Source organism: Quercus suber, unplaced genomic scaffold (assembly GCF_002906115.3).
Source record: "Quercus suber isolate HL8 unplaced genomic scaffold, Cork oak 2.0 scaffold_25, whole genome shotgun sequence".
In the NCBI taxonomy this organism is placed as follows: Eukaryota; Viridiplantae; Streptophyta; class Magnoliopsida; order Fagales; family Fagaceae; genus Quercus; species Quercus suber.
The window spans coordinates 385,309-457,397 of record NW_027069490.1 but is presented as its reverse complement, the minus strand read 5'-3'; the positions used below and the strand labels follow the sequence as shown (position 1 = coordinate 457,397).

At 38.5% G+C, this 72,089-nt stretch overlaps 5 protein-coding genes across 5 annotated transcripts; 2 read left to right on the top strand and 3 right to left on the bottom strand.

The window, feature by feature from the left end:
* The first annotated feature begins 763 nt into the window (after positions 1–763).
* On the top strand, positions 764–10,554 carry LOC112002680 (uncharacterized). The gene is made up of 4 exons (XM_024034837.2): positions 764–1,085; positions 1,570–1,778; positions 2,076–2,183; positions 9,802–10,554. Exons 1-4 carry the CDS (start codon positions 794–796, stop codon positions 10,507–10,509), a joined length of 1,317 nt encoding a protein of 438 aa, XP_023890605.1. The 5' UTR covers positions 764–793; the 3' UTR covers positions 10,510–10,554.
* Positions 10,555–19,327: 8,773 nt separating this feature from the next.
* On the bottom strand, positions 19,328–19,684 carry LOC136064946 (uncharacterized). Its single transcript, XM_065767430.1, has one exon. It carries the CDS (start codon positions 19,682–19,684, stop codon positions 19,328–19,330), a length of 357 nt encoding a protein of 118 aa, XP_065623502.1.
* Positions 19,685–24,242: 4,558 nt separating this feature from the next.
* LOC112002691 (uncharacterized) lies at positions 24,243–24,797 on the bottom strand. The gene has a single exon (XM_024034848.1). It carries the CDS (start codon positions 24,795–24,797, stop codon positions 24,243–24,245), a length of 555 nt encoding a protein of 184 aa, XP_023890616.1.
* An 11,124-nt stretch (positions 24,798–35,921) lies between these two features.
* Positions 35,922–41,455, bottom strand: LOC112002702 (glucan endo-1,3-beta-glucosidase 7). Its single transcript, XM_024034859.1, has 2 exons — positions 41,268–41,455; positions 35,922–36,312 (listed from the first exon to the last, which is right to left on the bottom strand). Exons 1-2 carry the CDS (start codon positions 41,453–41,455, stop codon positions 35,922–35,924), a joined length of 579 nt encoding a protein of 192 aa, XP_023890627.1.
* Positions 41,456–56,808: 15,353 nt separating this feature from the next.
* LOC112002817 (G-type lectin S-receptor-like serine/threonine-protein kinase At4g03230) lies at positions 56,809–58,913 on the top strand. The gene is made up of 6 exons (XM_065766966.1): positions 56,809–56,971; positions 57,106–57,317; positions 57,412–57,622; positions 57,733–57,970; positions 58,112–58,262; positions 58,410–58,913. Exons 1-6 carry the CDS (start codon positions 56,824–56,826, stop codon positions 58,704–58,706), a joined length of 1,257 nt encoding a protein of 418 aa, XP_065623038.1. The 5' UTR covers positions 56,809–56,823; the 3' UTR covers positions 58,707–58,913.
* Positions 58,914–72,089: the final 13,176 nt, after the last annotated feature.

Genomic DNA, 72,089 nt, shown 5'->3' with positions numbered 1-72,089 from the left:
ATTTAATTTTTGATTAATTGTTTAGCTGACATGGATGCTTATTTTATTTCGTTATTAATTTTTTTTTGGTTAAAAAGATAAAAACCTAAAGTGTGAGACATAACTTATAATATTTATTATTATTATTATTATTTTTAGAATCACCTCATAAGCATTTTGTTACACAAGGTAGAAATTTCATATAATAAGTTCATACAATAATAACATGTTTGAATATAGTAACAACTAAACTCATAGATTTTTTTTTCCTGTGTTGAAGACTAAAAACAAAAAGAGAGGTGGATTTTGAACATTTGATATCTCATTTAAAAGTATTAGGAGGTAGCAGCAGTTGAACTATAATACTGTATAAAAATATATTTAGAGTCTGTTTGAGATCCACTTATTTTACTGAAATTAAAATTTTTTTATTGAAAGTACTGTAGATAAAAATAAAAATTAGTTAAAATAGTATAATGAAACCTATGAATAGTATTAAAAAGTATAATGAATTCATAAATAATAACAAAAATAAATTAAAAAAAATAAATTGACAAAACTAATTTTTTCCAAACACACACTTAAGCTAACAGTTAAATAAAATTTCCAGCCTTTTCACCTGGTAAAAAAAAAAAAACACTTTCACTTGTAAACGACGTCGTAGACTTCCAATCCCAATTCCTCATTCCCAATTCCCCATCCCGCCCACTATTTATAAAATCCAAAATCGCTTAAAATTTAAAAAATAACCAATTTCGCCGCCCAAAACCTAAACAACAGAAACCTCTCTCTCTCTCTAGGAGATTCTGTGGAAATGGAGAAGGGTCTGATATCGGTGGACCGGTGGACGGGGCACAGCCAGGCGTACTTCTTGACGCACCTGCATTCGGACCACACCCAAGGGTTATCTTCCAGCTGGGCTAAGGGTCCAATCTTCTGCTCCCGACTCACCGCCAAGCTCTTCCCCTTCAAATTCCCTGGCTTCAACCTCTCCCTCCTCCGCCTACTGGCCGTCGGCACTTGGCACTCCATCTCTCTCGTCCCCCCCTCCTCCGCTTCTTCTTCCACTCTTCAAGTCATGCCCATCGACGCTCACCATTGTCCCGGTAACAATATCATAATATTTTTACATTGCTCCCCAATTGTTTGCTTAATGTTCTCAAACCAACATTCTTCTCTGGCTTAATTTTTAGCTAAACAGAATTTCCATGTTATTTGTGCCAGTAAGTATACATTAATTAGACACTGTAACTTGCATCCAGTTGGAAACTGTTCATTTTCCTGCAAACCCAGTTTAAATTACATCAATGTCATTACATTCCTATTCTAATTAAATTTGTTCGTGGAATCTGGTTGTGGTTTGTAAATACTAAAACAGTGCTCGTGAAGATATTATTATAGACTGGTTTTTTTTTTTAATGGAAGATGTGCTTGAATCTTTTGATTTGTATAGTGAAAACCTTATCCACCGAGAATATATTTGAAACATGGACCTTGTTCTAATTTTGAACCTCATTTGTCTATTGCGAGGTCTTATTCATTTAAACTGCATCATCATAGAAATTGCTTGATAGTTCTTTATCCAAACAGGTGCAGTTATGTTCTTGTTCCGTGGGGAGTTTGGCTGCTTGCTTTACACTGGCGATTTCCGTTGGGAAACAACTAGTAAGAGGGCAGAGATAGGAAGGACCATGCTCCTCAATGCTCTTAAGGATGATGTAGTCGACATCCTTTACTTGGATAACACATATTGCAATCCGTCATACGCTTTTCCATCTCGAGCAATTGTTGCTCAACAGGTGCACTTGCGCATTTCTCTGGGATTTCTTTAGTTTTGCTTAGATCGTATGATATAGTTTTATGCATTTCATACGGGCAAATAGCTGAAGAACTAGTGATACTTCGTTAAACCTTCTGAATACCACTTCGGTTTTAACATATCCTGCTTACAGAATAAGTCACCGGTACTCTCTAGTTTAGGATTTTTACATAATTGAGATCTGTTCCATAAAATATCATTCTACTTTTCTCTGAAAAATATCATAGTACTAGAAGAAATTTGTTTTACAGTCTAATTATTTGAGGGCTGGTTACAGGTTATTGATATAATTGTCTCCCATCCTGAACATGACATAATTATTGGGATTGACTCTCTGGGAAAAGAAGACCTTTTGCTTCACATTTCACATGAACTTAAAATAAAGGTAAGAGGAAGAGCTGATAACGCCTTAAAATGTGCACTTGTTATATATTTATGTGGGCGTTATCTCCTTATTACTATGCTTAAATTGTATAATTAAGCCATAATTTGCATTAGTCCCTATTATTTATCTTCACATAATTTCTTGAATAAAATGTTATTCATTGTGTGTAATTTTCTACTTTCAGGAAATCATGTGAGAAAGATAAGTTCACAGGAATTTGTGAGAGAATGAAGGCTAAACTAGAATTAAAGTGGAGCTAAGGGACTATGCTTACATGTCTAAGGAGGTGCAGCTAGAGTGCTTGGATCGTCTACCATGATTGGAAGCTTCAAATAAGGAAAGAAATTAAAGAGGCAGAATTTGAAAATGAAAAATCTGATTTGAGCACTGATCAGTATTTTGGGCGTATCTCTTTCCTCAAAAATCCAATTGACACAAGACCAGATGGGTTGGAACCGTGACTTAAATATCTACAACTTTCCAGTTTTGAGTTTTTCGAAATTCTCAATTTTTGAAGGCCGAAATTAACTCACAAGTTACTGCTGTAAACCTAGACAGAAATTAAAATAGTATAAGTTTTATTTTCTTTAGACACTTAGACATTAGGGTTTTAAAGGGAGGCTATGAGAACGAATTTTGGGCAGAGAAAACCTTGTATTTTTCTTTCTCTAATGGTAGTCTAAACTCTTTGCTAGGGCTAGGGCTTATGTTTCTTCTATACAGTATGAATATTCAATATGATTTTTTTTAAGATTTTATCAATAACATATTTGATTGTTCAATTAGATTTCTTTTGATGTATTAGTTCTTCCATGCTTTCAATAAGTTCAATCATGTTTTTTTTATTGTTTAGATGAATTTCTAATAGTTTCAAATAGAAATCAGGTTTTAAAGTGAATGGGTTTTTCTGAAAACTTTTCTAACCGCATTATTAATCGAGGTTATCATGCGTTCTTGAATTGTCTCAGTTCAACCGAATCATAAGTTTTTAATTGTATAAGAACAACCAATTATGAAATATATAATTTCTTAGATCACAAAGAATCTCATATCGATATAGGAAAACACCTCGATGCCCTAGTATTTACATTATTGATTTAAATCAGTTTATTATTATTCTTGTTAACAATCATCAAGCAAAAATATTTTTCTTCTTTACCCAAATTTTTGTTTAATTATATTGTCTTTGAATATACCTTGCTTCTTGTGGCTCGACCTCGGTACTCCGAGAATTATATTGCTATGATCTCCTGCACTTGGGAGTGAGCAAGCAATTTTGGCGCCGTTGCCGGGGAGTTGCTGTGTGTTCAGAGGAAATTTTTGGGAGCAAAGCATAACCGGTGGAAATTCTTCTATTGGTAAATTTGTTCCATTTTTTTCCCTTTATTTTTTTTTTAAATTTTTCTGTTTGTTTTTAATTTATTTTATTTTATTTGATTGGAATTCATTGTTGCATGAGCATTTGGGTTAGAAACAAGAGAGGCAGACTAGAAATTTTTGAAACTTACTTTGGTAATTTTTTTGACACACCTTCGCCTTCACCTTTTTCATCATTCATGGGTGATGGAACACGTAATAATCATGAGGAGAATAGAAGAACTATATATGAATTGTTGCATTCCACACAAAATTCTATTCCTTCATGCATCATGTTTCCACCTAATGCACCACATGTAGAACTGAAACAAGGTTTATTAGCAATACTTCCTGACTTTAGGAGACAAGAAAATGAAAATCCTTATGTCCATGTTAGAGCTTTTGAAGAGGTAATGAGTAGTTTCTATGCACAAAATGTTATTGAGGCTGCTAAGTTACGTTTCTTTCCTTTTTCACTTAAGGATAAGGCAAGAAGTTGGGTTTACACCTTGAAACCTAGGTCTATAGGTAGTTGGGGGAGATGGCCAAAGAGTTTTTTAAGAAACACTTTCCTCCCCACAAAGTTCAGCAAGTAAAAAGAAGGATAGCTAGTTTTGTCCAAGGAGAAAATGAGACCTTATACCAAGCTTGGGAAAGGTACAAAGATCTTTTCAATTTCTGCCCAACTCATGGCAATGAAGATTGGAGATTAGTTAGCTATTTTTATGAAGGACTTACACCTAGATACCGACAGTTTGTTCAACTCTCATGCGGAGGGGACTTTTTACAAAAAGAACCTGAAGATGCAATGGATTATCTTGATGAGATAGCTGAAAACTCTAACACATGGACTGGACCTAGCCCTATGGACTCCACTGATAGGACTAGAACTAGTACTACCACTTCTAGTGGAAGTGTTTTCAAGTTGAGGGAAGATGATAATATGAGTGCAAAATTTAGCATGCTAACTAAAGAAATTGTGGCACTCAAAATGAAAGGAAGTAAGAGTGTTAGTGCTACCTTTAGAGAGGACCCAATGGAGGTGTGTAAAATCTGTCATGAGATAAACCATGCTACAAATGAATGTGCATCACTTTCATCATTCTTAAATGTGCCAGAAGAGCAAGTACATGCATTTAATTCATATTGGCCAAATAATTCTTCATATTCTAACAATTATAACCCAAATATGCAAAACCATCCGTATTTGAGTTATAAGAGTGATAATGTGTTGAATCCTCCTGCTCCAAGGAATTTTAATTCACCACATGCATCATCATCATCTAGAACTTCCTTGGAGGATGCACTTAGTACTTTCATTTAAAGGCAAAGTGAGCAAAATCAAAAGTTTGAATCCATGCTCACTAGGCTAGATGAAGAGGTAAGAGAGACCAAGAGTCATATAACTAGGCTTTCAAATTCATTGAGTGGGACAGAGAGAGGGAAGCTTCCTTCCCAAACTCAACCCAATCCCATCAATCAAAATCTTAAAATTGGCTCTAAGGATAAACATGAGGAAGTAAAAGTTGTGACAATTTTGAGGAGTGGTAAAGAGATTGATAAAAGTTCTCCTTTAGTAATTAAGAAATCTAAGGAGACCATAGTTGAAAAAGAGAAGGATGAAATTGAGCCACTAGGGCTTGATGACATTGAAAAATGCCCAATCCCTCCACCATTTCCACAAGCCTTAAAATTACCTAGGAAATTGGACACCACATCTAAGATATTAGAGCATTTGCATCAAGTCAAGATAAATTTGTCATTATTGCATGTTATCAAGAAAGTGCCTACATATGCCAAGGTAATTAAGGACCTATGCACCATCAAGAGAAAGCATCATGTAAAGAAGACTGCATTCCTAACAGAACAGGTAAGTGCAGTTATCCAACATAAGACCCCACCAAAGTATAAGGATCCAGGTTGTCCTACGATCTCTTGTACTATTGGAGATTACATCATAAAGCATGCATTGCTAGATCTTGGGGCAGGTGTTAATTTGATCCTTTTCAGTGTATATCAAAAACTTGGACTTGGTGAGTTGAAACCTACTTCAATAACTTTACAGTTGGCTGATCACTCTGTAAGGGAACCAAGAAGGATTGTTGAGGACGTGTTGGTGAAAATTGAACAATTTTATTATCCTGTTGATTTTATTGTTCTAGATTACCAACCTATTTTACATCCTAGTGTTCGTACCCCTATTATTTTGGATAGGCCTTTTTCTTGTCACAGCTAATGCTTTAATTAATTAAAGGAATGGAAGGATGCAACTCACTTTTGGTTCCATGACTTTGGAGCTAAACATATTTCATGTGGCTAAACAACCACATGAGGATGGTGACTGTGCTTATGTGAACATCGTTGGCACGGTGGTTCAAGAAGAGTTTAATAAGAATTGTTTTTCTGATCCTCTTGAAACTCTTCTTAATAATTCTGTTAGTTCTTATGATTTAGAATGTGATATTCATGTATCTAAAAATTTTTCTTTGTTGGATTCCTCACAGGTTTTGGAAGAACAACAGATGATGGCAATTAATAAAGGATGGAAGCCTTGCTTTGAGGAGCTACTAGAAAATGAAAAAAAGCTCGTGCATTCAAGTGAAGAGGCACCACAGCTAGAGCTTAAGCCGCTGCCCGGTGGTCTTAAATATGCATATTTAGGCCCAGATAAGTTAAAACCTAGGTGGGATGGTCCTTTCATTGTAAAGGAAGTGTTTAACCATGGAGCTGTAGTAGTTAAGGACCCTAGAGATGGCAAGATTTTGAAAATAAATGGACAAAAGTTAAAAANAAAAAAAAAAAAAAAAAAAAAAAAAAAAAAAAAAAAAAAAAAAACTCAAATGCTTAAGGTAACTTCTTCCCTTTATACTTGAATTTATTTTGGCTTTGATACATTGAGGACAATGCAATATTTTAGTTGGGGGGACAGGTCTACACACTTTGCTGCACCTTGCATGATTTTTTTTTCTTTCTTTTTGGTTGCAATTTTTCAATTATTAAAAAAAAAAAAAAAACACCTTGAATTTGAATGCAGAAGAGTTATAAGCTTTATTTTTATATTATGTGATGGAATGAATAATGCTGATTTGGTTATACTATTTGTAATTTTAAGACTCTTTCATGAAGAGCACAATTGGAAACTTTTGAGCACAATAGCCAGGTTAGCGGACAGTTGAATGTTGGATATGCATGGATCACGAACAAGCTAGATATAAGCTGAAACTCAACCCATCGGAGAGTTCTTGAGCCGTACTTTTCTTTGTGAGAGTATATATTTGTTTGAACTCTTAAATTTCTCTCATATGCTTCAATTTTGTAAAAGATCTCTATATTTTTTTTTTGGTTGACTACTGGAAATATTATGGGGAGATATACCATGATCTTACTTATTTTTGTCCTTAGGCATGCTATTTTATGCGGAATTTTAGGAGATGAGAGCTTAAGGCCATCAATCTTTTGTCACCAGCTAAACAAATATTCAGCCTACCTTTACATTAACCATTGTCACCATCATTTGAGCCATGAGAAATATTTTCACAATACCACAAATCATTTTTGTTTATGGGTGTTCTCTTGGGGGTTCAAGTTTTGAGCAATTGATGTGTTTAGAAACCACCATTGTCTCTCTTTTCTTTCAAAAAAAAAAAAAAAAATCCAAAAGAAGAAGAAAAAAAGAAAAAAAAAAGAGAGAGAAAAGAAAGAAAAAGAAAGAGAAGACATACATATAAATCATTGGTGTTTTACACATCTTTCATGTATTTCAGAAGGGTTATATGGTTGAGTAAAAGTTGTTTTGATTCAAGTTGGTTGTTACTGCTATGAGTTGGGTTTGGCTTGAATTTTCTGTATTTGATTCATATACCTCATATTTCAAAGAAAGCAGTTTGCCTTTACCTAGCCAAAAGATTATACTACCATTGAGCCTAAAGTCCTACTTGATCCTAAAGGTGCATGGCTGGTATGTGTTTGGAATAAAAACTAGGGATGAGAATGGTATTAACCTCATGTTTCCAGGAATTCAACATCCTTTCCAAGAGATCTTTTCCCGTTGTTTTAGCAGCTGTTTTTGTATACACGTGATATTCTTAAAACTTTTTCTTTCCTTTTTGTTCACATGTGATTTGAAGAGAGAAACCATTACTTCTATGTGTGTTCTTTCAGAGTGTTGTTGACTTAAGAGGGATTTTGGAGTAGAGGCTCTAATCTAGATTATTCTTGGTCTATGCATGTTTGGAAAAGCCGATTTGATTGGATGGGCTATGCACACACACACTCCAAAAGTGAAGCTAGTGAAAGCTTTTTAATATGATTAATAGTATCCCAACTCAAAAATTGAAAGTTCATTTATATGATATAATGATAAAGCAGACTAACATTTGCTGCAGGAATTTTCAAGAAACCTTTGACTTTTGTGGGTAGAGTCACTGCAAACCCTCACGAGAGTAAACTCGTCCACTAGGGTGACCTAGGGGTTCAAAGACTTGCTGCACATGGGAAGTGCAGTCATGTAGCCTACGAAAATGGCTTGTATTTTAGTTTTAATTTTTCACTTTTAGTAGACATGGGTGCTTTGTGGATTGCTAGGGACTAACAAGATTTAAGTTGGGGGGTGTGATAACGCCTTAAAATATGTACTTGTTATATATTTATGTGGGCGTTATCTCCTTATTACTATGCTTAAATTGTATAATTAAGCCATGATTTGCATTAGTCCCTATTATTTATCTTTACATAATTTTTTGAATAAGATGCTATTCATTGTGTGTAATTTTTTACTTTCAGGAAATCAAGTGAGAAAGATAAGTTTACAGGAATTTGTAAGAGAATGGAGGCCAAACTAGAATTAAAGTGGAGCTAAAGGACCATGCTTACATGTCTAAGGAGGTGCAGCTGGAGTGCTTGGATCGTCTACCATGATTGGAAGCTTCAAATAAGGAAAGAAATTAAAGAGGCAAAATCTGAAAAGAAAAAATCTGATTTAAGCACTGATCAGTATTTTGGGCGTATCTCTCTCCTCAAAAATCCAATTGACACAAGACTAGATGGGTTGGAAGCGTGAATTAAATATCTACAACTTTCCAGTTTTGAGTTTTTCGAAATTCTCAATTTTTAAAGGCCAAATTTAACTCACAAGTTACTGCTGTAAACCTGGACGGAAATTAAAATAGTATAAGTTTTATTTTCTTTGGACACTTAGACATTAGGGTTTTAAAGGGAGGCTATGAGAACGAATTTTGGGCGGAGAAAACCTTGTATTTTTCTTTTTCTAATGGCAGTCTAAACTCTTTGCTAGGGCTAGGGGTTATGTTTCTTCTATACGGTATGAATATTCAATATGATTTTTTCTAGGATTTTATCAGTGACATATTTGATTGTTCAATTAGATTTCTTTTGATGTATTAGTTTTTCCATGCTTTCAATAAGTTCAATCATGTTTTTCTTATTGTTTAGATGAATTTCTAATAGTTTCAAATAGAAATCAAGTTTTAAAGTGAATGGGTTTTTCTAAAAACTTTTCTAATAGTGTTATTAATCGAGGTTATCATGCGTTCTTGAATTGTCTCAGTTTAACCATCATAAGTTTTTAATTGTATAAGAACAATCAATTATGAAATATATAATTTCTTAGATCATAAAGAATCTCATATCGATATAGGAAAACACATTGATGCCCTAGTATTTACATTACTGATTTAAATTAGTTTATTATTATTCTTGTTATCAATCACCAAGCAAAAGTATTTTTCTTCTTTACCCAAATTTTTGTTTAATTATATTGTCTTTGAATATACCCTGCTTCTTGTGGTTCGACCTCGGTACTCCGAGAATTATATTGCTACGATCTCCTGCACTTGGGAGTGAGCAAGCAAGAGCCATCTTTTTTATTTGTGGATTATTATGATGGTCTCTGCAGAAGAACATGACATACCATTGCGATTATGTGGCTAAGTTGGATTTCCACTTTGGAAATCACTGGAAGAAGACCAAATGATCTAATCTTTGATCATAAATTTATTTCCTTTTCGTTGTTTAAAAATTGACAAACTACTGTGAATTATTTGGAGAACTTACACTGTCATTTATGATTTATCATATGACTAAAATTCTAAAAGTACACTGACATTCTTACTACTTTTTTTTCCCTCTACATCAAATTTAAGTAGTTAAATGCATATATTTGACACTTTTTATCTAATTATTCTTGTTCTTATTTGTTTCCTGTTCATTTGTTCACCCAACTTTGATGTTTTCTTTATTAAAGATTTGGGTGTGGCCTGAGCGCTTGCAAACTATGCATCTTCTTGGGTTCCATGACATATTCACAACCAAGACTTCTCTTACAAGAGTGCGAGGTGTTCCTCGTTACAGTTTTAGCGTTGAGACTTTAGAAGGACTAAACACAATGCACCCAACTATAGGTATCATGCCATCTGGTCTTCCATGGGTGGTGAGACCTCTTGAAAATGGTGACAAACTTTTCGGTTTCCTTTTAACTTCTCGTTACAACAGAAGCAAATGGAGTGGAAATAGTGGGAACCATACTGAAAAGCCAAATGGAAATTTGGGTTCTGTGGAAAAGTTTCATAAGTACATATATTCTGTTCCTTACTCAGATCACTCATGCTTTGCAGAGACAGAGGATTTTGTAAAACTTGTCCAGCCAACCAACATGAAAGGCATCGTCTCTTCATCATCGTGCTATGTTGATCCTCTGTACTATTTTGGCCGCCTTTGTGGAGCCTACCAATCAGCTCAAAGTTTACCTCACAATAAGAGAGAAGAGAGAGTTGAAAGAGTTCTAGCTGTCAATAACAAAACTGCCTTTAGATGTGGTGCTTCTGCTGGGTTGGAGAGGAAAAGAGCAATGACTGTGAAGGTCAAAAGATCAGGTATTCATGTGAGCAGGATGAGTGCATTGAGACGAAAAAAGCGTGGTGCAAAGATTGAGGTAAATGACCGTCCCAATTGATTTGTTTTCTTATTCATTATTGTCAGTACAAAGGTGTGATCAATGTTGCATGTAAAGTTGGATGAAAGTATTCAATTGTAAAGTTTGAAATACCAATGACATTTAAGGTGCGAGGAGTGTTATTTTTATGCCTTTTCTCTCTCATATCTCGGGGTATTATAATTTGCATTGCAGAATAAAATTCAGTACGCATTGCGACACATAGGAAGGAGGTTGATCTTTGGTTGTGACTAGTGAGCAGATGTTCTTTAATTTCTTTTGTAGAGAGGCTATGTCTAAACTGGACCCATCACAGTGAGTTAACAGACTTTTTTGCCTGCTTAGTCTTTTAAGCAGCTCTACATTGTTGTGTAAGAAAAGAAGGCACCATTACATGGCATGGCACATTGCAGATTTGTACAAATAATTGTTTTAGTTGTCACCACATCTTTGTCCATTGTATAATTTGTTTGTTACTGTGCGTAAAGAATGCACCATTTATTGTTTAAAAGCATGGCGCAAAGGTAGTGGAAAATGAATGATATTATTCTGAATATACTAATACTATTGCCTAGGATGTGGCTAGAAAGTGAGCTTTTGGACATCACACACGTTTTAGATAGACGTTATCAGAAACATCCATAGTTATTTTATGTTTTAATTTTAATTTTCTTGGTTGGTTTCGCAGGAGTTAGTTTCTTCGGCCAACAAGAAACTACAGGGAATTAGCATCGGAGTTTTTCACTATTGGACAATGCAATTGGCAATATTCATCCAAAAATTAAAAAAAAAAAACATGGTACGAATGGGCTTGGTCATGGCAGGTCATACATTTGTTACCTAGCTTTTCATGGGATTATAGGAGAGAGAGAAAAAGAAAAAGAAAAAAAAAGAGGCTCTTTCTAGTTTCTAGCCATTCGAATTCGAATTGACAGTCTTGCGGTCCAAAACGGGAATTATTATTATTATTATTATTTCTTTTTTTTAAAGAATATTATTATTTCTTTTGATAGTGAGGAATTGAGGAAATAGGCTGATGCAAAGGGAGCACACAAAAAATTTATTATGGAGTAATTGTTGCATGTAAATGTAATTTCATTCGTGTGAATTTCATAAGTGTGAGATGCACTCTCATGTACGAGGGATGTTGCAAACAAGTTTCACACAATAGAAAACCACTCGAATTTCATTATGTCATGTTTCAAAGTTCGAACCCAACATACAAGCTAGATATATGTGATAATGACCATACATCCACAAAGATTCAATAAAATATTTTTTTTTGATACAAAAGATTCAATAACATATTAAAATTTCACTGACTATTCTCTCAAAAACAAAATCAAACAGTTCAACATTAGCTAATCTCTAAAAAAATCAATAGCTAAAAGAAATTTCCTACAATATTACAACTGACAAGAAATTTTGCAACTTTGAACTATGAAATTTTCTAACAGTGACTAAACACTAATGTGTGACATATTTGTAATACAAATCCTAATACTCTTCTCTCATACACCATCGTCTCAATGATAACCCAAACTTTCTACGAACTTCTCAACATCTGAAATAGAGAAAGAAATGATGAGCTTGATAGCTCAAAAAGTATCCAAATCCAAATTGGCTAGATCAAGCTTAAATAAAAGTAAAATAGATAAACAAAATATTCATAATTCATAAGATAAAATTTATATAAAATAGAAATTGAATCTGAGTTCAATTGGAAGATTGCCGTATATTTTGCAATTACTTCCTATTATATGAAAAATTTCATTGGAAATGTCACATGCATTCAACCAAATTTCATGTGCTCAATAATCTTTATGATTATGGTCATATTATATTCTTGTGACTAGGACTAGAACCACATATAAGCCAATAATAAGCTCCTAAAGAAATTGGTTTTTGTATCAGTGTGTACTCCCATTAGCGGGTTCAATGTATAGTCAAATTGTAACATTAATTTTTAATATACATTTAATTCCACTTCATTCCATATCAAAAAAATCATAGACTAAATTGAAATTTATATTCTTAAAATTTGAGGTAATTTTAATTTTTTTCTTTGTAAAATTTAAAAATTTGGATTGTGACTTTTAACATTACATAGTGATTTGATTCGAGCCCTTACACCCATATGCTCAATATTGATGTGTTCATTAAGTACCAAATATTCTCAAAATAACGTAAATTTTCTATTCAAAACTATTTCATTTTAAACGCTATTAAGTCATGTAAGCATATAATTTATTATATCATATGCCACTTTTTTTCATGTTCTCTCTCATTATCGCATATGCTAGGTTATAGATAATTCTGTCGCAAGCACCAACTTTAGCCTTCACTATAAGCACCACTTGTCATCCCTCTCTGTCTGAGCCCCTTCGTATCACCTCTCTCATCTTTTAGCGAACGCAACAATGGTGGCAGTAGCAGAGGATCAACAAACACTGAAGTGTGACGGTCATTGAGATAGGCAATCTTAAGATTTGCCACTATACTTTCTTGATCTTGATTCTCAAAAAAAAAAAAAAAAAAAAAAAAAAAAAAAAAAAAGGAGGAAAGATTTTGAGTCTCATATCATATTTTGGAATTTAGTTTCAATGTGACGATTGAATTTACTGTGACATTGGCTTATTTATATTGAGAAATGTTAAGTTCACAACACTTTTGTAATATTTTCATAACAAATTTTAGGTGGCAGGTAGCTATTGGTAGCTAAAAAATCATGTTAGTGGTAGGCTTGAATTATAACAATAACTACCTAGCTACTATTTAAGATTTGTTGTGAAACTATTATTGTTGTAATTTTTTATTTCCTTATGGTCCACATGCTAAAGTTTCAAGAAATTACATTTGACTTGGTTCAAGAGTTAGTTTCAATTTGTTATATATATATATATATATAAACAAACAAACAAAGTTTCAATTGAAACCAAAATTTTTAATAGTTACTATTAAAATCTTAGATTATTTAATTTTTCGATAATAAATAATTTTAATTCGACTATTTACATAGTCATTATTAAAGTAACCAAATAAAATGCACATTGGACTTATGTGGACCCCAAGAACGTCATGTGGTATTTTATTACAAATTAAACTCACATATTTGATCACATGCAGCTTCATTAATTTGCATTTATCAGTTAAGATTTTTTAAGTTTCCTCTTTAAAATTTTTTTTTGAGTACCAAAATTCTTTAAGTGATTCGAATGAAATCATTTGTGATGTATAGATTGGTTATATAAAACTTAATCATATGAATTTTCATTATATTTTGTTATTAATACGTCATTTAGGTGGCAAATAAAGATGATTTAAAAAATTAATGGTTTTAATTGAAAATTTTCAAAATTTAAGGGTTTAATTTAAAACTTGTGGAGGGTTTCATTGTCTTAGCCCCCAATTAGCAGGTATTGTCCGCTTTAGGCTCGCTTTTGTGTGTGGCCTTCACGGTTTTGCTCAATCCCACATCGGGGAGAGATGCCTCCCACATGTGCCTTATAAGGATTGACCTCAAGACACATGTGTACTGTGGAGGGGTTTCATAGTCTCAGCCCCCAATTAGCAGGTATTGTCCGCTTTAGGCTCATTTTTGTGCGTGACCTTCATGGTTTTGCTCAATCCCACATCGGGGAGAGACGCCTCTCACATGTGCCTTTTAAGGATTGACCTCAAGACACGTGTACTGTGGGAGGGTTTCATAGTCTCAACCCCCAATTAGCAGGTATTGTCCGCTTTAGGCTCGCTTTTGTGTGTGGCCTTCACGGTTTTGCTCAATCCCAAATCGGGGAGAGACGCCTCTCACATGTGCACACATGTGTCTTGAGGTCAATCCTTATAAGGCACATGCGGGAGACGTCTCTCTCCGATGTGGGATTGAGCAAAACTATGAAGGCCACGCACAAAAGCTAGCCTAAAGCGGACAATACCTGCTAATTGGGAGCTGAGACTATGAAACCCCCACATGTGGGAGGCGTTTGTCTCTCCCCGATGTGGGATTGAGCAAAACCATGAAGGCAACGCACAAAAACGAGCTTAAAGCGGACAATACTTGCTAATTGGGGGCTGAAACTATGAAACCTTCCCACAAAACTAACTGTAAATTATAGGAGGAATAATATAATTCCCCTTAAAAATTTCATTGTCTTTTTTTTTGTGTGTGTGTGTGTGTGTGTGGTAATTAACAAGACAATAAAGACTATATAATCCACCACAACAACGTATCAATAAAAACCTTATATTGAAAAAGGGAGATTGTTACGATTACTTTTCTTGTGTGAGATATATGGAAATGTGGTATGATGTAAAATTTTGAAACCCTCTCTCTAAATAAAACCTCTGGTATTATTGATTGAGAAAGTTGGAGTACAAAAGAAGGAATCAACTGTAATACATAACTACACCTATATATATATATATATAATACATTTAGTACCAAAATATAGGAAGAAAACTAATTCCGGAAATTAAGGGAAAATAGTTACAATCAATCCTAATCTACTCGTCCACGCGTACACTGATCATCATTTGATAACCGCTTCTATCCACGTGGCATATCTTCATCAATGGCTTGAATGAAATACTCATGGTAAGGGACTGCTTATATCATGTCAAGTAACTCTGCACTAGCCTAGTCCCCTTGACTCTTGTCTATTTGATTTGCTTGATCAGTGTTCATCCCTTTAGTTCTGTAGGCATAGTTAGTTTGATCCTGAGTGTATTTCTTCTTGTTTTCAACACTCCCCCTCAAGAGCAAATCTCTTGCTTCTTGATGTTGTGACAAGGACTCAGGAAAGTGAATGTTTTGAGCAAAAATATTAATGATCCCCAGTCTCTTTAGTAACTTTAAGAAACTCTCCAACCCAAGTGCTTTTGTAAATATATCTGCCAATTGGTTTCTAGAAGACACATGAAAGGTCTTGATGGTTCCATCCAAAACTCTATTCCTTACAATATGACAATCTGCCTCAATATGTTTGGATCGTTCATGAAAAACTGGATTGGCAGAGATGTGAAGAGCAGCTTGGTTATCACAGTACATGAGCACTGGTTTGTCATGTGAAACATGAAGATCCTTTAGTATGTACAGCAACTAAGTCACCTCACATGTTGTTGAAGCCATGGACCTATACTCAGCTTCTGCAGATGATTTAGACACCACACTTTGTTTCTTTGATCTCCAGGAAACTAAGGCATTCCCTAAGAAAACACAATAACCAGTAAGGGACTTTCTTGTGTCAAGGTAGCCTGCCCAATCCGCATCACAGAAGGCTTTTAGTTGCAAGTCTGAATCCACAAGAAAAAACACTCCTTGTCCAGGTGCCCCTTTGATATATTGCAAGATCCTTGTAGCTGCCCTCATGTGTGGAACTCTAGGTTGAGACAAAAATTGACTAAGTCTATGGACAGAATAGGTGATATCAGGTCTACTAAGGGTAAGATACATCAACTTCCCTATCAACCTTCTAAACTGGCTTGCATCCTCAAGCAATTCACCATCACTTTTAGACAATTTGAGTTGCTGTTCCATAGGTGTTTTGGCAGGTTTGCAACTAGTCATACCTGCCTCTTTTAGCACCTCAAGGGCATATTTCCTTTGGTTTAAGCTAATACCCTTATCACTTCTAGCTATTTCTAGACCAAGGAAATATTTAAGGCAGCCAAGATCCTTAATACCAAAATTCTGATCTAAGACAGATTTGACTAGAGTAACATAACTTGGATTGTTGCTTGTAATAACCATGTCATCTACATACACTAGTAATGCAGTGAACAAGTCACCATCTGAATGAACAAATAGAGAGTGATCAGCTTGTGACTGTGTGAATCCAAGATCTAAAATTGTAGAAGACAACTTGGCATTCCATTGCCGTGAAGCCTACTTCAGTCCATAGAGGGACTTAACAAGCTTGCAAACCAAAGGCTTAGCTGACTCAGAAGCTGCTGACTGAGCTGAAGACTCCCCTTACTATGAAAACCAGTTGGTAAGGTCATGTAAACCTCCTCAACAAGGTCTCCATGGAGGAAAGCATTGTTGATATCAAGCTGGTAGAGGGCCAACCTTTAGCAGAAGCAAGGGCAAGCAACATTCGGACAGAAACTGTTTTGGCAACAAGGGAGAAGGTCTCCAAGAAGTCAAGGCCTTCCCTTTGAGTATATCCCTTAGCCATAAGTCTGGCTTTATACCTCTCAACACTACCATCAGAATTCAACTTCACCTTGTATACCCACTTACAACCAATGGGTCGTTTACCATCGGGGAGAGATGTAAGAATCCAAGTACCAGTCTTCTCTAAAGCATGTATTTCTTTATCCATAGCCTCTCTCCATAGAGGGTTTTGGACTGCTTGAGAAAAAGAAGTTGGTTCTTGAGGGCAAGCACTCACGGACATCAGATAAGACTGATATGGAGGGAGCAAATGAGAATATGTCAAGTAATCTGACAAGGCATATGAGGAACTTGGAGAAGGAGCAGATGCAGCTGAATTGCAAGCATAGTCTTGCAGATAGGCAGGTGTTTTGTGAACCCTGGTGGATTTCCTCGTGAGTGGTAAAGCAGGACTAGAAATAGGCAAAGAAGGTGAGGTGGTTCTAGAAGGATTAAGTGAAGTAAAGGGTGATGTATTAACATCATGAGACACAAGATTAGACAAGTCAGTACTTAATTCATGGGAATGTAAAACAGGAGGAAAAGAAATTGGACTTTGGAATCAGGTGAATGTGTGTGAGAATCTGGAATGCTGATAGGAGTAACAAATGTGTCTTCATTGCTGTTACCAGGAGAATAAGCATCAACCTCAAAAACAAGACTAAAAGGATCATTAAAATCAGATGCATCTTTAACATAAGGAAAGGTATGTTCATGAAAAACAACATCTCTAGAATTAAAAATAGCATTTGTGGACCTATCAAGTACTTTATACCCTTTAACCCTAAAAGGATATCCAAGGAAGACACACTTCTTTGCTCTTGGTTCAAATTTAGTTCTATGATGAGAAAGGGTAGAGGCATAACAAAGGCACCCAAAAACCCTTAAATAAGAACTTCATAAGGAGTTTTATGATTCAAAATTGAACTAGGGATTCTGTTAATCAAGCAAACAGCAGTAAGTACACAATAACCCCAGAGATGCAAGGGAAAATTAGATTGAAACTTAAGTGCCCTTGCAACATTTAGGATGTATTGGTGTTTTCTTTCCACAACAGCATTCTGCTATGGAGTTTCAACACAACTTAACTGATGTAAAATGCCCTTTTGTTCAAAAAACCCTTTCATGATGAACTCAGTACCATTATCTGTCCTAATGCACTTGACTTTCCTTGCAAATTGAGTTTCAACCATTGCACAAAATTGTTCTAAGTAGAATTGTGTCAGGGACTTGTGTTTTAGCAAATATACCCATGTACACCTTGAACAATCATCTACAATAGTTAAGAAAAACTTGCATACATCAATGGTAGGAATAGAAAATGGTCCCTATAAGTCACAATGAATCAAATCAAAACATTCATTGGAGATATGTGAACTTGGATTAAAAGGCAACCTTTTCTGTTTTGCAAGAGGACAGATATCACAATGAAAAGTTTCATTAGTATTGACAAAAGATACATTGTTCTTATTCAACAAAGCTAATTTTGCTTCAGACAAATGCCCTAATCTAGCATGCCATATGTAAGGCTTAGTTTGACTAACAGAAGCTGAAACAGTCTTATTGGTAGAAGCTAAAACAGAAGCAGACAAACAATTTGAGGTTGAAGTTGATTCTCCCTTTTGCAGCAAGTAGAGTCCATTAATCTCCTTACCCAGACCAATCGTGCTCCAATGAGCAAGGTCTTGGATGAAGCATAAGTTTCCAAAGAAAATGAGACAAAAATGCTGGACTTTGCTAATTGACTGACAGAAATAAGGTTGAAAGTGAATGAGGGCACACATAGAACATTATGGAGTACAAGATTGTCTGAAATCCTAACAGTGCCTATGTGTGTGATAAGAGCAACTTCACCATTAGGAAGATTAACATGTGTATTGAGTGTGGTAGTAATTGAAGTGAAATAGGAAACATAATATACCATATGGTCTATAGCTCCTGTATCAATGACCTAATTTGATTTACTAAAAGCATTCTTATTGACAATTTTGGCAGAAAATATAGAATGTGATAGGTTTGGAGTATAAGGTATGTTAGGAGTGATACCTGACATGACATTGGAACAAGATGTAAGGTTGTTTTGTGGTTGTGAGATATTCATCTCAGGAGCACCACCAGGATTTCCATCAACACCAATCACACTGGAAGCCCTCACAATAGCTGCATGATGTACATCTCCTACTCTAGAACTCGTAGTAAGATATGCCAATAGTTGTTCACATTGTGCCTTAGAGATAGGACACAAATTGCTTCTAGTTGAGGAATTGTTTGCTCCACTGCTCAGATTCAAAGAAACCTAATTTGCAGTAGCATTCCCCTTTCCTTTAGGCTTGTACCCTGGTGGATATCCATGTAGCTTAGAACATTTCTCAATTGTATCTCCAGGGATGTTGCAATGTGTGCAAAAAGGCCTTTCTTTCTTGCCATTCCCTTTGTTCCAAGTAGTGTTACCAGAATTGCTCTTTGAATTAGCATACATTGCTACCACATCATTCTGACTTGCATTGGAACCTCCATGACCAAGATTTTTATGTGATTCTTCTTGAAGAACCAGTGAGTACACCTTTCTCATTGAAGGAAAAGGATCATATGTGAGAATTTGATTGCGTAAAGTCTCAAAATTCTCATTTAGTCCCATAAGAAATCTCATGACATAGGCCTTGTTGTGTGAATCATTCAGCAACTTTATTGTGGAAGTGGTTCATAGTTGAGTAATTGATCCCAAAGCCTCTTGAATTTGGTGTAGTACTCTGTCACTGTCATCTGATTCTGAGTAATATAAGAAATCTCTCTCTGGAGATTGTAAATTTTGGGACCATTGCCTTGTGAGAAGACATTCTGCAATTTGATCCACATCTCCCTAGCTGTTTCACAGTACATAATGCTACTGGACACATCCACATGCATGGAATTGATCATCCAAGAAAGCACCATGGTATTACAGCTCTCCCAATCTTCACATAAAGGTGAATCCAAATCTGGTTTTGTGATCTTACCATTAACAAAACCGATCTTCTTCTTCGCAGTGAGAGCAAGGATCATTACTCCTGGNGGAAATGTGGTATGATGTAAAATTTTGTAACCCTCTCTCTAAATAAAACCTCTGGTATTATTGATTGAGAAAGTTGGAGTACAAAAGAAGGAATCAACTGTAATACATAACTACACCTATATATATATATATATATATACATTTAGTACCAAAATATAGGAAGAAAACTAATTCCGGAAATTAAGGGAAAATAGTTACAATCAATCCTAATCTACTCGTCCACGCGTACACTGATCATCATTTGATAACCGCTTCTATCCACGTGGCATATCTTCATCAATGGCTTGAATGAAATACTCATGGTAAGGGACTGCTTATATCATGTCAAGTAACTCTGCACTAGCCTAGTCCCCTTGACTCTTGTCTATTTGATTTGCTTGATCAGTGTTCATCCCTTTAGTTCTGTAGGCATAGTTAGTTTGATCCTGAGTGTATTTCTTCTTGTTTTCAACACTCCCCCTCAAGAGCAAATCTCTTGCTTCTTGATGTTGTGACAAGGACTCAGGAAAGTGAATGTTTTGAGCAAAAATATTAATGATCCCCAGTCTCTTTAGTAACTTTAAGAAACTCTCCAACCCAAGTGCTTTTGTAAATATATCTGCCAATTGGTTTCTAGAAGACACATGAAAGGTCTTGATGGTTCCATCCAAAACTCTATTCCTTACAATATGACAATCTGCCTCAATATGTTTGGATCGTTCATGAAAAACTGGATTGGCAGAGATGTGAAGAGCAGCTTGGTTATCACAGTACATGAGCACTGGTTTGTCATGTGAAACATGAAGATCCTTTAGTATGTACAGCAACTAAGTCACCTCACATGTTGTTGAAGCCATGGACCTATACTCAGCTTCTGCAGATGATTTAGACACCACACTTTGTTTCTTTGATCTCCAGGAAACTAAGGCATTCCCTAAGAAAACACAATAACCAGTAAGGGACTTTCTTGTGTCAAGGTAGCCTGCCCAATCCGCATCACAGAAGGCTTTTAGTTGCAAGTCTGAATCCACAAGAAAAAACACTCCTTGTCCAGGTGCCCCTTTGATATATTGCAAGATCCTTGTAGCTGCCCTCATGTGTGGAACTCTAGGTTGAGACAAAAATTGACTAAGTCTATGGACAGAATAGGTGATATCAGGTCTACTAAGGGTAAGATACATCAACTTCCCTATCAACCTTCTAAACTGGCTTGCATCCTCAAGCAATTCACCATCACTTTTAGACAATTTGAGTTGCTGTTCCATAGGTGTTTTGGCAGGTTTGCAACTAGTCATACCTGCCTCTTTTAGCACCTCAAGGGCATATTTCCTTTGGTTTAAGCTAATACCCTTATCACTTCTAGCTATTTCTAGACCAAGGAAATATTTAAGGCAGCCAAGATCCTTAATACCAAAATTCTGATCTAAGACAGATTTGACTAGAGTAACATAACTTGGATTGTTGCTTGTAATAACCATGTCATCTACATACACTAGTAATGCAGTGAACAAGTCACCATCTGAATGAACAAATAGAGAGTGATCAGCTTGTGACTGTGTGAATCCAAGATCTAAAATTGTAGAAGACAACTTGGCATTCCATTGCCGTGAAGCCTACTTCAGTCCATAGAGGGACTTAACAAGCTTGCAAACCAAAGGCTTAGCTGACTCAGAAGCTGCTGACTGAGCTGAAGACTCCCCTTACTATGAAAACCAGTTGGTAAGGTCATGTAAACCTCCTCAACAAGGTCTCCATGGAGGAAAGCATTGTTGATATCAAGCTGGTAGAGGGCCAACCTTTAGCAGAAGCAAGGGCAAGCAACATTCGGACAGAAACTGTTTTGGCAACAAGGGAGAAGGTCTCCAAGAAGTCAAGGCCTTCCCTTTGAGTATATCCCTTAGCCATAAGTCTGGCTTTATACCTCTCAACACTACCATCAGAATTCAACTTCACCTTGTATACCCACTTACAACCAATGGGTCGTTTACCATCGGGGAGAGATGTAAGAATCCAAGTACCAGTCTTCTCTAAAGCATGTATTTCTTTATCCATAGCCTCTCTCCATAGAGGGTTTTGGACTGCTTGAGAAAAAGAAGTTGGTTCTTGAGGGCAAGCACTCACGGACATCAGATAAGACTGATATGGAGGGAGCAAATGAGAATATGTCAAGTAATCTGACAAGGCATATGAGGAACTTGGAGAAGGAGCAGATGCAGCTGAATTGCAAGCATAGTCTTGCAGATAGGCAGGTGTTTTGTGAACCCTGGTGGATTTCCTCGTGAGTGGTAAAGCAGGACTAGAAATAGGCAAAGAAGGTGAGGTGGTTCTAGAAGGATTAAGTGAAGTAAAGGGTGATGTATTAACATCATGAGACACAAGATTAGACAAGTCAGTACTTAATTCATGGGAATGTAAAACAGGAGGAAAAGAAATTGGACTTTGGGAATCAGGTGAATGTGTGTGAGAATCTGGAATGCTGATAGGAGTAACAAATGTGTCTTCATTGCTGTTACCAGGAGAATAAGCATCAACCTCAAAAACAAGACTAAAAGGATCATTAAAATCAGATGCATCTTTAACATAAGGAAAGGTATGTTCATGAAAAACAACATCTCTAGAATTAAAAATAGCATTTGTGGACCTATCAAGTACTTTATACCCTTTAACCCTAAAAGGATATCCAAGGAAGACACACTTCTTTGCTCTTGGTTCAAATTTAGTTCTATGATGAGAAAGGGTAGAGGCATAACAAAGGCACCCAAAAACCCTTAAATAAGAACTTCATAAGGAGTTTTATGATTCAAAATTGAACTAGGGATTCTGTTAATCAAGCAAACAGCAGTAAGTACACAATAACCCCAGAGATGCAAGGGAAAATTAGATTGAAACTTAAGTGCCCTTGCAACATTTAGGATGTATTGGTGTTTTCTTTCCACAACAGCATTCTGCTATGGAGTTTCAACACAACTTAACTGATGTAAAATGCCCTTTTGTTCAAAAAACCCTTTCATGATGAACTCAGTACCATTATCTGTCCTAATGCACTTGACTTTCCTTGCAAATTGAGTTTCAACCATTGCACAAAATTGTTCTAAGTAGAATTGTGTCAGGGACTTGTGTTTTAGCAAATATACCCATGTACACCTTGAACAATCATCTACAATAGTTAAGAAAAACTTGCATACATCAATGGTAGGAATAGAAAATGGTCCCTATAAGTCACAATGAATCAAATCAAAACATTCATTGGAGATATGTGAACTTGGATTAAAAGGCAACCTTTTCTGTTTTGCAAGAGGACAGATATCACAATGAAAAGTTTCATTAGTATTGACAAAAGATACATTGTTCTTATTCAACAAAGCTAATTTTGCTTCAGACAAATGCCCTAATCTAGCATGCCATATGTAAGGCTTAGTTTGACTAACAGAAGCTGAAACAGTCTTATTGGTAGAAGCTAAAACAGAAGCAGACAAACAATTTGAGGTTGAAGTTGATTCTCCCTTTTGCAGCAAGTAGAGTCCATTAATCTCCTTACCCAGACCAATCGTGCTCCAATGAGCAAGGTCTTGGATGAAGCATAAGTTTCCAAAGAAAATGAGACAAAAATGCTGGACTTTGCTAATTGACTGACAGAAATAAGGTTGAAAGTGAATGAGGGCACACATAGAACATTATGGAGTACAAGATTGTCTGAAATCCTAACAGTGCCTATGTGTGTGATAAGAGCAACTTCACCATTAGGAAGATTAACATGTGTATTGAGTGTGGTAGTAATTGAAGTGAAATAGGAAACATAATATACCATATGGTCTATAGCTCCTGTATCAATGACCTAATTTGATTTACTAAAAGCATTCTTATTGACAATTTTGGCAGAAAATATAGAATGTGATAGGTTTGGAGTATAAGGTATGTTAGGAGTGATACCTGACATGACATTGGAACAAGATGTAAGGTTGTTTTGTGGTTGTGAGATATTCATCTCAGGAGCACCACCAGGATTTCCATCAACACCAATCACACTGGAAGCCCTCACAATAGCTGCATGATGTACATCTCCTACTCTAGAACTCGTAGTAAGATATGCCAATAGTTGTTCACATTGTGCCTTAGAGATAGGACACAAATTGCTTCTAGTTGAGGAATTGTTTGCTCCACTGCTCAGATTCAAAGAAACCTAATTTGCAGTAGCATTCCCCTTTCCTTTAGGCTTGTACCCTGGTGGATATCCATGTAGCTTAGAACATTTCTCAATTGTATCTCCAGGGATGTTGCAATGTGTGCAAAAAGGCCTTTCTTTCTTGCCATTCCCTTTGTTCCAAGTAGTGTTACCAGAATTGCTCTTTGAATTAGCATACATTGCTACCACATCATTCTGACTTGCATTGGAACCTCCATGACCAAGATTTTTATGTGATTCTTCTTGAAGAACCAGTGAGTACACCTTTCTCATTGAAGGAAAAGGATCATATGTGAGAATTTGATTGCGTAAAGTCTCAAAATTCTCATTTAGTCCCATAAGAAATCTCATGACATAGGCCTTGTTGTGTGAATCATTCAGCAACTTTATTGTGGAAGTGGTTCATAGTTGAGTAATTGATCCCAAAGCCTCTTGAATTTGGTGTAGTACTCTGTCACTGTCATCTGATTCTGAGTAATATAAGAAATCTCTCTCTGGAGATTGTAAATTTTGGGACCATTGCCTTGTGAGAAGACATTCTGCAATTTGATCCACATCTCCCTAGCTGTTTCACAGTACATAATGCTACTGGACACATCCACATGCATGGAATTGATCATCCAAGAAAGCACCATGGTATTACAGCTCTCCCAATCTTCACATAAAGGTGAATCCAAATCTGGTTTTGTGATCTTACCATTAACAAAACCGATCTTCTTCTTCGCAGTGAGAGCAAGGATCATTACTCTGGACCAGGACTGATAGTTCTTCATCCCAAGGAGTGGTTGTGTAACCAAGATGTTCCCTAGATTTTCACTTGAACTAAGGAAATAAGAATTGGGAGGAGAAGAAGTAACTGAATCATTGCTGGAATTCAATACAGAGTGCGAAGGTTGAACATGAACTGGATCAGATGGATTGCTTGACTCAGTGGACGCCATTGTTGTGCTTTTTTGAGCTCTGATACCATGTAAAATTCTGAAACCCTCTCTCTAAATAAAACCTCTGGTATTATTGATTGAGAAAGTTGGAGTACAAAAGAAGGAATCAAATGTAATACATAACTACACCTATATATATACATTCAGTACCAAAATAGAGGAAGAAAACTAATTTTGGAAATTAAGGGAAAACAGTTACAATCAATCCTAATCTACTTGTCCACGCGTACACTGATCATCATCTGATAACCGCTTCTATCCACGTGGCATATCTTCATCAATGGCATGGATGAAATACTCATGGTAAGGGACTGCTTATATCATGTCAAGTAACTCTGCACTAGCCCAGTCCCCTTGACTCTTGTCTATTTGATTTGCTTGATCAGTGTTCATCCCTTTAGTTCTGTAGGCATAGTTAGTTTGATCCTGAGTGTATTTCTTCTTGTTTTCAACATATGAGAAACAAGTGTTAGAGTTATTCGTTTCGTTTGGCATCACAGTAGGAAGTAGAGTTTTATTTGTGAGTTTTATATTGAAAAATAAGCATCTCAATTCATTATTTCTATTTCCTCAAAAAAAAAAAAATCATTATTTCTATTTTAGTTTTGGTGCTAAAACTTTGAATTTCAATTTTTCAACTTAAAACGGTCCTTTAAAGCTCTTCATAAAAATTGCCAAACATGTGACAATTTTTACTAAGATGCCTCATAAAAGGTGATATAAAATTTTTTAAAGTATCATATTTTTAATTAATATAGTTGTACTTTCACATAGTAAATAACATAATCGAATGTAAATAAGCACATCTAAATGAACACTTGAGAAAAGGAAGAATAAAATCAGATCTTGGTTGGGTATCAAGTTTTTTAAAGAATAAAATCTTCTTCATATTAAAAAAAAAAAAAGAAAAAGAAAAAAAAAAAAAAAAAGAAAGAAAGAAAGAAAGAAAAAGTATACATCAAATCCTAGAGCTGGAGGTATTTTAGAAAAATCTATGGCTAGCAGACCCAGAGTCAATGCGACTTGTTAGTGTTACTACTTAGTACCCTAGAATAGACCGCGTCAATGGTCAAGATAGAAACTTCAAACATAGGCAAGGCCGCCTAATCGATGAGTGATGGGTAAATCTTATTGGTTCGTTCGGATTTAAGGGGAGAGAATGAGAATAAAGTAGAATAGAGTAGAATAAATTTAGTTTAAAATTAGTTTATTTTCAATCAATTCTATTCTACTTTCCTCCACTCTCTCCATTTCCTCTCTCAATCCAAACAGGCCCTATAGCACTAAGATATATGATTATGTTTAAAGAAGAAATAAAATAAGTTAGGTTTATTTGACCATTGAAGAAGTCCATCGTGAATTCTAAATTTCCAATTGAGAACACAAAAATCAAACCCACAAAGTGTTCTATTAGCGCAACTTGCGATCGTTTATTTTCCAAATTTTTTTGTATAAGCTTGTAAAGTTGCTGTTTACAACTATGTATTTTATTGGCTTTTATTCCGTGCCAAATTTGATTGTAATTATTATCAATCATTTATACCCTGTATATGTTGTGGGATTTGTTGTAAAGGTTGTGTGATTGAGAGAGTGTGTGAAGACTCAAGCATTTGGAGGCTGAAGGATTCTCACAGGTATGTCGTGACCTAGCTTCCCGCGAAGTGAAACATGTGCCTTGCACATGCTGGAATGCGAAGAGTCAGGCCAGGTGGAGACAGCTGTGTCTCGCGAGTATCTCGCGGGTAAGGCCTTCCCGCGAGACACCCGCGAGGCAACTTGTTCTGCCAGCCTGTATTGAATGACTCACACTTTCTGTGCCTATCCTATATATACCCTCATTACCCACAAATGTTGAGGAATGCTTCAAAGAGAAAAACTCTAGCCAAACACATTGAGAATTAGAGATTGTCATCTCCACATTTCTCTATACACTTGCTTGTGGTATCTCCTCAACCCTTCCCTCTCCATTTCCACACCATTGAGAGGTTGATAGCCCAAACACTTACCACACCCTTTAAGAGTGTTGTGTAACGTTTTGGTGCTGCTGGGAAGCATTGGAAGAAGCTTGGAATGGCAAATGCAACATGGAGCTTGTTACAGGATCCGAGGTGCTAGACAAGACACAGTTCCGAGAAGTCTTGTTGGAGTAGGAGCTTGGAGGGCTTAGGTGCATCGGGTAGATTAGGCTTGGAGGGTCTCTTGCTAACCCATGTATCCCAACTGATTGTCCAGTGGATCGATTTTCGCTTGGAGGGCGACGGAGAGGTTTTTCGCCGAGTTCTTTGATTTCCTCTTCGAGAACACGTCTTGGTGTTTTCTGTGTTTGCATCCTTCTTCCTTACTCTTGTTTATTCCATTATACTGCTGTGTTGCTTAGTTTATGGATTAGAGTAGCTTACTTGTTCATCCACTCGCATTTACACTATTCCGCACTTTGTATTAAGTTTGTATAAAATCTATCGAGCCGTACTTTTAATTGGGGTCTAAATAGCTCTTGTGTTTTCAACACATTTTTAAGCTTTCAATTGGTATCAGAGTGGGTACACTTGCTGTGGTTTAAATACCTGAGTGTGATCCTTGACCCTATTTGAGATGGACCGGTCTCAATTACTCAATGTTCCACCATTTTTTGATGGGAACAATTATGCATTCTAGAAAGTCAAAATGAGAGCGTTTTTATGCTCTATGTATGATACCGTGTGGGATGCGGTTGAGATAGGCTGGACTAAGCCAGAGGATCCTAAGTCCACTTGGGATAAGGCAGCTCTCGCAGCAACCAATGCTAATAGTAGAGCTTTAAATGCTATTTTCTGTGGTGTGTCTCCTGATGAATTCCACAGGATCTCTCATATGACAGTAGCCAAGGAAGCTTGGAAGATTTTGGAGACAACATATGAGGGTACGAAGAAAGTTAAGGACATAAAACTTCAGATGCTTACCACCAACTTTGAAAAGCTCAAGATGGGTGATGATGAACCATTTGATTCATTCTATGGGAAGCTCAATGAAATTGTAATTGCTAGACTCAATCTTGGGGAGAAGTTGAAGATACTAAGATGGTGAGAAAAATTTTGAGGTCCTTATCGGAGAGCTTTTGGGCAAAAGTCACAGCCATAGAGGAAAGCAAGGATTTGGATGAAATTAAGATCCAAGAGCTCATTGGATCACTCCAAACGTATGAGCTTGGACTGCCTTCCCACAAGACGAGTAAATCGCTTGCTCTTAAAACCATCACCGAAAGAATGGATGATCCTTCCGAAGAAGATGGAGTGGAGAAGGAAGTAGTATATCTTGCGAAAAACTTCCGAAAATTTCTGAAGATGAAGAACAGTAGAAAACCATTCAACAAGGAAAAATTTTCATCATCAAGAGGTGATAGGAAAGAGTTTACGAGGAAAGAAGGGAAGGATTCTCAACCTCTTTCAGACATTGTGTGCTATGAGTGCAATGGCCATGGACATCTAAAGAAGGAGTGTCCAAATTTTCTGAGGGGAAAAGGCAAGGCTTATGCCACGACGCTCAGTGACTCAGACTCTTCTGATTCTGATTCGGAAGAGAGTTGTGACGGATAGGGAAATTACTCCGCCTTCATGACCATTGCTCATGTGGAGTCATCGGATGATTTAGGTGCACTTGTGAAGGAGCTTGGTGAGCATTCTGATTCAGAGTCTATTGAGATTGTGGAAGAATCAGATGCTGAAGAGGAAGAGAATACAGCTAATCTTCAAGAAAATTACTCTTTACTACTTGAGAAGTCGGGAGAGTATTCCAGAGTAGCCAAGGCAGCTGTAAGGAAAATGAAGAAAGCTGAGGAAGATTATAGAAGTCTCTTGGTCAGATATAAAGAGGCTAAGTGTGAGATTGAGACACTAAATGGCGAGCTGTCTGAAGCCTATACGAAGGTGAGGTTTCTTGAGCAAGAGGTTGTGCAAGTTGATGCTAAGATAGAGAAAGTCTCCTCTCAGAAGCTAAAAGATGTTATATCATCTCAAAAACCTTCTTCAGACAAGTTCGGGTTGGGATATACCGGAGGAAGCTGCTTATCAGCCAAAGTCACCAAAGAAGTAAAGTTTGTGAAGGCAAACGAGACAATTGTAGAAGAGCCCATTCTTGAGAAAGTTGAGGATATAAAGAAGAAGAATGTGGCTGACAATGAATGGTGAATAAGCCCAGAAATCAATCTGTGGTTAAACATAAAACCAGAGGAAGATCTCTCCCAAGATCACAACAGGGTCCTAGAACGGATTATGTGTGTCATTATTGCGGACTGCAAGGACATACCAGACCCAACTATCAAAAGCTGAGATCAGACAATAATGCAAGCGCACCTCGGTCACGAGGAAGGAGAAATGACATGAGGTCTTAGGGTGGTGAGCAACCAAGAAGTCAAAATCATGATCCCGGTATGACGGACGTGATGAAGATGATCGGTGCCTTCACCACTTGCTTGGAGAGTTTCACCAGAAGGTTTGAAAGTCCAAACTCTTGTACCCAATCCGTCAAGGATATCACCCCAAACACACGTGACATGTGTGTGAAGAGGGATACTCATGCATAAGCATTATAACATATCCATGCATAAATTCTTTCAATGTTTAGGGACATTTGCTGTTGCATCATTTCATGCATTGCTTTCTTTTTACTGTTATTATTTTATCTGGTTGGCTTGTACCAGCTATTTTTGTTGATCTTACTTTTCTTGTTTTGTTTTGGGTGTGTTCAAAAATTCAAAAACCTATAAAAATTGAAAAATCTCAAAAGTTTGATCACTTGTTTTGTGCATGTCACATGTGTGTTTGGCCTAGTACTTTCGTACTAATGGCGTAGTGCATTTACGATCTTGGCTTGTTATGTATGCACTCTTTTCTATGTGGAAGAAATCTTGAACACTATGTGTGACTGTTGTAAATAGATCTTCAAGCTTGTCATGAATGATTGGTTAATAGTTTTTTTGGTCTTGATACTTGCATAGACTTGTGTCTATATCTCTTCTCACTTTATTTTTATTTTTTTGCAAAAAGAGCTCATCAAATGTAAATCTCCAAATGAAAAGAGATATTGAGCTGCAAAAGCCTGTCGCACACACTAGTATTCGACTAGGAATAAGGGAAAGCGACTCTTCTTAATGTGTTTTGTATGGTGCTCAAAAAGCCAAAGGCTAATCATCAATGTTGAAATATCATAAATTTCAAGCACCAATCTCAAAAAGAGATGTTTTCTCCTTGTCCAATCAAAAATAAAATGGACCAATTGCTATGCCTTTTGCAGAAGCCAAATGAAAAGCTTCTGAAGTTATGTATTCAATGTGTGGGAGGTCATATATACTCATTTCTATAATGGAGATAGTCCACTTGATTTCATATCAGTTGTGTATGACTCGATTGAATTGATCATTGAAGCTTTGCTCTGGTCTAAGGACTATTTCACATTTGATACTCACACACGACACACAAGACTTTGATTCAATCAATGCCTATCTCATTTGTGTGATTGTATATGTTCAAATGTGATGTGTATGCTCAAGAACTTGTTGATTAAACCCAAAAAGATTTTTGAGTGTTTTATTTGTTTTTGAAAGTGATTTTATACTTTCGTGTCTTTTGTTTTTGTTCAAAATGCATTTTTGTGTTTTCCTTCAAAAACTGGTTCAGGGGTTGTTTCGCGAGAAAGTCGCAACTTAGAGCTTCCCGCGAAAAGGGCTTGAGGGAAATAATTTTTCATCCTGTCACACAGAAGGTATCGCGACTGTCTCGTGACTGTATTGCGACCAACAGCTTCTCGCGAAATGCTATTTGGCTAAAAATTGGATTTTTCCAAATTCAGACAGAAGTTACTGTGACTGTCTCGTGACTGTGTCGCGACCTAGTGCTTCTTGCGAAAATTTTATGCTTCAGTGGCCATTCTCGCGATTGTCTCGCGACTGTGTCGCTACTCCCTAACTTGCGAAAAACACGTGTTTTCAATTTTATATTATTGATGTGACAGTTTTTCAAATCACAAACACTTCCCTCGCATAAACTCCTTTGAACCCTTTTCAACCCAAATCACTATTCCATTCAATCCCCTTCAATCCAAGCATCTTTTCTGCATTTTCCTCTTCAAGGTATGTTTTATAAACAATTCTTTTTAAGTTTTTGCTTAGATTATGCAGAATTTTTTGTTAGGGTTTTGATATTTGGGGATTTTCGAAAATTTGGGTTGGTTTTCAAAATTGGGTGAATTTTTTGTCAAATCTTTTGATTGGGCTGTGTCCCATTTGATGTTTGTGTATCTGTGTTGGCCCCTTGTGGCATTTTAACATGTATTGAGGGTAGATTTTCCCATGTTCATGCATTGTTCATGCTTAAAGTAAATTTGTGCATGCTAGGTGTTTGACAAAATGTCCGAGTGACATTTTTGTGCCTAATTGGAATCAAGTGATTTCAAGTTATGGACTTTCACTTGTTTGACCTTATTTTACTTGGTTTGGTCATTGATCTCGTGTTTCATATACTTTGCTCATGTTGCACACTCTTGGCACATAACTAAGCACACTTAAGCACCCCTCAAGCATCCCGTGCCGCACACACACATCAGCACATGCACACATATGCACACACATGCACAGTTACTTAGTTTCATGCATTGTGTTTATGCTTTATAGGTTTGTTTCTTTAAGCATGTTGTTAAGAGTCAGCAATGCTCTGTTTTCAGTTAGTTTAACTTTGATTTGGAACTAACTTGAATCTAATCAAGTTTTGTGTTATGGTTTGTGTTTTGTGCACTTGTTCTCCATCTGTCCTGTGCAATTTTGCAGATGTCTCCCACCAAGCATGCAGCTAAGAAGAAACCAACTTCAAAGCGTGCACGCACTGATTCTGATCACTTCAAGTCTGTTGAAGCTGATATGAAGTATAATGATTGCTACAAGGATAAAACGATCATCATGGAACGGGTAGTTCAATTAGAGGCACTTGAGCACACAATCATTTCGAATGCATTCAAAGAAAGAACTTGGACCAAGTTGTTGAATCCAGTTGGGACTGTGTACTCATAAATTATTTGGGAGTTTTTCTCAATTGCTGATGTGGAAGATGACAAGATCATTTGCTGGGTGAGGCATAAGGAATTCGTAATCACAAGGGACTGTATTCAAGACTTGTTAGAGATACGTCCTCCTTCTCAGCCAATGTCAGTTCAATATGATGAAAGATTGAGTTCTATCACGGATATGATAACGACTCTTGGAGGGGTTCCAACGAAATCCTCAATGGATACACTCAAGTTTTCTCCAAGATGAGAACATTGAGTTATGTGATGATTCATAACCTGTATCTGGTCACCAACCTCACCACACTATCAGCTCCAAGGACGAGGTTTCTCTATGATCTTTTCATTCATAAGGAGATTGATATTTGCAGCCACATCTTCCACATTCTAAAAAAGAGCATTAGGAAGCAGAATACAAGAACCATAATGCCTTTTCCCACACTGATCATGGGATTCATCGCTAAGACGAAGCTGAAATTTCCAAGTGGCCTTACTATAGTTCAGAGAGACTATCCCATTGGTGCTAATACACTGACTAGGAGCACAGCCCACGTTAGAGGCTCCAAGACTAGTGTGCATACCATACCACCACCACGACAGGTTCAGCAGGGTGAAGGTGAAGATACAGAGGAGAAGATTGACAGGTTCACCTTGGCTCCAGAGCCCTGTGCATAGCCATCATCTTCGGCTCCACCACAAGGTTTAAGCAAACTTGATTAGTTACTTGCTAAGATGGATCAGATGTCTACAGTGCTTGACTCCCATGTGCAGTACACAGCAGATCAGTTCGCGTACCTTCAAGGACAGATCACCGCATTAGCATCACAGATTCAGGACTTGTCCTCCGCTCATGGCTCAGATTCAGAGTGAGATCAGCTCTAGCCTCTTTGGCCATTCTGGTCAAAAAGTGAGAGAAATTTTTGAAGGGGAGCTAGAGAAGAGCTTTGCACAGCGTTAGGGGGAGCATAGCTTAGAAACATAGTAACATTGGTTATTGGTTTTACAGACGGTTTAATTCAGTTTCTTTTGGTTTTTAGAACTGTTTTACTGCTTTTGGTTTAAAGCTTTGATACTTTGTTTTTATTTAAGTATAATTTCAGAAGTTTCTTTTGTGATATTTTCTATGCTTTGTAGCATATCTTGCATGTACCCTTGTTGCTTTTGTAAGCTTTAAGGGTTTGTTTCATTGCATATTTGTAGGCTTTTATGGTTTGTGCCATGCATATGCAGTTCCTTGCTTATGCAGCCTTTATGCTTGTGTACTTGAAGTTTAATGTCATACATTTTATTTCGATACATCACTCTTGTGCCCTTGTAGGATTGTTCCTAGATGCAAATACTTCGTGTATTTCACATTGGTTGAGTGTTGAACTTGCAAATGATACTCTTCAAATGAGCTTATCATCTTGCATGTCCGAATGTTCATTCCTTATGTGAATGAGCATAGTGATCACTTTTGTATAGTGATTGCTTGTTTGATCTTGCCATGGTCTATTGTTTTTATTCCATTTTGCTTGATCATGATAATTGTGCTCCATATGCTTTTCAAGTTTTTCTGCATACAATGATATTATTGTGTTGTTGTGTTTTAGGAGATACTTGTTCATATGTTTCAAGAGCTTATTAGAATCTAGAATTAGGTGTGAATGAGTTTTGTCTTTGTTCCCAAACTCACGTTTAAGTCTAGAGTCTGTTTTAGGGTTTTGTCACGGAATAGCCAAAGGGGGAGATTGTAAAGTTGCTGTTTACGACTATGTATTTTGTTGGCTTTTATTTCGTACCAAATTTGATTGTAATTATTATCAATCGTTTATACCCTGTATATGTTGTGGGATTTGTTGTAAGGGTTGTGTGATAGAGAAAGTGTGTGAAGACTCAAGCATTTGGAGGCTGAAGGATTCTCGCGGGTATGTCGCGACCTAGCTTCCTGCGAAGTGAAACATGTGCCTTGCACATGCTGGAATGCGAAGAGTCAGGCCAGGTGGAGACAGCTGTGTCTCGCGAGTATCTCGCGGGTAAGGCCTTCCCACGAGACACCCGCGAGGCAACCTGTTCTGCCAGCCTGTACTGAATGACTCACACTTTCTGTGCCTATCCTATATATACCCTCATTACCCACAAATGTTGAGGAATGCTTCAGAGAGAAAAACCCTAGCCAAACACATTGAGAATTAGAGATTGTCATCCCCACCTTTCTCTATACACTTGCTTGTGGTATCTCCTCAACCCTTCCTTCTCCATTTCCACACCATTGAGAGGTTGATAGCCCAAACACTTGTCACACCCTTTGAGAGTGCTGTGTGACGTTTTGGTGCTGCTGAGAAGCATTGGAAGAAGCCTGGAATGGCAGATGCAATATAGAGCTTGTTGCGGGATCCGGGGTGCTAGACAAGACACGGTTCCGAGAAGCCTTGTTGGAGTAGGAGCTTGGAGGGCTTACGTGCATCGGGTAGATTAGGCTTGGAGGGTCTCTTGCTAACCCATGTATCCCAACTGATTGTCTAGTGGATCGATTTCCGCTTGGAGGGCGGCGGAGAGGTTTTTTGCTGAGTTCTTCGGTTTCCTCTTCGAGAACACGTCTCAGTGTTTTCTGTGTTTGCATCCTTCTTCCTTACTCTTGTTTATTCCATTATACTACTGTGTTGCTTAGTTTATGGATTAGAGTAGCTTACTTGTTCATCCGCTCGCATTTACACTATTCCGCACTTTTGTATTAAGTTTGTGTAAAATCTATCAAGCCGTACTTTTAATTGGGGGTCTAAATAGCTCTAGTGTTTTCAACACATTTTTGAACTTTCAAAGCTTTGTTGCGTATAAAATTTGTGTGTGAAAGCAAAATGATCTCATATATTGAATAATCACTTATTAATCAGTACAAGAGGAATATATACAAACTATATTAATCAACTAACAAAATTTCTCGCTCTAATCTAAGTTAGTTACAAGTTTAACAGCTGTCATCCACTAACTAATCACCTAATACTAAATTGCATGTAGTTTACAAATATACACAACAATACCACTGTAGCATAAGACATTGCAGCTTCTTCTTCAACTTTCTTCTTTAATTTCTTCTTCTTAATGTTGCTTCCATCTTGCTTATTTGGTGCATCTATTCTTTTGGTCTTAATACTTTTACATTGTGTAAGTTTGTCTTCGGCAAGATTTCTGTTTGTTTCTGGTGAACACAAGCTCGGTGCCATGAGATCTTCTCTTCAAATGTGCAATTTCTTTTTTCTTTTTCTTTTTTTCTTTTTTAAATTTTTTGTTAAATGATTTATAAGTTTTTAAAACAAATTAAAAAGACCAAAATCTTTGTCATGTTTGGATGGAGGAGGGAAGGAGGGGGAGTGGAGGGGAGTAGAGTAGAGTTGGCTAAAAATAAGCTAATTTTGTACTAAATCTACTCTACTCTCCCTTCCTCTCCATCAATCTAAACAGACTAGTAAGTTTGCTTTATTCACTAATTACTTGATATTGCCACAAATGGTCTTTATTTTTAAATCAAATATAAATCAACAGTTTAAAATATGTAATTCTTGTGAAGTTGCACCAATATATATATATAGAGAGAGAGAGAGAGAAAGAGAGAGAAAGAAATTGTCAACTGTATTTAGATGGAAAAGAAAATATTATATTTTAGAAAAGAGCTTGTTCTAAGAAGTAATAACTCTCTTTAATCCAAGATAAAAAATCAATAATGCCAAGAATATATATTACTAACAAATGTGCTAGCTTATTCTCTTATCTATCAACATGGAAATAAGCAACTCTACGAAAGTCATAGAGACAACGGCATGCCATATATTACTGGGCTAAGAGCAACCACATCAGTTCATGCAAATTTTCTATCTATTTTGCAAGAAAAAACCTACTTTTTCTATTTTACACATCCACTTTTACAATACACTCACATCAGTTTATCTATTTTACACATTTATTCAATAAAATATTCATTCTTTTTATATTTTTTATTATTTCCTTCCTTCTCCTCTCTTCAACCCTCTCACAAACCCAACACAAATCCAAAATCACCCACACCCCAGCCACCGTCTTCTCTGTCGAGCTACAGACCCAACACAAACCCAAAATCACCTACACCCAGTGGCCAACCACCGAGTTGAGGGCATTCTGGACATTTCGTATAGTCCGAAGTAGCTGCGAGATCAGCCCTTGGTCCATCGAGGTCATGACCTCGTTCCCAACGGTGATGAGCGTGATGTTCCTGGCCGGGTAGTAAGGCAACACATTCGAGTTCATCCACTGAGTCGCTGTGTTTGGATTGGAAGCCAGCGTTGGAATGTTGCCGTTGGCGGCTCCGATAACGATTCCGATGTTTGCGAGTGCCTTGATGATTGCACCATTGGCGCCGTAGAGTCGAACCTTTCTGATTGCCGTCGATTTGAGGAGACTCGCGGTTGCCGCTGGTGGTGGAAGATTGTCGGTGACTTGGCCGTAATTCACTTCGATGAATGACTGAGACTCTCTGTTACAATGAAAACATAGAGTTATAAGTTATAAACCAGAAATTTTCAAAGACAAACCAAATATGCCCAAAGCAATTTCGCAGAAGAGAACAAATGTGAGAGATGTGATATGAAATGAGAAAGAGAGAGTTAAGATGAGAGTCAGACGTAGGAGAGAGAAGAAATTATTAAAATAGTTAATACACGAGCTATAGTGACTGTGCATATATGCACGATCGCTGTAGCATTTGTATATTTATGCACAACTTTACACCTATTGATGTGTTTTTTTGGCTAAAATGTGTAAAATGAAGGAGTTTTTGTATTATAAAAGTGTATCCACCAACTGATGTGGATGCTTTAACTGATGAAAGGGAAAGGATTTTCTCTACTAAGGCTCTCAGATGTGGCCATTTATCTTATATTGCATTATGGTGTGTAAAGAGGAAAAATGAGAGACGACGGATCCATCTCAATAAACTTGACTATGTTGGGGTTGTGGGCTGATAGTGGATGGGCCTAATGTGTACGGACACAAGGTAGACGGATAGAAAGGCCACGAGGCATCCACTTGATCTTAAAGTGATCTCCAAGTAACCCCAAATGGAAACAACTTGCGTCTCACGATTAACCCTGGTCTACAGAATCCCAATGAGAATAGAATTCCAACGTGAGGAGGATTCTTGAAGATACTCACATTGATGAGGATCTTCTCTATAAGGAAAAGGACTTACTGCGCAAGAAACAGAGGTCGGTTCTATAGTACTATAAAAACCTAACGACCCTCAGTAAAAAGGTACGCATAATTTACCCCAGCTCTGGCACTCTAGAGTTGTGTAAAAAGTTCTAACTTGACCTTCAGAGGGTACTTGGCCGGCACCACACCGGTGCTCTCTGTTAGGTCTTCTCTCTTTTTGTTGTGCATGAATTGTTTCAAACATGTGAGGACCGTGTGACTTACTGGTGATTTCACGGCATCATCAGTTGGCACCGTTTGTGGGGAATACGTTGAGATAGCCATACTCACTACTCTCGAACAAAAGTTGAATGGTACTTACTCGATTGATGGCAACAACCAACAACAATTAGGGCGATGAATCACGCACCACGGCCCTAGAAAGACAAGTTTCGACCCTGGGGGTGGCAGTGGAATGCCTCACCAAGCATAATCACAACCTAGAGGAACAGTTGCACTAGAAGAACGCGATGCAGAACACCTAGGAGGAAGACTAGGAAGCAACTAGCGCAGAAAGGAGGAACCAAGAACGGCCCGAAAGCAGCCATACCCCTAATAGGCAGGAGTGACCGGAAACTAGCAGTCCGACAGGCACAAATACAGCCCCCCCTCAGATAGTCGCAGAGATGGAGATGATGAAGGAATGGATGGACTTCATGATGAATGCCCTTAGAGGACGGGTGTCCAGTGACCTCAACGATTTAGTCCACTGAACCAATTCACCATTTACTGCATCCGTTTCGTCATTCCCCTTACCACCAAAGTTTTGGATGCCCCAGGTAGAAATCTATGACGGATCTAAGGACCCCCTAGATCACTTGGATTCCTTCAAGACGCTGATGCACCTCTAGGGAGTAGCGAACGAGATCATATGTAGGGCTTTCACTACCACATTAAAGGGTCCTATAAGAATTTGGATTAGTAGGCTGACTCTCAATTCTATTGGAACCTTCAAGGAGTTAAGCGCCCAGTTTGCCTCGCACTTTATTGGGGGGGCACAAATACAAGAAGTCTACCGTGTGCTTAATGAGCTTTAAGCAATGGGAGGATGAGACGTTGAGAGCTTACATAGCCCGCTTTAACAAGGAAGCACTTTTGATCGATGAAGCTGAAAACAAGATACTCGCGGCAGCATTCACAAATGGGTTGCGAAACAATAAATTTCTATTTTCCTTGTACAAAAATGACCCTAAAACTATGTCGGGTGTACCAAGTACATGAATGCTGAAGATGCATTGCTGGCCCGGGAGGACAAGCTTAAGAAGAGAGAGAAAAGAGAGAGAAACAAGAGGAAGCCCGGCAGGATAGGGGGTGAAAGATGGCTAGAATGGGAGATAAAAGGGATGATCGACGCTCCAAACCCCCTACAGGAAGGTTTGCCAACTTCACCCCCCCTGAATTCCCTAATTGATCAGGTCTTGATGCAGATCAAAGACAAAGGAGCCTTGACATTCCCCGGAAAGTTGAAGGGGGATCCCAACAAGAGACCTAGGGATAGGTACTATCGCTTCCACCACGATCATGGCCACGACACGTCCGAATGCTACGACTTAAAACAGCAGATAGAAGCTTTTATCTAGCAAGGCAAGCTCCAAAAGTTCGTTAGTAAGCAAGGAATAGAACCAAGGAAATCAATTCTGTACTGTACCGGCCAGAATATATTGTACCGACCAGTGCACTGGTACAGATTACCCTTTTGTTTCGTATCGGAAAAAATACAAGCCTCATATCGGCAGTACCGGCGAAATCTGGCTCTTTCAGCCGGTAAATGGATACCGGGTAAAGATAGAGAAATCCCAAAGAAAAATTCTCACGAATTTTCAGAACTTACCCAAAGCTGCTGCACTTGGCTGGAGCTGGAGCCAAAGCCGAAGCTGACGCTAGCCCGCTGGGAAACCTCTTCTCGTTCTTCTGTCTTCCCCCTCTCTCGACATCCCTCTATCTCGATTTCTTTGTTCATTAGTGTGCTGCGTGCAGTGGCATACCCCTCTGTGTGTGTGTGTTTCTATAACTAAGTCTACTGAGACTTTTGACAGTTGAGTAAATATTTTGTGGTTTACAGCTCACATGTAGTATTATTTTATTATTTTGAGAATACATTTTATTTTATATTTTATTATACTTCATTTTTAATATTTTACTATTTTATATTATTCTTAGTTTTGATAACAATGTATTGTTATTTGTATTTGTTTATTATCATACTTATATGTTTGTTTATGTTAAATTATATTTAATAATAGTAACATGTGTAATTATTATAATGAAGCACTGAGATAACTACAAACTCACTTTAATTGTTTGGCTTTATTTGTAAATAGAATAGTGATAGTTAGTGTATTCGATTATGTGTAATACTGTGTGTGCAATAATAATTTTCTTATAAATAATTTTAGTATTATTAAATAATATATGACAAAATTTTGCTCAATTACAAAAACACTAGGTGTGTTTGTGTATCTCTATGTTGATTTGTCTGTGTGGATGTGTTTATGTGGGTGTGTGTGTGTGTATACATATATTAAATATATAAAATAGCGGTAAACTTGAAACAGTACACAGATATTGACCAGTATTCGAAATATATTGTACCGGTGGCCAAACCGGTACAACCTCCGGTACAGTATTAACTTCCTTGAATAGAACAGCCTTAAGGACCGCCAGCCCAGAGAGAGAATGAGCGCCATAGGCCACCCATCGGGTCTTAGTGGACAATGGAAGCTCTGTGAATATCATATACTATCCGGCGTTTCAGCAGATAAGGATAGAGAAAGATCAATTGATTCCAACCAACGCACCACTTGTAGGATTCGGAGGAACAAGGGTGTATCCACTCGGAGCAATCACACTGCCAGTAACGGTTGGAGACTACCCTCAGCAAATCACTAAGGATGTTACCTTCCTAGTCATTGATTGCTCGACTGCATGCAACTCCATATTGGGATGACCTACCCTGAATTCATGGAAAGCTGTGACTTCAACTTGTCATCTCATGATCAAATTTCCCATCGAATATGGAGTTGGAGAAGTGAGGGATGATCAAGTTGCGGCACGCGAATGCTATATCGCCATGCTAGAGATGGATGATCATTTACAAACTATGTGCATAGAGGAACAAAGGACGACAGCAAAACCGGTGGAAGAATTGGAAGAAGTACCTCTTAATGATTCTAGACCTGAGCGGACGACGAGAATAGGTACTCTAGCCAGCTGGCCAATACGTCAAGCACTCATAACATTCTTGAAGGAAAATCCAGACGTATTCGCCTGGAGTCATGAAGGCATGCCAGGGATTGATTCGTTGATAATGGTCCACAAGTTGAATGTGTTGCCCTTATTCTCTTCCGTCCAACAGAAAAAGAATGTGTTCGCGTAGGAGCGAGACAAAGCCATAGTCAAGGAAGTTCAGAAGTTGCTGGAAGCTAACTTCATAAGAGAAGTATACTACCCTGACTGGTTGGCAAACGTGGTCATGGTCAAGAAGGCCAATGAAAAGTGGAGGATCTGCGTAGATTTCACGGACCTCAATAAGGCCTTCCCTAAGGACAGTTACCCACTCCCACGAATTGACACATTGGTAGACTCAACCGCAAGACACTAGTTCCTAAGCTTCATGGATGCGTTTTCGGGCTACAACCAAATCAAGTTGGATGAAACTGATCAGGAAAAGACATCTTTTGTTACCAGCCAGGGACTTTTTTGCTACAAGGTAATACCGTTCAGACTCAAGAACGCTAGAGCCACGTATCAGAGGTTGATGAACAGGATGTTCGCACATCAGATTGGGAGGAATGTGTAAGTTTACGTGGACAACAAGCTAGTAAAAAGCATACTGGAAGACAGTCACTTGAGCGACCTCCAAGCGACCTTCGACACCCTTCGGTCATACAATAAGAAATTAAATCCAAACAAGTGTGTGTTTGAGTAATCGTGGGGAAGTTCTTGGGATTCATGGTATCCCAAAGGGGTATCGAGGTCAATCCGGAGAAAATACGGGCTATAATGGAATTAGCCCTACCAAAGGTGGTTAAGGAAGTACAGAGCCTGAATGGCAAGATAGCGGCACTAAATAGATTCATCTCAAGTGCAACAGATAAATGCCTGCCCTTCTTCCTCACGTTGAGGAGATCATTTGAATGGACAGATGAGTGCCAACAGGCATTCAAAAATCTAAAGATGTATCTTTCATCCCTTCCATTACTCAGCTCGTCTAGGCCAGAGGAAGAGCTTTTCCTATACCTGGCCGTCTCCCCAGCCACCGTAAGTGCTGCCTTAGTTATAGAAGAGGATGGAGTGCAGAGGCCCGTGTACTTGACAAGCAGAGTGTTGTAGGGGGCAGAAGAAAGATGCGCCCAGATGGAAAAACTAGCCTTCACGTTAGTGACTGTGGCATGAAAACTCAAGCCATATTTCCAAGCATATACCATAGTTGTCCTGATGGATAAGCCCCTCCGAAAAGCTATGAGTAGCCCTAAAGCTGCGGGACAGGTGGTGTTATGGGCAGTCGAGCTAAGTGAGTTCGACATAAAATATCGACCACGCACTGCTATAAAGGGATAGGTAGTGGCTAACTTCATCTTTGAATTCATTCTCATGGAGGGCCAGGGGGTAGAAGAGGTCCCACAGTGGAGCATCCACATGGACGGATCTTCCAATAAGCAAGCAAGTGGAGTTGGCGTGGTACTCCACACCCCGGAGGGAGATAAGATCGAATGCATGGTTTGTCTAGACTTTCCTACCATAAACAATGAAGCAGAGTACGAAGCTTTGATAGAAGGGCAGGACCTCGCGAGAGCCGTAAGAGCTGAAAATATGGTTGTATACTGCGATTCCTAAGTTATAATCAGCCAGGTTAACGGCCACTATGAGTTTAAGAATGAACGGATGAAGAAATACCTCAACGTGGTAAATGATCGAATTGGCGGCCTCCAAATAAAATTTATTCAGATCCCAAGGGAAAAGAATGAATGTGTTGATCGGCTCACTAAAGCTACCTCAGCATAACACATGCTAATCCCCGAGCAGGTATTGTCCTTCGTCCAAATCTTATCACTAATAGACAATACTAGTGTGTAGGAGATAGGTTTCGGAAACTGTTGGGCGACGCCAATAACTTCTTACCTAAAGAACGGTGAGCTACCGGAAAACAAGGATACTGCAAGGAAGTTGAAGGTACAAGCGTCACGCTTCACTCTGATTAAAGATGTTCTATACAAAAGAGGTTTCTTCCGACCCTACCTAAGGTGTCTTGGCCCCGAAGAAGCAAACTATGTTATGAGAGAAATTCACGAGGGAATTTGTGAGAAACACTTGGGATCACGGTTGTTGGTACATAAGCTAATCCAGGCAGGATACTATTGGCCAACCACGCAGAAGGATGCTCATGCATATGTCAAGGCTTGCGATAGGTGTCAGAGATTTGGTAACCTCATAAGGTAACCAATAGAGGAGCTTACCCCTATAACAGCCCCATGGCCGTTCGCTCAATAGGGATTAGACATCGTGGGCCCTTTCCTAATAGCAGCTAGGCAGCTAAAGTTCCTAGTGGTTGGCATTGACTACTTCACCAAATGGGTAGAAGCGAAAGCCTTAGCCACTATTACAGAAAAGAATATACGAAATTTTGTATGGAAGAACATCATATGCAGGTATGGCAATTCGACAACGACGCATTCAGAGACTTTTGCTCGGAGCTAGGGATCAGGAACCACTACTCGTCGCCCGCCCACTTGTAGGTTGAAGTTACGAACTGATCCTTGCTTAAAATCATCAAGACTCAACTCAAAGGGGCAAAGGGCATATGGCTGGATGAACTACCAAGTGTTTTATGGGCATACAGGACAACAAGGACACCTACAGGGGAGAGGACTTACATATGGAAGTGAGGCCGTCATCCTAGTAGAAGTAGGGCTCATAAGCTACCGGGTGGGGAACCATGACGAAGGCAAAAATGAGGAACGAATGTGCCTGCAGCTTGATCTGGTGGACGAAGTTAGGGCAATAGTTGAGCAAAGGTTAGTATGATACCAGAACCTTATGGCAAAGCACTACAACTCCAAAGTCAGGCGTAGGGACTTCCAGGTTGGAGACCTTGTCTTGAGGAAGGTGACCAACGCCACGAGAGACGACGCCTAGGGAAAGCTAGGACCAAACTGGGAAGGGCCTTACAGAATTGTATCATGGCATAGGAAGGGAACATACCACCTAGAGACATTGGAAGGACGAATGTTGCATCACCTATGGAACACAGAGCACCTAAAGAAGTACTACCAGTAGGTGGCGACAGGAATGACGATAATATTACACTCCTTAATTCCAGTTTATTGCTTTCTAGTTAAAATTTTTACCCATTATTAATACTTTTTGGCTAAAATTTTTATATCTTTTAAGCCTAAAGGGCATGTTTTTTACGGAACAATTTCAAACGCATGTTTACCACAATAAGAGGAGTTATTCAGAAATGTGTGTAATTCAATGTGTCTCTGCGATCATTTAAAGCTTTCAATCCATAAAGTGGAAGAATTTATCTCGGAAGGATGAAAATATTGTCAAGTCTGTAAAGTGGACGAGTCTATTGTTAAATAGACGAATTTATTAGTCCAGAAAGTGGACGGGTCTATTGTTAAATAGACGAATTTATAACAAATTCCATAAAGTGGACGGGTCTATTATTAAATAGACGAATTTATTAAAAAGTCCATAAAGTGGACGGGTCTATTATTAATTAGATGAATTTATTACAAAGTCCATAAAGTGGACGAGTATATTATTAAATAGACGAATTTATTAGTCCATAAAGTGGACGAGTATATTATTAAATAGACGAATTTATTAGTCCATAAAGTGGACGGTTTCAACAATACGTTGTTAAACTTAAATCCACAAAGTGGAAGAATTCATCCTAGGGGGATGAAAATATTATCAAGTTCGTAAAGTGGATGGGTCTATTGTTAAAATGGACGAATTTATTACAAAATCTATAATGTGGATGGATTGAGCTAAAGTATCCATAAAGTGGACTTCAGCTAAAGTATTGAAATAGAGCCCAAATAGAGAACGGGTTCATCTAGCTATGTGGACAGATTGAGTTGATTATGGACGGATTCATCTAGACAAGTCAAACGACTTGTTAGACAGTCTATAGTGGACGGAAAAAAGCCTGTTGAAATAAAATTGTCCCTAAAATGGACGGATTCAAAGGAATGGATCCACTCTAAATAGTCATAACATAACAAAATAATTGACAAGCATACAAGTAGACGAACAGAAAGAATAAACAATTTAAAATTACTCAAAAGTATGAAATGTGTCTATAAACGACGGATAAGTTAAAAATTGTTCTCCAAATAACTTAAATTTCTTAAAAAAAAAAAAAAAACTGTTGTTGTTAGGGAGGGGTGTTCTCAATCTTCTCTTCAACATTCTCGGGTTGACGGGCATCATCCTCGATGGGCTTGGCTTGGCCTTGAATAAGGACTGACTCTCCGTTGCTAAGAAGGGCATCATTAGCAAACAAATCCTCTGTACTCTCAGAGGCGACAGGCTGAGCGGTAGCTTGGGCTTGGGCATCAATATTGAATTAAGAAACGTCAAGGTTAGGATAAGATTTCTTGACCTGACAGAGAGCATCATCGAAGCCGTCCGCATAGGAGGTCCCAAGCTCCTCCAAAAAGGCGTCGAAGTCACGATACTTATGGATCGCTACCTCCTTCGCCAGGCGGAGCTGGTCCTTGGCATCTTTAATCTCCTTCTTCTTATTTTCTAGGATCGTCCTCAACGACTCCACCTACTGGTCAAGCTCCTTCCTGACCTTCTTTGAGAGAGAGAGGTTTTTCTCCATACTCGTCCTCTAGGCCTTCAGGCCATTCAGCTCATCCTTCGTCTAGTTTGCTTTCGCCCTTATGCGTTCCAGGGCGGTCTCATGGTTTAGACACCATCCCATTAAACCTTTCATCATCACCATTGCTTGGAGGAAACCAAGAATTTAGAAATAAAGCAAGTGGAATAAAATAAAGATAGGGAAGAGGACAGATATAGTACCTGAGCAATACTGAAAAAGCCCGTCTCCCCTATTACTATAGTAGCATGGTTGCCCAGGTCCTCGTAGTTGTCGGGCATGATAATGGACGGAAATTTCTCCAATGTGTACTTTGAATCCTCACGGAGGAGGACGGGAGGCTTCTTAAGGACAGTGTTTGGGCCCTTCATTAAACCCTTACCCCGTCCTAGCCCGACAGGGGTTACCATCTTCTTAACATCAGCTTTCAGCCCCACGACGGGCTCAAGGACAGTTTTGGCTTTCTTTGGAAGACGGTCGGATTTCTCCGACATCTTCCTCTTAGAAGACGAGTTGGAAGAACCCGTCCCTTTGGATGGCTGACCACTACCACCCTGCTTTTGCTTAGCAGCTTGTTGCTTGATAAAGGCCCTCATTTTGGCGTCTTCCATCTCTACAAAAGTGGACAGATAGACTTAGCTACGTGATTTAAAAAACAAAATAATTAAACTAAGTATTAAAGGATAGACTTACGTTGGCAAACTTGAGCGTTGTATCGACGGGCAGCTGGAGTTGGCTTTGGTTTGTCGCAATACTAGTGGATTGTATCTACGATGACCAACTTGGACCACGTACTCTCTTCTAGATTGGATTTACTAAAAATTTTCTCCAAAAGACTCCACTGCTTATGTGAGACTTGTGGACAGTCCTGAACTGTAAAAGAAGACGGTTAGAGTGACATGTTAAATAAAAACTGAACCGAATATAGACAGATACATACTAGACGGTGGCAATATGCCCCATGTTGTATTGATGGGCATGTATTCAGTGTCACCAGGACGACACATCCATTCGTCACCTTTCATGAAAGCCGACTCTCCCAGTTCCTGTTGGAGTCAGGGGTCTCACACACAAGCCTCAACAAAAGGCTCCTAGGCACAAAGCTATACATACCCTTTGACTGGGCAATCTCATCAGGACGGTAACAATGTAGGAATTCCTACACCATCAACCTCCTAGCACCATTGGACATTGGCCCGTTCAAAACCTCCACGCCTAAGAAGACCCTCCAGGCGTTTGGGGAAATTTGGTTGACCAACAAGCCTAAGTATTGGAGGAGTTGACGGTTGAGTGAACTAAGGGGAATTTGAGCCCTGCCTTTAGCATTTGCTTGTAAACCCCGACACCTTTAACATCGTCATAATAGCATTTCTCCGACTTGTAAGGTAGACGGAGAGGTATGTTGTCAGGTATTTGGTACTTAGCCCTAAGTATTTTGAAGTGAGGTTCTTTGATTGAGGAATTAAAATCATTAATCGTCCATAAGGGAAGCATGATGAACTCCCTAAGTCCATCAGGACCTATGATGGATTGGATTGGGGGCTCAGCGTCGACTAGACCGTCACTAGAATCACCCTCTGGCCTATCCATCTTCGAACCCTCATCTCTTGAGGAAGGAGAAGTGGCTAACAAGTTCCTTTCTTTGCTTGGTGAGTCAGTGTCTTTTTGACCTTATGGGTACACTTCATCATAGCCCACCCCGTGGTGGACAAACGACTGATTACTCGACACACTAGACATCTGTCACCTACACGTGATGGTAAAGCCTAAGACACGAATGGGTCTATAAAGGATGACGGTAGAAAACAAATTCTTTAAGAAAAAGGAGAAGGATACTTACCAGTTGAAGATCTAAAGTGAAAAGGTGTGGATGACGGATGCACCAAACTAGACGGTATAACTGTTTTACAATGATGACGATATCACTTAAATCGTGAAATTTCTTTGGAAAGTGAAGAATGAGGTATGGACAGGCAGGTTTATATAGAAGGAACGACACGGAAGACGAAGGGATGCTTTGTTCCTAGTGATGAACCAATGAATAGATGCCACGTGTCCCTCAGCATTTATGTCCCAAGGCTAGCCTGTCAAAGCTACGGATGATCCTCATCAGACAAGATTGAATCGTCACCCCATGGGTCCGTCCATTCAGAGGTCACGGACCCATGGAGTGAGGGGGCAGCTGAAGAGGGAAAAATGAGATACGACGGATCCATCTCAATAAACTTGACTGTGCTGGGGTTGTGGGCTGATACTGGACGGGCCCAATGTGTATGGACACGAGGTAGATGGATAGAAAGGCCATGTGGCATCCACTTGATCTTATAGTGATTTCCAAGTAACCCTAAATGGAAACAACTTGCGTCTCATAATTAACCCTGGTCTACAAAATCCCAATGAGAATAGAATTCCAACGTGAGAAGGATTCTTGAAGATACTCACATTGATGAGGATCTTCTCTATAAGGAAAAGGACTTGTTGCGCAAGAAACGGAGGTTGGTTCTACACTACTATAAAAACCCAACGACCTTCAGGAAAAAAGTACGCATAATTTACCCCAGCTCTTGCACTCTAGAGTTGTGTAAAAAGTTCTAACTTGACTTTCGGAGAGTACTTAGCCGGCACCATATCGGTGCTCTCTGTTAGGTCTTCTCTCTTTTTGTTGTGCATGAATTGTTTCGAACGTGTGAGGACCGTGTGGTTTACTGGTGATTTCGCGGCATCATCAGCATGAGAATCAATGTGACACTAATGAGGCTTCCACTATTTAACTTTACAATTCTCAAATCCCTAAGTGTGATGACTCACAACTCACAAGAATTTCGAACACCTACCTCCATACGTGGTTCCAAAATCCATGAATTGATAGGTAGTTTTTGTGAATTGTGATTGTAGTTGCTTGATTCGGTAAGATTTAAATATGGTACCACTATATTATTCCCAAAGGAAGCTTCATGGAACCAGATACAGGACAAGTCGAAAGGGGAAGTTGAAAGTAACTTTTGGCTGACAAAGTCATACACAGTTGATAGCACCACAAGTAATTAATCATTGAATGTTCACAAGCAAATCCTTCTCCAGTTCTCCTAACAAAAACAAAGGAAAAATTGTTCATATGTTTGTGGGTAGTGGGAAGGACTTTTTGGCTTTATTTCTATTTTGACGGAGCTAAAAAATATCCATCTTTTGAATTTGAAAGCGTGTTTTTTGTCTTTTTTGTTTTTTCGTTCGACCAACGGTGAACACCAGGATTGACTCGGAGCCATCGCGTGGGACCCAATCTCCTCCTTTGATTGTGATTTTCTGCATATCTTTGGGTCAGAAAGAGCTGTTTTTAACGGAATATATGATTTACGGGAGAATTTGAAAGCGTGTTTTTTGTTTTTTCGTTTGCCCAACGGTGAACTCAGAGTCTTTTGGCTAAATATTGCTAAATTTAAAACATATTTGCGTTATAGGTACTGTTCCAAGTTATTTAGGAAAATGAGGAGAAAGGTTGAATTTGGGCAACACTGTTGCCGAAATTCAACAAAAAGTAGGAGAGAGAATAAGAAAAAGGAGGAAAGAGAAAAGTGAAACAGTCACCTTGAATTTCGGCAACAGTGTTGCCGAAATTTATTTGCCCAATTTTCCTGTGCTGCCCGGACGTGTGAGTGTGAGAAGTGCAATAATGAGTGGGTGCCCAAAAAAAAAAAGTAATTGCTGCAATAGTATTGTCGAAAATGATAGGAAAAAAAAAGTGAATGCCAAAATCTAGAGAAGAATTAAAGAAAAATATAATATGCTACGCACAATATTTTCACAACAAATCACAGGTAATTGGTTATTATTAATTCAAATTTAAATTTAACATTGAGATTACTATTTTAATCCAACAATAACAATAAGTAACAACCTGACACTTAAAAATTGTTGTAAAAATATTGTAAAAATTGTGTGCACTTCATTTCTAAAAAAACAAAAAAAAAAAATCCCAATTGTGGCAATAGTATTGCCGAAATACCATTGCCACAATTGGAAAAAAAAAAAATCCTAATTGTGGCAATGGTATTGCTGAAATACCATTGCCACAATTTAAAAAAAAAAAAAAAAAAAAATTCCCAATGGTATTTTGGCAATACCATTGCCGAAATACCATTGGGAAATTTTTTTTTCAATTGTGGCAATGGTATTTCGGCAATACCATTGCCACAATTGGGAAATTTTTTTTTTTTTTTTTTTTTTAAGAAATGAAGTACACACAATTTTTACAATATTTTTACAACAAATTTTAAGTGTCAGGTTGTTACTTATTGTTATTGTTGGATTAAAATAGTAATCTCAATGTTAAATTTAAATTTGAATTAATAATGATCAGTTACCTGTGATTTGTTGTGAAAATATTGTGTACATAGCACATTATATTTTTCTTTAATTCTTCCCCAGATTTTGGCATTCACTTTTTTTTTCCTACCATTTTCGGCAATACTATTGCAGCATTTACTTTTTTTTTTGGGGCACCCACTCATTATTGCACTTCTCACACTCACACGTCCGGGCAACATAGGAAAATTGGGCAGATGAATTTCGGTAACACTGTTGCCGAAATTCGAGGTTACTGTTTCACTTTTCTCTTTCCTCATTTTTCTTATTCTTTCTCGTACTTTTTGTTGAATTTCGGCAACAGTGTTGCCAAAATTCAATCTCTCTCCTCATTTTCCTAAATAACTTGGAACAGTACCTATAACGCAAATATGTTTTAAATTTAGCAATATTTAGCCAAAAGACTCCCAGGATTGACTCGGAGCCATCGCGTGGGACCCAATCTCCTCCTTAATAATTAATAAAATTTTAAATTATATAAATAAAAATATAATAATTTTATTACTAATAATATGATAGCAAATGTGAAAACATAATATTTAGTGACAATTTTTGTGTAAATTTAATCAATTTTCCTTAGAAGGGACAATCACATGATTAATTATAATCATAAAAATAAAAAGTTTATTATATATATATATATATAATGAATTAATTGATGTTATATAAAAATTAAGTAACTTTTTAAGTTTTTTTCAATTAATTAACTAAAACTACTATTTTTTTAATCAAAATTATCAAAAAAAGAAAGAAAAAGTAATTGTACAATGAAAAAAAAAACTAAATTTACGTGACTTTGACCAATTAGTTGTATAATATATATTATAACGTTTTTGAGGAAAAGTAGTCATATAATGACAGTGTGTCAGGTAAAGCAAAAATTAAAAGTAAAGCCGTAGTATTTATATTCTTGAGCATTATCTAATCGAAACACTTTGATAGTGTGATTAAACTGTGTTTCAATCATTTTATGAAATGTTTGGTAAATAGACACAAGTTCAGACCTATGGTGAAGCAGCTAAGTCCAAGTATATCGAGAAAAATCATCCACAAATATGACAATATATCTAGATCCCCCCTTAATGGGAACCGGTGCAGGACCTTAAATATTAGAATGTATAAGATCAAAAGGTGCAAAAGAAAAGGAGTCACTATTATTAAAGGAAAATTTTGTTTGTTTACCAAAATGACAGGAAGTACAATCAAAATTTTGAAATTGAATTGAACCTAAATGACCTTGAGAAGCTAACAACTGAAGACGAGATAATAATGGATGACCAAGACGAGCATGCCATAGATCAGGTGAAGGGGTGGCAGTGGTAGTAGCTGCAAAAACAATTTGTGAAGGGATCTTCAAGTCATGAACCTCAAACATGCAACCAACCTTATGGCCTGTCCCAAGCACTTGACATGTCCGGGGATCCTGCACATCCGCACCATGATTAGTAAATAGAAGATTTATGCCTAATTCACAAAGTTGACCAACAGAAAGCAAATTAAGGGATAACTTTGGGATATGAAAAGTGTCATTAAGGGATAAATAAGGAGAAGAGATTGATCCTTTATGACTAACAGGCATAGGAGTTCCATTCGCCATGTAAATATTGATGGGGTGTTCTAAGGGTGCCTTATTAGAAAATTGGGATTCATCAAGAATCATATGGTTATAACATGCAGTATCAAAAAACCAAGGTTGTTTACTTGAGGTGACAGAAAGGTAGTAGAAGTTCGGGATAAAACATGTTGAATTACTACCTCAATATTAGTCGTAGTAAGTGAGGAAGCCAAAGATGGACCTGGAGGAATTGATGGATATGAAGGACATACAGCAACTGCTCAAGGAAGAGAAGCTTTATTCTGCTCTTGCATAAATTTTTGTAGTTTGCGACAAATTGAGATGTCATGGCCTTTGGCACTGCAAAACTCTCAACGAATAACTTTGGAAGATTGAAAGGTGGGACGCCCAGAGTTTATTCATGGAGGAGTAGTGAATGCAACATTGGGAGGCTGTGGAGATGGTGTAGCCAATACATGATCAGATGATGACATGTAATGAGTAGGCCAATGGTTCTCCTCATAAATGAGCTCCTTAACTATAGCATCAAGAGAAGGAGTAGGAGATCGGCTAAGTAGAGAAGGCCTAGTAGGCTCAAAATCCTCACGTAAACCCATCATGAAGTGCATAAATTTATGACGATCTCGATATTTGACAAAGAGCTCAATGTCCTTAGAACACACTAGGGGAGGATTTGGAGCAAAGAGTTGTTCCCACATAGTAGAAGTCTAAGAATAAAAATAAAAAATAGACTGACCTGTCTTTTGGCACATTTGATAAAGCTTTGATTCAATGTGGAACTCCAGTCTTGAATCATTAGTGCAATTATAGTGATCGGCCACAAATTTCCAAGCAGCCTTAAGAGTCTCAAGACAAGGAAGAAGATTATGAATGGAAGGAATAGAGTTATTGATAAACCAAGACAAGATCTTACTCTGAATACTCTCCCATTCCTCTAGGTGTTCTTCATAATCATCCACTGTAATAGTAGTCTTTAAGGCATCTTCAACAGTTGTGGCTTTGGACGTAGATTTTGGTACTGGCTTAGGAATTAAACCAGTCACATATCTCCACAGTTTACGACCCTTGAGAAAGACAGTAATATTCTGAGACCATGCATGGTTGCTAGTAGGACTATCCAACATAATGGTGATAGGACGTATGATATCTCGTTCTTTTTGTTGAGCCATAATGAAGAAAATGACCAAAAAGAGAGATTTAGGGACCTTAAACGAAGAAACTAAAGCCAGAAACATAATCTATGAGAAAAACGGAGCAAGATAGGCCTCTTTGAAAAATTTTGACCTCGGTCAACGGTGACGGTAAAGTCAACAAATGCTGACGTCACTAGGGCTGACATCATAGGGCTGACGTCACTAATGCTAACATCATAGGGCTAACGTGTGTTGACATCACTAAGGCTAACGTGGCGAAGCGGCAATGAATGGCGTGTGGGTGCGTGGGGGCGCATGAGAGTGCGTGAGATTGGGTGGTGGTGCATGTAGGGGCGTGGGGGCGTGTTACTGCTAGACCGAACCTTCTGGTGGAGCGTGGGAGCGTGTGTAGTTCCGGATGGAGTTGACTCGGTTTGGGTTTTTCTCAGAATTGTGCATTCTATCAATCTGTGCTCTCAGTTTGGCAGGGTTATGGATAGAAAGACATGATCCGAGAGTTTTTGGTGTTGTGGGTTTGACGGTGGTAACTTGCTTCTGATAGTGGGCACTAGACAAAGGCAAGGGCAGCGGAAAGATGCCGGAGAAGACCACAGGTGCCAGAAAGTTAGAGCATTGGCTTTGATACCATGTTAAGAATATAAAGTGAGAAAGAAAGACTGAATAGTTTGTATATTCTGTGTAAATAATAATGTATAATAGAGAGCCTTATATAGGCTAGGTATGTGTGCAGTACAAGTAATATGAGTAAACTACAAGTACAGTATATTGGGCTAAGCCCAATGGGCTAATCTAGTCTAAACTATACACTAACAATTTGTTCTCTCTTTCAAAGTAAAAATTTTGTGTCCCTCAAAATATTTGGTAAAAATAGTCAAATACCACGTTTTGGCAAAGTTTGTGGCAAACTAACACTGTTTCGGAAGTATTTAGCAATCTACCACATTTTTAGTACTCGAGTTTCACAAAATAAAGTTCTAAATAGTACTCAAGTTCAGTGAACTCAAGTTCCCAGTAAGTTATCAGTATGGCACTAGCTAAGCTAGATTTTGGGCATTAAAAAATGCCACTTAGTACTCGAGTTTGAGAAGCTCGAGTGGTGTGTGTTCTGAACTCGAACTTATCATTCTACATGCTAAAATTGTTTAAGCAATCCTGACATCCTATCCAATGGTGTTCCCTGGAAAATTCTCTTCACATTCACAGATGGCGTGTCATTAGGGAATCCGGAGAAAGCAAGTGGATGAAGATTAATCTGTGATCATAGTGGAGAATGGTTGAAAGGATTTAGCTGTGGCATAGGTAGCACCCTATTGACATTCAGTCATGTTGAGCTGACATTCATTAATGCATGACTAACACGTAACAATCTTCATGATGAGGTTGAAAATCGAAATCCCTCAAAATTAAAGTCATCACATAATTTCTTAGCAAAAAAAAAAAAAAAAAAAGTCATCACCTAATTGATACTACATATTTTACGACAAATTCTCTTTACATTACAATTTAATGACATATAGACATATAGTTGAATACTTTTGTTTTATTTTATTTATTACATCAGCGTCACCCAATTAAGCCACCATCAAACTTTCAAATTATCCACTTCACTTCCAAACCGTTCTAGATTTCCCAAGTTTGACAAATCTTTAAGTTCCTCTTTTTCCTTTGGAAGAACCAAGTTATTACACTAACAAGTACTCGAGTTTATAGAACTCAGGTTCAGAACACACAGTACTCGAGGTTCACAAACTCGAGTACCCGGTGGTAGTTTTTAATATCCAAAATCTAGCTCAACTAGTGCCACATTGGCAAACTCACTAGGAACTCGAGTTCACTGAACTCGAGTACTATTTAGAACTCAATTTTATGAAACTTGAGTATTAAAAAAGTAGTAGATTGTTAAATATTTTCGAAACAGTGCTATATTGCCATAAATTTTGCCAAAACATGGTATCGGATTATTTTCCAAGGAAGTCAATTTCATACCGTACCAGCCAGTAAACCGGTTCAAATAACCCCCTTGTTTCGTACCGGAAAAAATACCTGCTATACCGGCCGTGCACCAGCGAAATCCATCTGTTTCGGCCGATAAATGGATACCGGGTCAAAACACGAAATGCTTTCTTTCTTTTTTTTTTTTTTTTTTTTTTTTTGTGGTCATTTTGGCAGTTATTTAAGGGTAGGATGGTGCAAATTTGAAGTAAACTAAGAAAACCCAGCAAAAAGAAAGAGAAAAATGAAAGAAAAATACACAATAACTTTACAAAATAAAGTTAGAATCACCTCATTCACTCACCGTCTCTGACAAAATCTTGAGCGGTAATAGTGGTGACATAAGCAGCAATATGAACTCAGAACCGAAACTGCAAAATTGATAGAAAATAGACAAAATTGAAAGCTGAGAGCTAAAATCGTTTGAAATTTGAAAGTGGAGAAGAAATTGTAAAAGAGTATATCAATAGTTTTATTATTGAAAGATGTGAAATACCAATGACTGTGTGAGAGAGAGTCATGTGGAGGAGGAAAAGTAAAAAATGCAGCAGTACCAACGAGTGAAAAGATAAGAAAACATGTGATGTACTTATTGTTCTTGATTCTTTCATTTGAAGCTACAGTTTTTATATTATTTAATTTTTTCACCTTTCACAAAAAAGAAAATATTTCCTCACTAACCACTTCCCTACCCAGACATGTCAGTAACGTCACCATAACTTCATTTTGTACCCCTTTTTTTTTTGGATTGACTTCCTTGCAGTCATGGATTACAAGAAAATCCATGGCCTATGATGCTTTCTTTTCTCTTCATCTGCCTATCTCTCAACAATCATCCTTCCCTTGGAGCTGACACCATCTCTGCAAACAAATCTCTCTCTGGTGACCATACTATTATCTCTAACGTGGGAACTTTGAGCTCGGTTTCTTCACAACAGATAATTCTAACTACTATGATGGGCATGTGTACAAAGAAAGTCTCTCTCAGAACCATAGTTTGGGTGGCAAACAGAGGGACGCCAATCTATATCCAAGTTCTTCTGTATTGAGAATCTCAGATGGTAATTTAGTTCTGTTCGATGAGTCTCAAATTCCAATTTGGTCAACAAATTTGAGCCCTACGAGCTCTGGTCCTCTAGAAGCTGTGCTGAGAGATGATGGAAATTTTGTGCTGAGAGATGGTCTGCTAATTCATCAAAACTTTTGTGGCAGAGTTTTGATAATCCAACCCATACATGGCTTCCTGGTGCTAAGATAGGATACAACAATAAAACCAAACAAAAAATGCATCTTATTTCATGGAAGAGTTCTGAGGATCCTGCACCAGGACTCTTCGCTCTTGAGCTACAGCCAAATACCAGTTCCTATATTATTCAATGGAAGAGGTCTGTACAATACTGGAACAGTGGACCTTGGGATGGAAAAATTTTCAGTTGGGTCCTGAGATGAGAGCCAATTATATTTACAACTTCAGTTATGTTTCAAATGAAAATGAGAGCTATTTCACCTATTCGCTTTATGATCCTTCTATTATATCTCGATTTGTGATGGATATATCGGGGAAGATTCAGCAGCTTTCATGTTGGAAAGTACCCAGCAGTGGAATTTTTTTTGGTCTCAACCAAGGACACAATGTGAGATTTATGCTTTTTGTGGGCCTTTTGGTATATGCAACCAGCAATCCTTGCCTTTTTGTAGTTGCTTGAAGGGTTTTCAGACTACCTCCAGCTACAGTTGGAATTTGTCAGATTCATCAGCTAGCTGTGCAAGAAAAACCACTTTGCAGTGTGGGAATGATAGTCCTGCTAATGGTAAGAGGGACAAGTTTTGGGAAATGCCCAGCGTGAAATTGCCTGATCATTCACAGACTCTGGCAGTTGGAAGTTCATCAGAATGTGAATCAACCTGTTTGAATAACTGCTCTTGCACTGCTTATGCTTATGGCGACCATTGTTCAATTTGGATTGGAGATCTCTTGATCTGCAACAACACTATATCAATGACTAGAAAAAAAAAAAAAAATATATATATATATATATATAGAGAGAGAGAGAGAGAGAGGACATGCAAGCTTGTGGCGCTAAAAACACCATTCACGCGTGAATAAAAATCTTATCAAATTTGGACTCTTGTACAAAAGGTTAGGATTCTATTTCATGTGCTTATTCCATATTAAAATTGCTTAATTAGAAATTTAGAAGCAATGAATCAGACTAATGTTGCTTCGCTGAATTTTTTTTTTTCTTTAGTAAATTATGATAATGGTTGATTTGATAATTTACCACAATGTTAGGACTGACTAAATCGAGAAAAAATCCTGATTTCCAAGAATTCTCTTTTACTTGTGTGTAATCACTTTTAATCTTACTTTTGAAATTTGAGAGGTCTTCAAAAAATTTACAAAATTGTCTTTAGAAAATTTAAATGTGATTATCATGTCATATATTGTTATAGTTTGCATTCTGCACAACAATAAACATAATTTTAAAAAAAAAACAAACACACACAATGGAGAGGAAAAGAGATTATAACACAAAAACGCATCACAACTCTACTCAAAAACCATGATAACTTTTAAGGGAGAGTGACACAAGTTATATTACACACAACACACTCTCTTAAGCAATGTGAGACAATTACCATTTTTTTTTTTTTTTTTGAGAAACAAATACACATATACAAAGGAGAGAGAAATGAGTTTTAATACAAATGCGCACCATAATTCCACTCGAAAGCTATCAAAATTGTAGAAATTGATGAAAACATAATATTTTTAAATTTCGACAGATTATCATTTAATTCAATCATTTCAGCTTTTTCACTTTAACAAAACATGAAGTGAGAGATTTCTGTTAACATTCTTTATATTGAAATATGACTAGTCTTTGTTTTTTTCTTGTAGTTTCTCCTCCATCCAAAAAAAGGATGACATTGCTTCTTATTATTGGAATAACTAGTGTGATTGTTCTTTGCGCCAGTATTTCTATGTGCATATGGCAAAGAAAGATGAGCAAGAGAAAGGGTAAGCACTTTGCAAAATGCATATGATGTATCATGCTGAGTTTTTTGTTAATTTGAATCAGAATAAAGCCAGTAATACGTTCCTCCATGTAACTAACATGCAAACTAAGATACGTCAATGTCTTCTGAATTTAGAAAATAGACAAATTAATAAAAGAAATCAAGCACACCGCATGTTACACAGTGAAAGCCATGTCCAAGAATTGATAGACTTGGGTGAGTTGAAAGAAGAAGATGAGAAAGGATTAGATTTACCTTTTTATGATTTGGAAAGCATACGAGTCGCTACAGGTAACTTCTCAGATGAAAACAAGCTTGGACAAGGAGGCTATGGGCCTGTTTACAAGGTAATTCTAGCAATATTTATTGGTCATTAATGTTCATGTCTGCCTGTTTTGGTAAATGGTAATATTAATTGTGCATTGGGAATTTTGGTCTTAGGGTAAGCTTCCAAGTGGTCAAGAAATTGCGGTAAAGAGGCTTTCAAGAGTCTCAGGTCAAGGTTTAAAAGAATTTAAGAATGAAGTGCTATTGATTGCAAAACTTCAGCATCGAAACCTTGTCAGGCTCCATGGATATTGCATAGAAGGGAGTGAAAAGATTTTACTTTATGAGTACATGCCTAATAAAAGTTTAGACTTCTTTATATTTGGTTGGCTTCTAAACCTAACTCCTACCATTTAACCATCCATGTTACGTTAACATTGTTTCTTATTTTAGTTGCTAAAATTATTCTTTCAAATGAAAAATGGAAATTGCAAGATCAAAAGCAAAGTATGAGTTTGGATTGGGAGATGCGTTTCAACATCATTCTAGGAATTGCTCGAGGGATTCTTTATCTTCACCAAGACTCTAGATTAAGGATTATTCATAGAGATTTGAAAACCAGCAATATTCTTCTAGATCACAAAATGAACCCCAAAATATCTGACTTTGGATTGGCGAGAATTGTTGGTGACAGACAAGCTGAGGCAATCACAAGCAAAGTAGCTGGAACTTAGTAGGTTTCATGTAGATAGTATGATTATTATAGCTAATTATTTACATATTATGGCAAATCTTCAATCAACTTAACTTGTTTAGACAATATGCACATAATTTCCTTGCTAATATTATAATTTATATAATCGTTGCTATGTAGTGGTTATATATCTCCAGAATATGCGATAGATGGAATCTTCTCAATCAAATCCGATGTTTTTAGTTTCGGTGTAGTTCTACTTGAGATTATAAGTGGAAAGAGAAATACAGGTTTTTATAAGTCAGAACAAGCAATGAGCCTTCTAGGTTATGTAAGTATTTTGAATTTTCATAACTATCTATGTTTGTGTCACTTTTTTGCTTCATTCTAGGTTATGTATGTAGGTATGTTGAATTTTCTAATTATCCATGCTTTGGTAATTTTTTTACTTCATACCAATGTTTGTCTATTATCACAGGCATGGGGATTATGGACTGACAACATGCTGATGGATTTAATGGACGAGACCCTACAGGATACTTGCATTGCAGATCAGTTTGTGAAGTGTCTCAATATTGGTCTCTTATGTGTACAAGCTAACCCAAATGATCGCCCAACCATGTCAATTGTTATTAAGATGCTAGATGGTGAAACTGTGAACCTTCCAACCCCAAAAAGACCAGCATTTGTCACTGGGAGAGATCAATCCAGCTCAACTTCTTCTAATAAACCAGAATCAATTAATGAAGTAACAAATAGTCTAGAAGCACGATGATCCATGATTAAGGTTATCATGAGTCTTGTTGTTTTTTTATGATTAATCCTGCAAAGTTAATCGTGCATTCACAATTAGATAATATAAATATTTTTTTCCCTAATTTTTTTCCTTTGCTGGATACTTCTTTCAAGTTATTTTATATCCTTTCCCGCATTTGTTGTACTGACGTTTTGAATTGGAATGGATAAGATTTCAGGTTTCTTATATTGTGTTTGAACTATTGCTATTTTAAAGAACTTCTAGTATGATTTAGAAGACGTCTGAATTACAGAAATTCTTGTATTCACATTATCTATAAATATCATTACCGCATCCTGCCCAACGATTACCCATCCTTGCTCCTCCACTGAAAAAAAATTCTATGTCCTACTATGAGTGGTTAACTTTAAACTTTATTAATAACCATTTATAAGGTCATTTTCTTAACCGAAAATTACTTTTACAAACTGACAAGTAACAACAATTTAAAGGTCATGTTCCTTCTCGGGCCGCCATCCATTATATTGTGCAATTTTTATTACTCATTGCTTTTTTTTTTTTAATATCTGAGATAGAATTCTACTCTAGTCTAATCTAAGCTTATGTGTGTGATGCTCATTCTTAGAAACTTGAACTCTAGTCCTTACTCCCCACATCCGAGAAATATTTAAATTCTTTTAGAGTGACGATCACGCAAAGGATGTGCAGGATGTGTAGGATCATTACTCACTACTAGTTGCACTTGCACCATATGAATCTTCTCAAATTCGACAAGATTGGCAGTTACCTTTCCCTTAATACACAAGGACTTTTGTTAACGAGTGTCCTAAGGGCAATTGTTAAGATACATTAATTCTTTATTAAATAATTTTTTCATACACTTTAAAAAATAAAATCTATATCTATATAAGATCTTGAAATTCCCTCCAAATTGATTGTTTGTGCACAAAAATCGGGCTTAAATAGCAAGATTGTTAGACTCCGACCGGGCTAATCAGAAACCGGATTGAAATCCAGTTTCTTAAACATACAGAATCGGATTTCTTTGAAATCCCATGAACCCCTTAAACTGCGATTAGACCGCATGGTTCAGGTAGAATTGGTGGCGATTCAATCACAGTCCAAGCTTACTTGTTAATTAAGAAAAAAAATCAGAAAAGTGCACTTAAGGGCAATAGTTAAGGTGCATTAATGATTTATTGAATAATTTTTTTAATACAATTTAAAAAGTAATATATATTGTAAGGACCAAATTTGAGTCTCTAGCCCAAAGGATAAATGAACTTAGACTTAAAAAGTCCAATACAATTAATTTGTAGAGAGTGGATTGGAAAACTAGACTTTAATGAATCGGACAATAGGTTAAGGGGATTCAGATGACAAAGACAATTAAGATTGACTAGTTTAGTCTAAAGAAAACTGCTCTCAGCATAGTCCGAGGAGATCAGTTCTTATATATTAATTCTCAAATTGGACTACAAGTTCAGTTCTCGATTGCCACAATATTTTTTCTTTCTATTTTTCGATCCCTTTTTCATTAGGGGTCTCTTACATTATATATCTCTCTTTGAATGATCTTGGCCCTCCACTTGTCGTTTGTCCAAGCCACTACTTGAGTGCTTGTCCCATCGGACACCCTCACAAGCTCTCTGTGAGTTGGGGCGACTAAGGTAGCACTGTTCAAGGGTCTTCTCCACATAAATACGGCCAGAAAGTTAGCTGCAGAGCATTCAATGCGGTGGTAGCTGCTTTCTCCTAAATATTTCTGAGCTCCCATCTCTCCTGTACGTTTGTAATACACGTCCTTATCAGTAGAACTTCTTGGAAGGTCAACTCGGATGATAGGATATACATTTGATCGGTGCTACGTTTATTCGAGAAGATATTCCTCCTCGGCCTTTCTTCTCCAACCTTCTCATTTGTAACGCACTCATAGGGCTCTAAGCCTTTTCATCCTTACTGCTGTTTATTTGTCCTTGAACCACCTAACGTCTTCAGCCAAACCCCAAGGCCCAACATATAATTTTGGGTCTTTATCCCTATAATAGCCCCTCAAAACTCCAGGTTTTCCCTCTTATCCTTGGAGAAAAGTGGGGTTTTAATTTTGGAGAGTTAAAACCATTAATTTCTTTGATTTACACATGTGAGAATATCGCTTCGCGTGCCCCGTAACTATTCCTGACGCTTCAAAGCCCGCGATGTCTCATTTAATGCTCCAGATGGTGCTTTGTTCCCTATATCCTATGGTGAGATGCAGATCTCACAGTTGGCATTTCTCCTTGAATTTTGAGCAAGATAACTCCCACTTCATTCCACCCTCTATATAAAGTGCCTAGAGGGTTAAATCCTCACTTCACAAATCTGCGAACCCTTAAGAATTCTTAAACATCCAAGCTACCAAGAATTTCCCTAAACTCCTAACTCTCAAGAAGCTTTAGAAGTATCATTTGCTCTTATTCTCATAAGTTTTTACACTTCTAGGTTCTTTTCTTCTCGGCCATTCTCCTTGGCTCTCTATTCTTTATTTTCTTTCCTTAAAGACTTCTCTTTTTCCCCTTTAGTCTGAACAAATGGGTAGATTTAAGCACCTCGTAGACTCTTCCACCAGTATGGAGGGCTTCAGGGCTAAGTACCACATTCCGCAGGGAGTAGCCCTGCGGTATTGTCCCCCAAACTAGGTAAACTTTGATAGGAGAGAAGGGGAGGTTGTCATTCCCATGATCGATTTTATAGAAGGAGGAATGACACTTCCTATGGGTAGGGTGACCTGAGACTACCTAATCAACCATAGGTTGTGTCCCCACTAGTGCGCTTCCAACCTTTTTAGAGTTTTAGGTTGTGTTGATGCTTTTAATGAGCAAATGAGTTTAGGACTTACCTGGCACGATGTTGTCCACATGTACGAGTGCCACTTGCTCACTAACTTGGGGTATTACCTCAAGTCCAGATCGTCCGTCGTTAGGCTCGTCTCGTGCCTCCCTAAATCCAATAAGGGTATGAAGGACGACTTCTTGATAGCCTCAGGCGCATGGCATGATGGTCTTCATTGCCCAGTCCAAGATGGAGAGCCAAGTGGGGTACCTTAGGTTTAGGTCCTTTCTATTCTTTCTCTTCTCTTGAAGCATGGGCAGTAGCCCCTCGACTTCATATTCCTTCATTCTTTTTGTGTTCTGTTCACTTCTGATGATGATTTCATTATACTGACGAGAGCTTTGCTCCTCAGATGTTTTTGTAGACAAAAGGCATGTTGCTCTCAAACTCAGCCTTGTCAACGTTGTGGGTCTCAACAAGTTGCTGAGGTCTGAGATCTTCGTGAGTGAAGACAGACAATTACAAGCCATCCATCTGATCTTGGACTTTGAGCCCCTCTCGGACATATTTCAAGAAGTAGGTAACGCAATAAGAGCAGGTGATCCTCGGCTAGCCCGGATTGACGTATCAATGCACGATTTTCTAGCCCGAGAAGATCTCCCACCAGTTGACCTACCTCTTTAATGTGCTTTGCCTAAAGCAACAGTCCCGATAGAGGGGATTGCCTCATCGCGCCTATTACTTAAGGTTGAGATTGATCAATTTCACTTTGAAAAGGACAAGGAGGAACAGGTAGTACTCATAATCCATCTCCCAAACTCCAAGGATGAATTAGACAAACACTCCGCCACCCATTCTCCCAAGCTTGTCATCACACATGTTGACAATGACTTCATAGAAGAAGAGGAGATACCGCTAGATAACAAGAAGAAAGGATTGCGCAACCTCCTTTAAGGCAAGGGGGTAGGCTCCTAGGACGCCTCGGGATCTCAGCTTCCTCCTGCGCTTCCCCCTCCCCTACCTCCTTCCACGACCGGGCTTGGCCTGCTCCCCATTCCCAACTTGAAAAAGAAAAGGAAGGAGCAGGAGTTGGAAGAGGGTGAGGTAGTCCCACAGAAGGGGGCCAAGTAACAAAAAAAGGCTAAGGACAAGCGAACCTCTTCTGTTGACAGTAGGGAGGAGCCAAGTGGGGCCAAGGTGCGCCAACAGCAACGCATATGGGCTCCTCAGCTAGAGCTGGATGGTTCTGCCATCCCATGGAACGCCTTCATCAGGGAGTTCTAGAAGGGGCATTCAGTCTATGTTACTGAAGCCCTAGAGCAGCCCCTCCCTCTGCCCAAAGACATGGATGCCCTGAGGCGCATGAGGAAGCCAGATCTATTCATGTCCCTAAAAAGGAATCTTGCCATGGTAAGTTTACTATCATAGCTTTTAACCAAATGCTCAGTTGCCCTTTTTGTTTTCTCCTCTTTTTTTTTTTGGATTCCTTTGTTATTTTTAGGCAGGTTACCCAGCAGGTTTTTGTAGTCAAGGAATGGGTCAAGGACACCTGGAATGAGGCCAAGACTGAGGCCAACCTCCGCGCCGAGGCTAACAAGTCCGTGGGGGCCGTAAAGCAAGAGAATAAAGAGTTGTCCTCAAAGTTGATTGTTGAGGAGAGGGCAAGGAAGAGTGCTTAGGCCAGTTTGAAAAATGCCCAGGATAAAGTTGAAGACCAGCGAAAACAGCTTTATTAGATTGAGATAGAGTTAGCCACCCAAAGGTAGCTGGTCCTGGAGCTGAAAGTAGACTTGCAAAAGGCTAAGGAAGTAGCTCAGGCAATCAAGGAAGCTGTTGAGGCTTCAGAACAGGCAGCTTATGATCGCAAGGCGCAGGAAACTCAAACCCGGCTGACAGAGGAGCTGGCAGAGGTGTGCAGAGACTTCTGCAAAGAGGTGTGGCTGGAGGCGCTCAACCAAGCAAGAGTCCCTGTTACCTCCGAGTGGAGACTTATTGAGAACGTATTTTAGCCTGAGGACATCCGAGAAGTTCTAGCGGATCTCCCTCCTCCCTTTACTCCTGCTCTCCCCCTCTCGGAACAGCCTTCCACTGCCCAGGCCTCCCTTCCTCCTCCTGAAGTCCTCAAAGGGCCTAACAAGGCCAGTAACCAAAGCCAAGAGGTTAAGGTGGCCGAGGGCAAAGAGGCCGGCCAGGGGGATCCTCTGCTTGAGGATAAGGGCAAGGAGGCCAAAACCCTACCAGAGGCCAAAACCCTACTAGAATCGAAGGGCAAAGAGGCTACCCTCAAGCTCAAGGATGCTGACTCCAAGGCCAAGGATGCTGCTAAGGCCAAGGTTGACCCTCCCGCTGCTAAAGCATAACTTTAGGATCTTAGTTCTTCTTCACCCTTTTTTTTTTTTTTTTTTGTAGTTTCCCGTGTGTGTGTGTGTGTGTATATATATATATATTTTGTAGTAACATTTTGTCATTGAATATATTGTACCTCCATTTTATCTAATGAAAAGACTTCGCTTTTTACCTTACAGATCTTTATCTTTCCTTGCAATATTTATCTTTTGGTTGGTGTAGTTATCATTTTGCCCTTTAACAAAATTTAATGTTAATGATGTCGCTAATAGTATTGAATTGCTGCTACCCATGTTTTAACAAGAACTAATAATAACACATTACTGCTAACTCAGATAAGTTGAACAAATATAAATAGTAAAGAGAATGATCACATACTGGTACTAAGAACTGGGCCACCAACAGGGAATGCTGAATTCTATGGAAAGGAACAATATACTTAGTAAAAAACGAACAGGGCAGACAATCTTTATTTTGCCCAACACTTAGATAAATAACCAAGAACATTAACTTACCCAAGGCTAGTGATCCGAGGAGTTGGATATAATCTAGGATCTGTTTTGATACTTAGGAAAATAAATAAAGAGTGTTAATTTACCCAAGGTATGTGGTCCGAGGAGCCAGACATAACCAAGGTTCCGTTTAACACTTAGAAAAATAACATAAAGTGTTAATTTACCCAAAGCATGTGGTCCGAGGAGTCAGGGATGACTAAGGTTGTGTTTAATACTTAGAAAGATGTCATTAAATGTTAATTTTCTTAAAGCATGTGGTCCAAGGAGCCAAACATGACTAAGGTTCTGTTTAACACTTAGAAAGATGTTATGAAATGTTAATTTTCCCAAAGCATGTGGTCCGGGAGCCAGGCATGACTAAGGTTCTGTTTAACAATTAGAAAGATGTCATTAAGTATTAATTTACCCAAAGCATGTGGTCCGAGGAGCTAGAAATGACTAAGGTTCTATTTAATACTTAGAAAGATGTCATGAAATGTTAATTTTCTCAAAGCATGTGGTCCAGGGAGCCAGGCATGACTAAGGTTCTATTTAACACTTAGAAAGATGTCATTAAGTATTAATTTACTCAAAGCATGTGGTTGGAGGAGCCAGGCATGACTAAGGTTCTGTTTAATACTTAAAAAGATGTCATGAAATGTTAATTTTCCCAAAGCATGTGGTCCGAAAAGCTAGGCATGACTAAGGTTCTATTTAACACTTAAGCAAACAAGAAGTATAATGCATAATATGATTAACAAAAGTATGTTAGGAAAAACATCCATTAATAATAACACCTTCGCAGGTTATTTACATTCCAAAGGCGTGGTACAATGTGTTCATCTAGATCTTCCAGATAATATGCACCTATCCCGACCACTGAGGTGATGCGATATAACCCTTCCCAGTTGGGGCCTAACTTTCCCCATGTCGGGTTCTTCGCCACTCCCAAAACCTTTCTTAACACCAAATCTTCAGGCGCTAGTAGCCTTAGCTTTATGTTAACATCATACCCTTACTTGAGTTTGTGTTGATAATAAGCCAATTAGACCATGGTATTTTCTCTTCGCTCTTGAACTAAGTCTAAGCTCTTCCCTAACAGTCCATCATTGTTGCTTCGAGTGAAAGAACTTGTTCTTAATGTTGGGAATCCAGTCTCCAAAGGGATAACGACCTCGGCACCATAAGTCATTGAAAAAGGTGTCTCCCTTGTTGACCTGTGAGGTGTAGTCCAATATGTCCAAAGGACGTGTGACAGCTCTTCCACCCATTTTCCCTTTGCATCATCCAACCTCTTCTTAAGTCCATTTACTATGGCCTTATTGACAGCCTCAGCTTGTCCATTCCCCTATGGATAGGCTGGGGTGGAATATCTATTTGTAATTCCCAAGTCGCAACAGTACCTTCTAAAGGCTTTGCTATCAAACTGAAAGCCGTTGTTTGAGATGAGGGTTTGAGGGATCCCAAACCGAGTGACAATATTCTTCTAAACAAATCTCTTAGCATCCACATCTCTGATATTTACCAATGGTTTAGCTTCAACCCACTTGGTGAAGTAATCCATGTCGACCAGCAGATATCTCTTATTCCCTGCTGCCTTAAGAAAATGGCCTACAATGTCTAAGTCCCATTGAGCAAATGGCCAAGGGCTGGACAAAAGATTAAGGACTCCTCTCGATTGGTGAATGTTTGGTGCAAATCTTTGGCATTGGCCACACTTTTTCACATATTCTTGTGCTTCTTTCTGCATGCTCGACCACCCATTGAGCAAATGGCCAAGGGCTGGACAGAAGATTAAGGACTCCTCTCGGTTAGTGAATGTTTGGTGCAAATCTTTGGCATTAGTCACACTTTTTCACATATTCTTGTGCTTCTTTCTGCATGCTCGACTACCAATATCCCCGAGTGAGGGCTCTGTGAGACAAAGATCTGCCCCCTGTATGTCTCCCATAAATCCTTTATGTAACTCTTCAAGGAGTAGCTCTGATGCTTCAAGTGTATGTATAGCAAATATGGCATAGAAAAAAAGCGCTTGTATAGTTTTTGGTTCTCGGATAGCCAAAACCAAGGAGCCTTTCTTCGCACCTTTTCAGCTTCTGATTTCTCCTCGGGCAAGATATCCTCTTTAAGGAATAGCAATATAGGATCCATCCAGTTAGGCCCTACCCTAATTTGATGGATATGGACCATCTCTCTCTTCACTTCAGTGGGCTTGCACAAATTTTCAACAAGGATGACCCGAGGATGTTTCAAGAGTGGCCAGAGAATCAGCATGTGTGTTTCCACTCCTAAGGACATGCAGAAAGCTAAAGGACTCAAATCCTGATTACAGGTGCTTAACTTGATTCACATATTCTTGCATTCTCACATCCCTGGCTTCTAACTCCCCTATCACTTGGCCTACGACCAATCTTGAATTCGAGAATATCTCCACTACCTTTCCGCCCATTTTCTAGACCATGGCCATCCCCATCAATAGAGCTTTATACTCAGCCTCATTGTTTGTGGCCGAGAAGCCCAATCTTAAGGATTTCTCAATAGTGAACATACTCAGGAGATACTAGAACTAGCCCCACTCTAGACCCCCTTTGATTTACTGCACCATCAACGTATACCCTCCAAGATAAAGGGTCCTGCAGCGAGACCATGCAAACTAATTTCCATCCATGTTTTGTCTCTCAACTTTTTCTTCAAATGGGGTTTCAGCAAATTTAGCCACCAGATCAGTGAGGACTTGACCCTTAATGGAAATGCGAGGCATGTATTTGATGTCAAAGACCCTAGGATCGTACCACACTTGGCAATCCTCCTTGTTTAATCAGTACTCCGAAGTAGAGATCTAAGAGTTGGGTTAGGACAACTACTGTGTGTGATTGGAAGTAGTGGGGGAGTTTACGCGTAGCGTGCACCACTGCCAAGATGGCCTTTTCCAGTGGTTGGTAACTGACCTCGGCCTCATGTAATGACTTGCTTACATAATAAATTGGCCTCTGCACACCACTATCAACTCGCACCAACGCTAAGCTTACAGCATGAGAAGCCATAGCAATGTAAGCAAATAGGACCTCATCCACCTCAGGCCTGGACATGATAGGTGGCCGAGAAAGGTACTCCTTAAGTTGTTGAAAGGCCGAGGTGCATTCCTCGGTCCACTTGAATCCTTTCCATTTATTCAACAACTGGAAGAAGGGTCTACACTTGTCTGCTGATCAAGAGATGAACCGGTTCAAGGCAGTAGTCATTCCTGTTAGCTTCTGGACCTTTTTAGGATTTCGAGGTGGTTGTAAACTGTTAATGACCCTAATTTGGTCTGGATTGACTTCAATTCCACGGTGTGTAACCATGTACCCCAAGAACTTCCCCGATCTGACACCAAAAGAGCACTTAGAAGCATTAAGTCACAGCTTGTGTCTCCTCAAGATCTCAAAGATATTCTCAAGATCATTAATATGCTCGGATTCCAATTTACTCTTAACCACCATGTTGTCTATGTAGATCTCGATGTTCCTTCCTAGCTGTGGCTCAAAAATCCTGGTTATCATCCTTCGATTAGTAGACCCTACATTCTTAAGACCAAAGGGCATTACCTTGTAGTGGTAATTCCCAATGAGGGTGACAAAAGCTGTCTTTTCCTGATCGTCCAAAGCCAAAGGTATCTAATGATACCCTTGAAAGGCATCCAAGAAGCTCATCCGGGGATGGCCTATAGTGGTATCCACCAACTGGTCTATTCGAGGCATGGGGAAAGGGTCTTTGGGGCAAACTTTATTTAAATTTGTGAAGTCCACACACACTTGCCGCTTCCCATTCTTCTTCTTCACCACCATGGTATTAGCTAGCCACTCAGGGTAAAATACCTCCTTAATAGCCCTCGCCTGCTTAAGCTTCATCACCTCATCCTTGACAGCATCAGAATGATTCTTAAATGAGCGCCGATGTGGTTGCTTTTTAGGGGTGACAGATGGATTGACATTCAAATAATGACAGATGAAGCTCGGATCCACCCCCGGAGCTTCGTAAGCATTCCATGTGAACACATCAACGTTCCTCTGGAGAAACTCTACCAGCTCTTCCTTCTCTTGAGGTGGCAGTTGAGTTCCGATCTGAAAAAACTTCTCCGAATCATCACCTACAACAATTTTCTCTAAATCGTCACATCTTGCCTCCACAGTTGGCCCATTCACAAGTAACACTGGAGTCTTTGATTGCTATGAGCCCTGCTCAGCAGAGGTGGATGACTCCTCTTCAGGCCGATGCATAATTACATCCACAAGGCACTGCATAGCTACAAATTAACTCCCAACAAGCTCCTCAATCTGGTCCCCCGATGGATATTTCACCTTTAAATGCAGAGTTAAAGAAACGACCTCTAGGGCATAAAGCCAGGGTCTAGCCACAATGGCTGTGTAGGAAGAATATGCATTAACCACAATGAAGTCTACTTTCACTACTTCTGAACCTGCCTGCACGGGTGGTCTAATTTGACCCCTTGGAGTGACAATTTCCTCATCAAAGCTTACTAAAGGAGAATCATAGGTTGTCAAATCCTCGGGCTTTAAGTTCAACCCCTTGTACAAGTCAAGGTACATAATCTCTATACCACTGCCCTGGTCCACCAGCACCCTCTTTATATCATGCCCTTCTATTCTGAGGGTGACCATTAAAGTATCATCATGTGGTTGAATTGTTCCAATCTTGTCCTCGTCCAAAAAACTCAACGCCGATCAGATCTCTACTCTAGCCCTCTTCAGCTTAGAATTAAAGTCCCCAGCAGGTAGCCGAGCTATAGACATCACCCTGGACGGATGAGGACCAATTCTCCCAAGAGCAGAAAAGATGACATTAATTGTGCCCAAAGGTGGCCTTGAAGAAGCATCTCTCCGGGGTTCTAAACCTGTTTGCCCCCCCTAGCCATTGGGATGATACAGAAATTTCTTCAACCTTCATTTTCAGACTAGCTGATCCAGATGATTCCATAAAGTTCTGCAGTCCTCAGTGGTATGCCCTCGTTCTTGATAGTATTGGCAATGAAGACTTTGGTTGCACCTCGTAGGGTCTTCTGCCATCTTGTTTGGCCATTTGAAGTATGGCTCATTCTTGATCTTCTCCAAGACTTGATGTACCGGCTCTCGAAACACCGTGTTGATCACTAGAGGAACTGTAGACCCAAATTGCCCAGCAAAATCCCTTCGGGGTCTGTTGTTATTGTATCGTTCCGACCTAAAATCCCTCATCTCTTGAGGAATAACCTTAGCCTTTCCTTTCCCTTGTTGCTGGTCTTCCTCGACCCTCTTATTTTTATCAATCTGGTCCATGAGCTAGTGCACACTGGCAGTAGGTTTCCCAGTCAAAGATTTTCTCAAACCATGCTCTGCAGGTAGGCCGACCTTAAAAGTCCTGATGGCTACATCGTCAAAGTCACCATCTATCTCATTAAACATCTCCCAGTATCTGTCCGAGTACGTTTTCAGGGTCTTCCCCTTTCGTATGGTCAAAGACAGTAGGGAATCTAAAGGCCGAGGTACCCTACTATAAGTAATGAAGTGAGATCCAAAGGCCTGAATGAGCTCCTTAAAGAAATCAATGGAGCCAGCGCCTAGGCCATCAAACCACCTCATTGCCATAGGCCCTAAACTAGAGGGGAACACCTTACACATCAAGGCTTCATTCTTAGAGTGTACAGCCATTCTCTGGTTGAAGTGGCTTACATGCTCCACAAGGTCTGTTCGACCATTGTACATGGTGAACGCGGGCTGGGTGAACCGCTGAGGAAGTCTCCCTCCCTCAATTCTGTGCGTGAAAGGTGATCTAGAAATTTGGTTGAGCGCTCAGCTCATCGCATCATTTCTCAAGCCTTTGGAAGATGAATTCTTATCTCTGTGCTCAGGGGGTAGTCCTCAACATATGAGAAAGACTCACTAGGAGGATTTCTTGATCTACGTCTATAACTACCATCCTTTTCATCGTCAGAAGAGAAGTCAAAGTTGAAGGGAGTTTGCCTTCGCCGTTAGTGGCGCAGCTTTCTCTTCAAATGATCAATCTCTAGTTGCAAGGCTCTAGTATCTTCCTCATGAGAAAGGTGGCTCCCATCTCAGGACTAGCTCCTGCTAGTGTGGGTGGTATGCACAATAACTTCCCAATCCCTTCTTCGCTCAAGGTTGACGAAATGATCTTCATGTTGGGACCCCATGGACTCTGCTTGGTGCAGACCTAAACCTACCATAGTTGAACATCAAACTCACTAAAACGCAAGATTTCCCATAGACGGCGCAAATTGTAAGGACCAGATTTGACTCCCTAGCCCAAAGGATAAATGAACTTAGGCCCAAAAACCCAATACAATGAATTTGTAGAGAGTGAGTTGGAAAACTGAGCTTTAATGAATCGAAAAATAGGTTAAGGGGATTCAGATGACAAAGACAATTAAGATTGACTAGTTTAGTCTAAAGAAAACTGCTTTCAGCACAGTCCGAGGAGATCAATTCTTATATATTAATTCTCAAATTGGACTACAAGTTCAGTTCTCGATTGCTACAGTGTTTTTTCTTTCTATTTTTCAATCCCTTTTTCATCAGGGGTCTCTAACATTATATATCTCTCTTTGAATGATCTTGGCCCTTCACTTGTTGTTCGTCCAAGCCACTACTTAAGTGCTTATCCCATCAGACACCCTCACAGGCCTTCTGTAAGTTGGGGCAACCAAGACAGCACTGTTCAGGAGTCTTCTCCACATAAATGCGGCCAGAGAGTTAGCTGCAGAGCATTCAATGCGGCGGTAGCAACTTTCTCCTAGATATTTCTAAGCTCCCATCTCTCCTGTACGTTCGTAATGCACGTCCTTATCAGTAGAACTTCCTAAATGGTCATCTTGGATGATAGGATATACATTTGATTGGTGCTTCGTTTATTCGAGGAGACATTCCTCCTCGACCTGCCTTCTCCAACCTTCTCATTTGTAACGCTCTCATGGGGCTCTGAGCCTTTCATCCTTATTGCTATTTATTTTTCCTCGGACCACTTAACGTCTTTGGCCAAAGCCCAAGGCCCAACATATAATTTTGGACCCTTATTCGCGCGCACACACACACACACACACACACACACACACACACATAACAACAATGAATTTGTGTATGCGTGACAATACATGATTTACAAGTTTATTTTATTCTTTGAAAAATGTATATTGTAATTCATAATTGAACATTTATTAATTTTTAACATGTACCCTTTGGGCATTTATTAACAAGACCCATAAAGGAATATTGATGCTTATTACTATTGATATTGTATTTTTCCAAATCCCTAAATTTTGGTGTAAAACTAGTTTTGAATCAAGGGATTCATTGATTTGAATATGTCAAACCATATTTTTGTTGATTTCCATTAGTTTGCATTAGGTTGTCCAAATTTAGCTAAGCTTTAATTAAAAATTCTGATTGTATTATCATATTATCGTCTTGAATAAATAAAAAAATCGTATTGAATTCAAGATCCTGAAATTCCCTCCAATTTTATTGTTTGTGCAAAAAATCGGGCTTAAATAGCAAGGTTGTTAGACTTGGACTAGACCAGACGGTCCGACCAAGTTAACTGGAAACTGGATTGAAATCAGGTTTTTTAAACATACAGAACCAAATTTCTTTCAAATCCCGTGAACCCCTTAAACCACGGTTGGACTGCATGGTTTAGGTAGAATCGGTGGTGGTTCAATCACAGTCCAAGCTTGCACGTTAATTAAGAAAAAAAT

Bases quoted from the DNA above. Each gene is read 5' to 3' on its own strand.
- LOC112002680 (XM_024034837.2), top strand. From the start codon at position 794: ATGGAGAAGGGTCTGATATCGGTGGACCGGTGGACGGGGCACAGCCAG. The intron at 1,086-1,569 runs GTAACAATATCA...TTATCCAAACAG, and splicing joins CGACGCTCACCATTGTCCCG to GTGCAGTTATGTTCTTGTTC. The intron at 1,779-2,075 runs GTGCACTTGCGC...GGCTGGTTACAG, and splicing joins GAGCAATTGTTGCTCAACAG to GTTATTGATATAATTGTCTC.
- LOC136064946 (XM_065767430.1), bottom strand. From the start codon at position 19,684: ATGATCCTTGCTCTCACTGCGAAGAAGAAGATCGGTTTTGTTAATGGT.
- LOC112002691 (XM_024034848.1), bottom strand. From the start codon at position 24,797: ATGGCGTCCACTGAGTCAAGCAATCCATCTGATCCAGTTCATGTTCAA.
- LOC112002702 (XM_024034859.1), bottom strand. From the start codon at position 41,455: ATGGTATATGCTTGGAAATATGGCTTGAGTTTTCATGCCACAGTCACT. The intron at 36,313-41,267 runs GTATAGGAAAAG...TCATTGTAACAG, and splicing joins GTGGCTGGGGAGACGGCCAG to AGAGTCTCAGTCATTCATCG.
- LOC112002817 (XM_065766966.1), top strand. From the start codon at position 56,824: ATGACTAGTCTTTGTTTTTTTCTTGTAGTTTCTCCTCCATCCAAAAAA. The intron at 57,971-58,111 runs GTAGGTTTCATG...GTTGCTATGTAG, and splicing joins AGCAAAGTAGCTGGAACTTA to TGGTTATATATCTCCAGAAT. The intron at 58,263-58,409 runs GTAAGTATTTTG...CTATTATCACAG, and splicing joins CAATGAGCCTTCTAGGTTAT to GCATGGGGATTATGGACTGA.